We start from the raw sequence: 69,148 nt of genomic DNA, 5'->3' as shown, positions 1-69,148 counted from the left end.
CTACTGGTTTATTGGTAACACATAAAGATAGTTTGGCAAGTGTAAAGTACTTGCTATCTTTTTTTTAACGTATTTAATGATTTACGTGTCAGACTTTGAAAGAAAGGTCCGTGTTTAAAGACGCCATTTTGATCATCCTAAAAGTAATGCGGCTAATTAAACGTGACCAAAAGAAAGAAAAATACAATAAGACGAATTGAAAAATAGTATTAACTGAACGATCTACCTTCATCTTACACAAACAAGTTAGAATAATTTCCATACTGAAACGTCTATGTAACTTACGCAGCTGACCAGTGACAGAAAAAAAATGTTGACAAGCAAGAATAATGATATAAATATATAATAGCAGTGACGGATGTCTTCCCAAAATAAGCTTGTATTGAAAAAACATAAACACAAAAGGGAAAATAGGTATGCCACTTCAAGATTATTACTCAGAAAGATATATCCGGAAGAGAAACAATTTGTTATGAAGAATTTTACAATCGGTAAGTTACGGATATTTTATTCAAGGAAACCATTCAATATTTTTCAATTTACTCAGACAAAAATGCATTTGAGGTTGAAGGCTTAACATTACTCTAAAAACTAGCATGTCCAAGTTTTCACTCACAATTAAACAAGACATCGAGTTGACGTTTTGCAAAAGTTACTATAAGGATACTGGCCAAGGCTCGCAAAATCTGGGCAGTATTCAAATCGTTTCATAAGTTCAATATTAAATCATTACACGTTTGAGATTTTTTTAATCACATAGTTTTTATTTCAGTGGAAATTATTTAGATTGAAAGAAGAACGAATAAGTTTGTTCATTCTGACAGACGTTGCATCTTTCATTTGTTGTGCGTAGAAAAAATTAATCCCACCAAAGTTGAACTAGTATTGACATTTAAAGTGGATTATACTTTTCTTACAAACTACAAATCAAAGAACTAGCGTCATTCCGAAATAAACAGAACATTTTACACAGAGAAGATCGTTGTTCAACACAGAATGTCCAACTTGTGTGACGTCGCATTGTTTGATGCACTACCTGTACAGCTGACGATCCATTTTGACGTAACCTTAAAGTGTCACTTTCACAACTAAACATTATATTTATATTACGATATACATGTGAAAGAAGGTTTTCTGGATGCAGAAATTCCCATATTTACTGTAATGTATTTGTGACCTGATATTTGCAGTGTTTGATTTGGAACAGTAGACTACAGAATATGCAAACAAGTTTCGTCTCGTTTTGACTCGGAATTGCATCACATATTTACCGCGTTGGATATACTTCTGTCAGTTTAGAGACCAGTTTATGTCCCCATTATTCAGTGAACAGAGGTGAGTTTACTTCTGTAAGCTAACGTTTAAAGCACGCTTGTAATAGTGTGGATTCCAAGCTACATATATACTTCCTCCCTCAACCCCCACCCCACACAAGCAATAACCGTAATTTTAATTGTCGTTCTTATTGTTTTTGTCTTGTTGTTTTTGCAATTTTGTTCATGTTATGATATGTTATACATGACGCAACACACCCATGTGGTGGTAAATTAGCCATATTGAAAGGCGAGACCGTTTTTCCCCAATTCATTGCCGCTAGTCGATTCGAAATATGGGGGCAAAAAATGTCATTGAAAACTAAAAATTCCAGAAGGCAGGGTTAAAAATGTTTCCCCACAATCGCAGCCAATCATTAAACAGATTACTGCACAATAATTTCATGGGCTTATTTGGACCAATCAGAATCACATAAAGTTATATTTTAACGTGTGGTAATATCAAAAATATGAAACTGCACATACTATAGGAAAACTATACCTAACTATGTGATAAAACTCGATATGACTCAAGTTAAAGCGAGAAAAGATTAAAATATATCAAAGGTATGAATCAGCCTATTTGGGTATTTGACAACAAATAGACTTAGAGCGCCTTAATTCAAAATTCCTAAATACCAATCAATAATTGCAAGGGAATAACTGTCCGATGTACAGGGGAAATATTTAAAATCAGACGAGTAATTCTAGGTTATCCGGTAGTTTGCAACCTGGAGCACTTGAAGGAATAGAATACTGAGGACTTACATAAAAAACGAGAGCAAACACTAGACGATGAACTAGATGACGTTTATAACTATACATTAAAAGTTGACAGTTACGATTCTTTGAAAAGATTCAGACAAGAATGTGAAAGAAATTTTGGCCTTTTGGCCACCCACGAGAAGCTACTGGCAAGCTTTCTCACATATCCACATTAGTCGAATCCTAGACTCGAACCCACGCAGACAGAGGTGAGATGGCAGTGATCCGTAACGGAGAGCGCTTTAGACCACTCAGGGCCCCTAAAAATGGCGTTAAACCCTACAACAACAACAACAACAAAGACAGCTTATACAGCCGTAAAATGTTTTGTTGATACTATTTCGTCTTGTATAATGAGATATTAAAATGGAATATCTATCCCCCTTAGCCTTATCGCTCTGTGACGTGAACAAAACTTATTCACCTATAATCTTTCATCCAATTTCAATTATATTCTGATTAGCCTTTCTAAAATAGTGTCATGTCGCTTTCTTCAAAATTATAATTAACGTTTCACCATGAGTTTTATAATACAGTCTTTCCTTCTGCATTCCAATGTTGTTTCTTTGTAAACTGTACTGTAATTGATTTAGGTCAAGGCTTTTCTTTATGTTTTCTTTGTACAGGTTAATAATTTGACTCGAAATATTTTTATCTTCGATGGTAGCAAACTCCTCAAACCCTTATACACTTTAAAAAGTATCATTAACTTCTGTTTAAAATTGTGTATTGAAGACACCATCATTTATTGTGTTTAAAAGCAAAGTAAACTCAACATTTGGCATAAACCAGGTTTCTTTATTATGTTATATATATTGAATTCATACTGTCTGCTTGGCCTTTGTACAAGATTGAGAATATTTTTGTGTCTACCTGATTTTTGTCATGTTTATAAGTTATAAATAAGCTGTGTGCGATATTTGAGTTAGGTCTAGCCTTATTTACAAACTTAGAATGTTCTGGAAGAGAACTTGTTATCAACATCTTGGACATTTCATTGTGTCTTAGATAAAATGAAATTATCAGATATAGGATGAGGTAAACAAACTTATTCATGTTTCAAGATGGAGTCTGTGGAATCATTTAAAACTGTTCAGACATAATTTGAGAGTTGTCATTTATTAAAACTATTCTTTCGAAATACTCGCTGACATTTTGGACTTAAAACTACTTTGGGATTATTGTGAATTCATTCAAAGACATTCTGGATTATATCACTGTGATACATCAAAACTATCTGTACATCGGCTCATTCAAGATTATTAGTATATCAACACATTCAAGATTACTTTATTTCATTTGGAACATTCTAAACTTTTGGACCTGCGATAAAACATTTGGAATAAGTGAGTTTTAATTCAAAATAACGTAAGTACCTCTTAAATGTTCACTTTGTAACTTAGAGATACAAATTATTTGTTAAACATTTTGGCGTCGCTTATTTTCTGTTCCATGGTTTAAGACATAAAGTCATAACAATTCTGCAGGTAAATATGAATAAGTCACAACTTGAAAAAGAATGTGATAATCGAAGAAAGAAATCTCAAATGCTCATGAGTACAAAAAGAAATCGAGCATAGCTACTGCAAATATGACAAACCCCACAAAAACAAAAATATTTATTTTAAAAAAATAGCCAGTAAAATCTTAACTGAACACTGTATGAGATGCAAATCAAGAAAACCTATAAATCTTTGTAAATACAAGAGCTGCTGAAATTGTCATATCTGTTAGATTTATAATTTTATACTGTAACATTACTGATAATCAAAATTATGTCGATCTAGATGTTGAACAGGTTTACAAAATGTACGTACAGATGACTACATGACATCAAATGGACTTAGACACATCACTCGATTTTTTTCATGTAACCTTCATTTCTATATGTATTGAATGTATATTTTTATAAAGTACAACACTGACAATGTTTGATAAATAAAATAGTGTATATCTCTAAGGACAAATGTCCTTTGATTACATTGCTGTGCCTTTAGCCACACTTACTACAATAGTTTTATTACAGCAGTCTTTTTCTATTCTGCAGTGAAGTCTAATAGAGAAAATATATTATTCAGTAGTGTTCTGAATTTCCTCCATAATGATGCTGACCTTTTTAAATTTTTCATCTTGTGCATCATGGCCTTCTATCTGTCCTCCAAGGTATTTTCACATCTTTAGGCATGTTTGTGCTGCATGCCAGGTTCCTAGTACTAGACCAGTGTAAATATTTCTTTTGTTGTTCAAGGTCAGAACGATTAAAAGATGCACATGGATTAATGTGATCAACATCATCATCACTAATCCATTCATGTTTGGCACTTTCATAGCACTTTATAGATGAAACAACTAGTTTCTTCAATGCCATGTCTGATTTAGTTTTGTCTTAATGCTTCTAATGCAAGCAATTTAAGATATCCTGTGGCTTTCATTATTGTGTATCTTTGTTTCATATAATTTCTCATGCACTTTTTGTTGTTGTATCTCTCCATTTGTTTCAGCAAACTCTCTTGCTACATTTGCTTAGTTTTGTACATTATGCATATTTTTGTGTGCATTATGACAAGGTTAACAGTAACTACCGGTATATACACATACATACACATATATATATATATATATATATATAACAATATTTGCTTCAGTTTGGTAGTTCTCAAAACTAGGTACTAAAATTAACCCAAACATTAAATTTTGCCAAAACACTCTGCAGCTACTGTTAAAAAAAAAAATCCAACTGTCCTACGTAACTTGACCTTGGGGGTAAAACAAAACCAAGTTGGTCATAACTTGACCTTGGCGGTAAAAAAAAAACAAGCTGGTCATAACTTGACCTTGGGGATATAAAAAAAACAAGTTGGTCATAATGTTGATCACACTACGAAAATGTCTAAAATTTGTATCACAAGGGATGAGTAAAACTTTGACCTAACACTAAACAAGATGAATTGTAAAACAATTTAGATCTGGCACACTCCAAATAATTCTGCCAGACATGATTTTGGAAACTAAACCATGAACATTTAGTTGACTTGATACTAAAGTAAAAAAAATTAAGAATAAAAAACTATTGCTGCCTAATGTTAAAATCCAGTTTGGTTCTTGAAACTTATGACCTTTTTTAACACAGGACTCCTGACTGGGCCCATAATGCTATTCCTATGTTATGCATTTCTCATACATCATAACATTTTAATAATAATCACTCTTGATGGATTTATCAGAGTGCTGCAGAGTAAACTAACTGTTGGATAATATAAACTGTGTGATGAATAACTGGGTGGTGACATAATGTTAATTCCCACTGTACCAAGAATCAAACACAAATAACAGTCCAATGTTAATTCCCATTGATCCTATAATTCCCACTGATCCTATAATCCACAGACCTTTAAAGGATTTTATTAAGTAGATATTTATCTTTACATTTCTTGTCCTTTGTCAAAAATATGGCATTTCATTTAGAGTGCAGACAAACTCATTTCCCGCCTAAACAGATAGAATCCTCCCGTGAGCTTATATTTAAGATTCCGTCTCCAGTGCGGACATTCACATTTCCCACCTAACAGAAAATAAAGACTGTATCAGTGAAAAACCTATGAGTCAATTTTTATTATTACATTTATATTGCAAGTAAATGCAGTGCTTGCCAAAATTAAGCAACATGTTAAAAACATACTCATCTTTCTCTCTTTTTCTGAGTCACATAATGAATAATAATAATAATAATAACAATAATAATAATAATAATAATAATAATAATTTGACTGGTCTGTTATGATGCCCGCTCTTTTTCTAAGACATCGTGAAACCACTTCTCTCTATTTGTATGTCCCTATATTAATCAAGCAAAAACAAAATATGGCTTTTCATGTAGAGGGCAGACATATTTACATTTTCAGCCCAAAGAGAACAGACTCCTCTTGTGAAATGTATGACATAATTTGACATTTTCAGTTAATGAAACTGAAGCATACTGTTACACAGTTACGTTTTAAAATGGTGGCTTACTCTTAAAATCCTCATATTCCACTTAAATTGCTGACCAAGTTTACATACATGCTCCAATTATCCCAAAAGTAGCACCCAAAACTACTTAAGTGTTTTTCAACCATAATTATGTGAAATAAATAATAACCAGGCAATCAGTCTTGAAAACATCTGAATGGATTAAAGATAGGTCTTGTTGAATTTTTGTCTAAAACAATCATACAAAGTCAACATCTTCTTCAGCATGTTGTTCCATATTTTATGTGTAAACTGAGTTTATTTAAGTGCCTTATGCACCAATTAGTGGAGGTTGAATCTTTTCTGCCTACATAATGCCAAGGTAACAAGCCTTTTCAATGAAATGTTTAATTAAAATTATGTTGATGATATCAACTTGAAAAAAAACATTGCATCCATAAAATGAGGTAATAAAAAGCAATTAACCATTTCCTGCCAGTTTAAATTACTTCAGCCCTACAGTACTTATCGTACTTTGATTTTGATTTTACCAAGTGTAAATCCTGTTTAACTATGAGCAACTCCTATCTTAACTACATGTAAATCTTGTGTTAACCATGAGTAAAGCCTGATCTGACCATGTGTAAATCCTGTTTAAACAATTTGCAATTCCTGTTCTAATCAGGTATAAATCCTATTTCAACCACGTGTAAATCCTGTTTTAACCAATGGTCAATCCTGTTTTGACTAGGTGCAAATCCTGTTTTAACAATGTGTAAATCCTGTTTTGACCATGACCAAGCTTGACACCACAATTTCAACTGACCCGTCCTCACCATACAGTTGGGATACAGAATTCGAGCGGCAACCATTAGCAGCATTTGAACCTGTCTCTATGGATTTCGTACGTACAATCCTGATGAAGAGTGTACCAAAGTAATGTCAACTTGATCCAATTCCAACATCACTGCTGCTTGAGTGCTTAGATCCAGTATTGCCTTCACTAACTGATGTTATTAATACCTCTCTCTCATCCGGGCAATTCCCATCATTTTTCAAAACTGCCATTGTAAAGCCTCTGCTGAAGAAACCAACACTAGATCATAATGACTTAAAGAACTACTGCCCAGTTTCTAATCTCCCATTCATATCAAAAACCTTAGAAAAGGTTGTTCTATCCCAGCTTGTATCTCATCTAAATTCAAACAGTCTTTTAGCATTGTCAATCTGCATATCGCCCTTGCCACAGTACTGAAACTACTCTTCTAAAAGTAGTTAATGACATTCTCTCTGCATTGGATAGCAGAAAGATTACAGTCCTCACCCTCCTTGATTTGTCTGCAGCATTTGACACAACAGACCATGATATATTACTTCACCATCTCCAGCAAGTATTTGGCATGGCATTCATGATACAGCCTTACTGTGGTTCAAGTCCTACTTGGTCAACAGGACACAAATTGTATCTGGAAATGGAATACACTCCAGCCCAGTTGATCTATGTTGTGGTGTTCCACACGTGTCTGTTCTTGGACCTGTTCTGTTCATTCTATACACTCAGTTGCTCTCAAGTGTCATAGATCATCATCCAGTGTCTCACCAATTGTATGCTGATGACACCCAAATATACAAATCTAGCCACCCAACTGAAGTTCATGCTACCATCCAAGGTGTAGAGAGGTGCATTTCTGATGTGAAATCATGGATGACATGTAACAAGCTGCAGATGAATGATGATAAAACTGAGGCCATTCTGATCACAACACAAAGACTTTTTCATTCACATCCTTTACCTCAAACAATAAATATCAGCAACGCCAACATTAAATTCACACAATCAGTACAAAACCTAGGTGTTACTCTGGACAGTACTCTCACATTGCACCAACATGTCATGAACATATGCAAGGCTGCATATCTTGAGCTGAGACGCATCAGCTCAATTCACAAATATCTTTCAGTTGATGCCATTTAGACACTTGTGTGTTCATTAGTACTTTCAAGACTGGACTATTGTAACTCAATTCTGTCTGGTTCATCTCAATATCTACTCCAGAAACTTCAAAAAGTTAAAAACACAGCTGCTCAGATCATACTTAGAGTACCACGATCCAAGTACACCTCCCCGCTGCTCTGTACCCTGCAGTGGCTATCCATTCGATCCAGAATCAAACACAAAATTTGTTCTCTGTGCTATGTTTCACTGTTGGACTCCAGTCCAACATACCTATCCGATCTCACCCATGTGTACACACCAGCAAGATACTTAGGCTCCTCTTCTGACAATCGTATACTCATTATTCCCACTATGAAAACAAAGTCATATGGACAGCGTTCTTTTGCATACCAGGGCCCAGCAACATGGAATGAATTGCCCACTGAACTTAGACACAAAGGCACAGTGATCACATTCAAGAGGGCTCTCAAAACTCACTTATTTCTACTGCAAGTACAAATTTAAAGATCTAATAATGTTTCCTACCTGAAATATTCTCAGCAGTTTTTTTTTATTAATGTTTTTTCTAATTTCATGGTGTTTGTTTTTGTAATAATATTATTATATGTTTTTTTACCTTATAGGTGTTGTCTAATGATGTAAAGCGCTTAGAGCTTCTAAAGATTAGGCGCTATACAAAGTCCTTTTTATTATTATTATTATCTACTGCTGCACTATGTGATGGCAGATCAGGGTCTAAGTTGTTTGCTGTTAGGCTCTATGTACTACAGGTTATATATGCTAATGCACTATCCATTGCTTGCTCTTTCCATTTTTTGGGGGCAAAGAGAAGGCAAAAATCATTACTCATAATAGGTTATTTCATAGGTAAATCATGGTTGCCTAGACAACAGTTATTTAAGTTGGTAAATTCTCTATTTTGTTTTTCCTTTATTTTATTCTTGTAAGGGTTCAATGTAGTGCAGGATTATAACTGTAAACATTATTGTTAATTTGATATTATCTCCACTCACCTATAAGTTGAGTCCAACTATTGCAAACAACACAGACCCTGTTCTGCCATCATATAATGCACCTGAAGATCAGGGTCAGTGTTGTTTATTCGACTGAACACTCTTCACAAACTCCAGAGACCAAGGTCTACTAGCACATTATGTGATGGCAGATCTGGGACTAGGCAGTTTGCAGCTGGACTTATGAATGAATACATAAGGTAAATGATGAAAAAGCACAGATAACTTACGAATGAATACATAAGGTAAATGATGAAAAAGCACAGATAACTTAAGAATGAATACATAAGGTAAATGATGAGAAAGCACAGACAACTTATGAATGAATACATAAGGTAAAGGATGAGAAAGCACAGACAACTTATGAATGAATACATAAGGTAAAGGATGAGAAAGCACAGACAACTTATGAATGAATACATAAGGTAAAGGATAAGAAAACACAGAGACCTTATGAATGAATACATAAGGTAAAGGATGAGAAAGCACAGATACCTTATGAATGAATACATAAGGTAAATGATGAGAAAGCACAAATACCTTATGAATGAATACATAAGGTAAAGGATGAGAAAGCACAGATACCTTATGAATGAATACATAAGGTAAAGGATGAGAAAACACAGATACCTTATGAATGAATACATAAGGTAAAGGATGAGAAAACACAGATACCTTATGAATGAATACATAAGGTAAAGGATGAGAAAGCACAGATACCTTATGAATGAATACATAAGGTAAAGGATGAGAAAACACAGATACCTTATGAATGAATACATAAGGTAAAGGATGAGAAAGCACAGATACCTTATGAATGAATACATAAGATAAATGATGAGAAAAGATAGATACCTTGTATCACTATCACTTTTAAGTGACATACTATTGCTGGTCATTTCTATCACAGATAAAAGGCACATTAGATGGTAAGCCAATTTTCTTCTGTCTTGGAACTTTTTTGGGGGCTTTTACTGTTAGGTACAAACAAAATAATTGCAAATCCATGATAGAGGAAATTTGGTGCAATTCATTAGGTGATTGATTTTTTATATTAAAAAAACAAAAAATACAGCTTTCAAACTTTGAATAAACAAAGTTATACTTGTTTATTTATGAATGTTTACCACAAGTACACGAAAATTAAACCATATGTTGATATTATGTTAACTGGATTAGTCTAAACATATTAACAACATTCCCAATAGCTGTAGCCAAAATAGCCAATGGCTATTAATTATCTCATGTGGCTAATCAGTTTTGGAATATTATTTGTTCCCCCTCTCAGAATCCTGTTGAAAATGAGACACATTCTCTATGATAACCAAACAAATTTCAAATACTGATGTAATTTTGGCTACAACTTATTTCATAGTGCAAACCTATTGTATACTGTACAACATTCTGAATACTGATATTTTTAGTGGGAACTTATCATAAACCGTATAACATTCTGTATATTCATTTTATAGTGGGAACTTATTGTATACCATACAACATTCTGTATATTAATTTTAAAGTGGGAACTTATCGTAAACTGTATAATATTTTGAATACCAATTTTTTACTGGGAACTTATGTATACAGTATAAAATTCTGTATAATTTATATTTTATAGTGGGAACTTATTGTATACAGTACAAAATTCTGTATAATTTAATGATTTTATAGTGGGAACTTACTGTATACAGTACACAATTCTGTATACTGATTTTTGTGACAATGGCAGATATTCTATACAACATAATAATTGCCACTGACATGTTCAAGATGGGCAGCTATACATGTATATACAATTCATAAATGAGACTGCATTATATATATATATATATATATATATATATATATATATATATATATATATATATATATATATATTACATAAAGATAACCACCTTGTAAACAGAATTGTGTTATAATGAAGTAATTTCAAGTGAGGGAATGTTGTACTGCTAACTTCCATCTGTTTATTACAATCTCCACATGTAAAACACAATCATAAAACATACATCAATGATCTCACATAAAACACAATCATAACACATACAACTGGGGTCGGCACCTATGGCATGTGTGCCACAAGGTGGCATGTCAAGAGGTTTTGTGTGGCACGTGAAGTGGCACATGAAGGGCAACCAAAAATCTTGATTTCAACAGTGTTACTCTCTTACTGGTGGCATGTGCTCGTTCATTTTGTAATTAATCCAATAAAAAGTGGCACGCTGAGTCAAATAGGTTCCCAACCCCTGACAAACAACATCCAATCTCTCATAGGCAGTCTAGTCCTCATGAAACATGGATCAACACTGCCAATCACTCCAACAGTACAGATGTAACAACAACCCTAGCAAGCCAGCATTACAATACGAGTTCACTAATGAGCACTTAGAACAATATACTGTGAAACAGCAAAACTTTAAATCAATCGAGAATTACCATTCACTGAAATGTATTTCACATCACTTGATCCTCAAAAGTATTCTGGTAATTCCACTTAATGTAACATGTTCCACATTACTGGATCCTCAAAAGTAATCTGGCAATGCCACTTATTGTAACATGTTCCACATTACTGAATCCTCAAAAGTATTCTGGAAATACCATTCCCTGCAGAGTGTTTCACATTTAATTTACTGTATCCTCAAAAGTAATTTGGAAATACTATCGACTGGGGTTTCAAACTATGGGATCCTCAAATGTAATTTGGAAATACTACCAACTGTGATTTCAAATTACTGGATCCTCAATGTAATTTGGAAATACCATTGACTACTTCACATTTACCGGATCCTCAAATGTAATTTGGAAATAGTATCGACTGTACTTTCATAGTAATGGATCCTCAGATTTGGAAATACTATCAACTTGTAGTTTCACATGACTGGATCCACATTAGTAACATGAAAATACCATTCACTGTAAATAAATTTCACATTACTGGATCCTCATAAGTAATCTAGAATTTCATTCACTACAGGTTGTTTCATATTACTGGATCCTCAAAAGAACAGATGTATAAAACAAGAAACAAATTTTCTATCAAATCCTTCTTTTGTTTAGTTCAAAAGCAAAAATGTTTAACACTGATCTCAATGTATGCTCAAAGGCAGAACTTAATGCAGGTTGGGGGCAGACAGATGTACATATGAACATAATGAATGGACAAGCATACACACTTACACCAAAGTGACTGCTATGTCAAATTTCCAATACAGTGGGTTCAACTAAAATGTTTAATTTCGTGTAAAAAAGAATATATTCAAGTTCAATGCAAGTGTGATGCCAAAAAAAAACGAAACCAAATGATGCATGGTTGAAAACTTAGACACGTGTATTTCCTCTCAAAAAATTGACCTTAGGGTTGTACCTCCTCCCTGATTTCAAAAACCAACTTCTTTATACCACAGATTATCTGGCATCAACAGTCTGAGAGTAAAGTATGCAATTTTCCTTTGCATTGTTACCATTTCATTCATACATATCAACTGTGACTGGTAGGTTGCATTGTGAATGATATTTCTTTGGATATTGTACTTTTGGAAATTGTACATGACCAAAGCACACTGCTAACTAAAATGACTGCTCCCTTGTGCTAAAAAAAATCAGCCTGAATTAGTCTACAGTATACTATCTGTAACTGCTATTAAAACAGGGAAAATAAATTTTGCCAGACTAGACAATACCAGATTCTGAAAGTGCAATGACTGAAGTACCAAATATATAAAATGTAGAAAAAGTTATCGGCTCTTTTTCATAATACAATTTACCTCTGAAGTTCAGGAAGTAAAAATGACCAAGTGGAGCTGGCACTTTTTTGAAAGGTGCACGTCTGGAGTAAGGCCAAGCTGTTTACTCTATAACCCATATTACACCCATCAATCATACACCAAAACAAAGGGAATTAAAGGTTCTTTGAACTATACCTAAGATATACAAAGTCTTTTTAAATAGCCAGTATAACCAGTGAGGAAAGCCAGGGAAATTCTTTTTCTTTAAAATTCTAACCCTATGCAAAATACGAAACTGCAGAGCACTACCTTTAGTAAGTTAAATCATAATGCTGCTGATATCACCTTTAACACGCATTTCCAGGATAAAGTCTTTCTGTTTCAAATCAGCTAAGTCTGTATGTAATATCAAGAGAATGAAAAGAAATTGCTTCCATCCTAACTGGGCACCTTTGTGTTAATTCTCAGTCCATGCATTTCCTTGATTTCCTCTTTCAAAGCCTGAAATAGAAAATGGAAGAAAAATTAATTACAGGGAATTCTGCATGGAAGTAAAAATACATGTAATTAAAGAAGTACATTTTTAAAAATCATTTCCTGGTCACTGCGATTTTATGACCATGTTTTCTCCACCAAAACAATAGTGCCAGGTTATCAATTTAAACAGAAGAGTTATCTATATGCACTGCAAAACAATGGAAATGAATTGCATACTAAAACAGACAAAAGTGACAGACATATGCAGACCTATTTACCCTGACAAGATATCAAGTAATAGTTACCCAAAGTCCAATCCATATTTTTAGTCAACTATCCAACGTCTGCCATGCCAACACTTATAGTTGGACTAACATTATAAGTCTGATTAAACTCAAAAACCATGCATCTGGAATATGTATAGCATTGCTCATGCCCTAATCAGTAGAGGTATAATGTATGTATATATATATATTGTAAAACACAGTGGTTAGGGTCTACTTTAAACAGATTCAAATGGTGATTACTTGTTTGTGTCCCCAACTTCTGGTTATAAGAGAAAAGAGAAGAGACAATGAAAACAGAATTTGTCAATCGGTCCAAACCACAACAGAGATTATTTTTCTCACCCAATACTTTCCTTTAAAGTAAAAAGAACTCTTCACTAGTGTAATATAGTTCATGTCCAAAGTTTACATGCGGCTAATAAACAAATATGTTAATGAGGGTTGTGGTGTGATGGTTGCATCCAAAGTACACAATATACATGCATAAGTACCAAAAAAAATAACAACATAAAATGTCTCATTGTAATGAGGTATTACTACATTTAATAATGGATGTTATATGAAATTAACAATAAATAGTTAATATTTACTAAATGTTTCATTTTCATCAGTTCCAATTTTGAAAAGTTATGTTGTAATTAATGAAACAATACTGGGTACACATCTCTACTGTAGTTATACTTGGTACAAGCTGTAATGCAGAGTAACAAGCTGCATTAGATTATTCATAGGTAATTAGAGATCTGTGTCACTACCATATATAACTCTCCATTTCTTTGAAGGAGGTGAAACTGTTTGTGACATACTTGTGTTGTAATTAATACTGATTGTAAAATTACCCCTGTATGCGAAAGACCCTCCAAATACAGACCCTATTGGATAACCATGTGCTGAACTTTCAAGTTCACAGATTCTTTGAAAATTTACTTTTCTGTCTTGGAAATATGGCAAGTACTATAGTAAAATTTGTGTATGGATTAATGTGTGGATGGATAAATGATTCCTTCTGCATGGTAAGTGCGTTATTTGTGATTAAATATTGTAGGTATAGTTTTGTCATTAAAAATTGTAGTTATATTTTTGATTCAACTGGGGCACCATGGAGATGCTTAATAAAATTAGAAGAAAGCATGTTTGGTATTACACATTTCTGGCTGTTACTAAGTCTTCTGTAGTTGTTGAGAGAGTTGGGATTTTTGTGGACAGTAATGTGTATAGCCCGAGTGTCCCTTGATTAATAGATTCTTTGTTGGGATTTTGGACCAAGACAAGGAAATTCCAGTAAAGAGGTTATATTATTTGTCTCTCCACGAGGCTATGAAGTGTATAGGCCCAGTCTATGTGCATAGATCGGTGTTTTCTGTCATATTTCACTCCACAAAGCATTGAGAAATTTATCTTATCTGTAGCACAGTCAATTTTCAGGTCAGCATCATTAAATTTAGCTAACAGTATATAATTTGTTTCACATGAAGTATTTAAAACTAGTTAGGTAGCTTTAACTACATTTAATGACACTGACCTGAAAATGTACTGAGTTACACCTTCATATAGGATAAAATTGACCATGCTGAGTAAAAATAACTAGCAAAATACCAAATAACTAGAATTCATGTGTGTGTGTCTCTCGAGAAATGCTTTGTATTGTGTGTTCTTAAAGATGGATTGACCTAAAGTTACTATGTTTTTTGTTACATATTTGTTGTTGTTATTTTTGTTTGTTATTAAAACAACTACACCAGACCACAGGAGTCTGATGTTTTATCAATAAAGTATGATGAAATCGCTGACAACATGAAATCAAATAGTACTGATAAGGTGATTTCATGTTGTCAAAGATTTAGTCGTACTTTACTGATAAAACATCAGACTCCTCTGGTCAGGCATAGCAGACGACAACAAAGTTTTCTTTTTTTTAAAGTAGTTCCGAGCGTGTGGACACCTTGACTGAGATGACTGGTCTGAGATGACTAGACTGAGATAAGAAAAGCAAGGTTAGCAAAACAGCTAGATTTCTGTCGCATGGGTGAGAAATATATACTCCCAAAGGTGCACACACAATGACTGTAAGCTCTAGTCTATCATATAAAAGCAAGTCTCAAAGGAGCATAAACAGCTGTATTGAGGGTTCAATGTATCAATCACAACATTGTCAGGAGATAACCACACCTCAATATTTAAATTATTATTTCCACATTATCATGTCATCTCAGGATTTTGCATCCTCATTACAAAAGCTTTCTGGGCCATGGTGTACTTTTAGAAGGTGTAAATAAAGATGAAAATGGAAATGTCTAGCTGAACACTATGAAATCAGACTGAATCTGCTGTGGAAGGCTTTAATACCATCCTAGCAACAGTGTGCAGCAACCAATACGAACACTCAATACACACTGACAAAAGTAATCAAATATGGCCATGTCAAAACAGTGTAAGGACTGGACCAACCAGACATCATAAGCAGTCTCCTGGTGAAAACACCATGTCGATATGACTTTCTGTTCAGAAGCAGTAGTGACATCAGATCAACAGCATTTTTATTTAAGACCAATTAGACATCAAAATGAAGTTTTTTAGTTAATACCACCATTCTGAATTACAAATCTGTCAAAATTGCCTCTTGAACTTTGATACAATGACAGTGTGTTCTCATTCAAAAAGTGCTCTAAAAATTCACCTAATTTGACTGGAAGAACAAATTCATGAATTTATTGTTTCCTTATCTATAATTTCAGCATGCTTTTGTTTGTACCTTTTGCTTTTTTAATATCGTGTTAATATATATATCCTAATGTTGTAAATAATATTGTAAAGTGCTTAGCTCATGTGCTGTATTAAGTCCCAATTATTATTATTTTTATGATTTTTATTATTATTGTTATTATTATTGGCTCATCCATTCATAAGTAGCAATAACATGATTTTCTAGCTGGCCATTGTGGCAGCCAAATTGGAAGTCAAAGTAGAACCATTTTCATTTAGGTCCAGCGAGACGCTATATGGTTTTTGGTGAAACCCCATGATGATATGACCATTTTCATTTAGGTCCAACTAGATATTATAAGAAAGTTTGTGGTTGAAACCCCATGATGTTATGACCATGATATGACCATGATGATGATCATGATGATGACCATGATGATAATATATGACCATGATGATATAACCATGATGATATGACCATGATGATATGACCATGATGATGACCATGATGATGACCATGATGATATGACCATGATGATGACCATGATGATATGACATGATGATGACCATGATGATATGACCATGATGATATGACCATGATGACATGACCACGATGATATGACCATGATGGAATGACCATGATGATATGACCATGATGATATGACCATGATGATATGACCATGATGATATAACCATGATGATATAACCATGATGATGACCATGATGATATGACATGATGATGACCATGATGATATGACCATGATGATGACCATGATGATATGACCATGATGACATGACCATGATGATATGACCATGATGGTATGACCATGATGATATGACCATGATGATGACCATGATGATATGACCATGATGATATAACCATGATATGACCATGATGATGACCATGATGATATGACCATGATGATATGACCATGATGATATGACCATGATGATGACCATGATGATGACCATGATGATATGACCATGATGATATGACCACGATGATATGACCATGATGATATAACCATGATATGACCATGATGATATGACATGATGATGACCATGATGATATAACCATGATGATGACCATGATGATATGACATGATGATATAACCATGATATGACCATAATGATATGACCATGATGATGACCATGATGATATGACCATGATGATATAACCATGATGATGACCATGATGATATGAAATGATGATGACCATGATGATATGACCACGATGATATGACCATGATGGTATGACCATGATATGACCATGATGGTATGACCATGATGATATAACCATGATATGACCATGATGATGATCATGATGATATGACCATGATGATGACCATGATGATATGACCATGATGATGACCATGATGATATGACCAACCATCCAATCCAGAGGAGTAGCATTAACAAGATATGAATTTCTGAGCAGCACTATTTTCAGTCACGACAATCTTGACCTTGGAATAAACATGAGTATAAAGTTTGAAGGCAATCCTCCAAGTTGTTTAGCAGTAGTGATAACAAACTTGTACTAATGGTCCGACAGGCAGCAAACCGTCCCAAAATTTCTTTGGTTCCACAACTGATAGATCAAAAATAATTTCTTCCATATTGGCCATTCAACCCTCAAAACCATGGGAACTTGCACTCCCTACATTAACAACATTTAGCGTTCTTAACATATTTAATGATATTTAGCAAAGGATACAAATAGTGCATGTCAATACCTGTCCTGATTCAACAAGGTAATAAATGTTGATGTGAACTACATAACACATTATGTGGAGGCTTAGCCAGGAAATCATACCTCATTTATCATCTTGTGTTGTAAAACTGTTCTTTTGCCTCTGAATTCTTCTGCTTCTACTAGTACTTCATACATTGCACCACAACCACCTGCAACAAACCATCAGATCCTTTTCAAACTGGCAGTTGTTATGTTAGAAAGAAACAAAGTTGGAACATATTTGCCAGTGCATTATATACATCCCAACAGACTGCTCTGGTGGCCTAATGGCTGGAGAGTCCACCTCAAATGTGGGTTCGAGCCCCTGAGTCACGCCAAAGACTTATACCAAAGACATAAAAATGGTACCAACAGTTGCCTCACTTGACACTCAGGATAGTGTTAGGACTGGTTGTCCTGGTGTCAAGATAATGTAACAGGGTGAGACATGATGATACATGTCTGCGGCATGATGCCCCAGTGTTAAACATTACTATAAACTATCCACTGCAGACATCTAAGTAATATAATTGAATTTTTTTTAAAGCTATGTTAAAAATCCAAATCACACACACACACAGACACACACATCCCAACAAGATAACATGAGACCCCACTTTTCAAGCCTGCTTTTATATCTAGCAAGAAAATAAAAATCTTTAACAATAATCTTAATCCAAAAACTTTTAACATTGACCTTTATTTCGGGTGTGGGTAGACATACATATGGACAGACACACATGGATTCCAAAGTGATTCTGTGTTGAACTCCTGCCACAGCATGCTCAATAAAAGGTGTTGAAACCAGATGTCACAATGGAAAATGTGCTTTCATATTAGAGTCAAATGCCATTTACATCTTAAATGATATTTCATAGAGCATCATGGACTGATCAGACAGTGCATTTTGGCACAGCAGATCAGGTTCTATGATGTTCAAAGTTCGATTCCTGCCATAAAAATGTATGCATGTATGTCAATTGTGTAACAAAATTACCATAATATGCCTTTCCTTGTCTAATAGTCCTCTATGCAGATAACTGACATTACTGTACAGAAACAATTCCTCTTTCAGCAACTGTGACACTGACCTTTGACCTTTTGAACCAAAGCTACATAGGCTTCTTCCTTCAGGTGCAAGCCATCCAAAAAGGTTAGTCCAGATAAGTAAAGTAGAACTGAACTAATGTTATTGTGCAAATGTCGTAGAGACTTTGGGAAAAGAAGGTGATGCTGGATAAGGTGTGCAGGTGTTCCCTCCCATTTGCTGGGTTGATCTGGTCACTACCAGTCACTGACTGGTTTCATTATCTTGGTTACTCATCAGAGGCAAATGGTCTTGTCGATTCATTTTTTCAACTGATTATCATGTCTTATCTGTGATAAGTTTATATATCCCCATGCTGCCAGTGCAGCTAAATTTGGTCATGTGACAATTATTGATATCGTCATGACATGTTGTTGTAACCAGTGTAGTTGTTTTCAGACTAAATTGATTCAGCTGGGATTCAAATGACATTGACATGCAACCAGAGTTTGGCTTAAGTAGAAACAAAATTAGTAATATATTTCTATGTAAAACTAGGGGTAAATGTGAAGTTAAATTAAGTTAGAAATGCCAGGACTCGTATTCAAGCGGAGCTGTTAATCCCCACTGGTTTTAGAGTACATGTGAGTAATTGGGGTATCCAATTTCCTCCCATGAGATGTTCAGGCCCCAAATATCTTTTGCTGGAAGTGAAATTAACTCTTGAGGAAACATTTTCCTCCAATTACCTCCCTTGCATCGGAATGAATATGTCATAAACAATGACGTGCTCATTGACTGCTACACATCAAAATGAATAAAAATCATCTTATGTATAGCAAGTGAAATATACATATTATGTCCTATAGGTTTAAGAGTTTTCTTGCCAACAATGTAATAACATCTTCAATATCAAGAAACATGACCATAAACACCACAGTTCAATGGATGCGTCTTCAATTGGAGCCAAAAATGGAGTTATTGGAGATACAGATACAATTTGTGATCCAATCCAATTCTGACCATCTCTGATATTCCATACACAGTAGACTGGAACATAATGCTAGCTGAGACAATTTTACTAGATTCAACCTGCATCTCCCCAAACTGTATCAGGAAACAGATATGCCATTCAAGGATCCATTCAATGACATTATAATTCATCTTTTTATTAATCCTGTCGATAATCTCATAATCCCACCACAATATGATACCCAGTGGACGCAAAAATAACAAAACTATATAATGGCATGGCATTTAATATTTAGCAATACAAGCATGAAAACTGGCATAATATAAAATACACAGAACTTGTTGTTGTGGGGTTTAACGCCATTTTTCAGTACAAGATAGGCTATAGATGGCAGCCAGTATAAATGGTGGAGGAAGAACCCAAGAGAACACTGGAAAAAACCACCGACCCTCAAGAAGCTACTGGCAAGCTTTCTCACATACACTGGCCGAATCCTAGACTCGAACCCATGCAGACAGAGGTGAGATGGCAGTGACCTGTAACGGTGAGCGCTTTAGACCACTCGGACACTCAGAGCTCCCACAGCACTTGTAATTATGTGTGTGCATATATATATATATATATATATATATATATATATATATATATATATATATATATATATCTTAAAAGAGGTTTCTAGCCACTTCATATTTACACCAATTTTTACATAGAAATATATTTCTGTTTTTAGTTTTTACTGTTACTTAAGCTGAACCCCAGCTGCATGATAATTATGTTTTTCGAAACCATGTACATGTAATCCAAAAACAAGTACATCAGCTGCAACAATAAGCCGCAACAATATAAATATCACATGAATGAAAATGTGGCTGCACTGGCAGCTTAGGAGTATATAAACTTCTCACCAACAAGACACAGTGATCAGCTGATAAAATAAATCAACAAGACCATATCCCTGAGATGAGTTACCAAGATAACGAAACCGGTGAGTGACTGGGAGTGACTAGATCACCCCAGCAGATGGGAGGTTATGCTTCCACATCTTATCAGACATCATCTTCTTTCAGTTTAAATTTAATTAGATGTGAAGGTGACCCTCTGCATATACCTATCTGATAGATCCCAAATCCATGGACAGCCTGTTCAGTCTCTATGGAAGTGCATCAGCACTTCTATCCAGCTTCTCTAAGTGATTAGAAAAGATGTGAACATTCACAAAATGAGAAAACTTGACAATACAGTTTCCAAATACTAACATCATGCCAAGCATTTGCTACTACCTAACTACTCAAGCCACTGATATTAAGAAACTAGAATACTGCTGTCAAAATCCATAAAACTACAAACAGTTGCAAACGATTTTCAAGCGTGTAGTCATAAAGATAATATAAACTGTGTTCAGTATCAGATTACAGAAATCATCCAATCTGATTCAGAGCTCTCTAGTAGCAACATTAATCAGAAGGATACAGAACTTTACTGGATACACCAATTACATCTACAAATGGTAGGGATCAGCATCTTTGTCTGAATGGGAATGACCTTGTGACACTGACCTTTGACCTATAGGGTTCTTTCGTACTCCAAGTGCAAGCCAACAACAAAGTCTGGTAACTGCTGATGACAGAGAACTTGAGTTACTGACTCCTAGTTTGGCCAGTGACCTCAACTGTTGAGCTTTTGACACCAAAATTGATAGAGTTCTTCCTTGCCCCCAGTGCAAGTTATCCACAAGTTTGGTAACTATAGATGGTGGACAACTCTAGTTATTCAACTGAAACAAAATTAGTAATAGACAAATGAACAACTTATGATGGGCACATAAAGACACATAAGCACTGCAGTTCAGAAAATATGAATAAAGTAACATGACCCTTGTGAAACGCTTTTTCATTGGCTGTCATGATGTTATGTAATGTGATTTTGCACTAATTCATGAGAATGCACAGTTGTAACATCATAACCTATCTTGTGGTACTGTGCAGTTGAAATGGTATTTCACCATAATAAAAAAGTTAAATTTCAATGTTTGTAATAAATCATATAATAAAACAATTATATACCTTTGTTGCGGTGAATATTAAGTTTTATTAACCAGTTAACCTATCATGTTGACATCTGCTTCAAGTCAAAAACGTGACAATCCACTAATTCATAAAATTTAATATTTACCTCGATAACGGTAAATAATTGTATAATATGGTTACATTACTTTCTGTAACTGACTCTGAAAAATGTCACAAATAAAATGCAGATGATCAGTTACAATTATGGGGTTGATAATAATGATGACAAGAAAGAAAAAAAAAGGAAAACCACCACTCTGAAAGAATCTATTTTAAAGAAAAAATCTTACACTATACAAAAATCATATTTTGTTTAGCATGACAAAACTAACTCGCACCTTTTAGTGCCATTTAATTGTAGAAGACATATTAGTTCATTGGCTGAGCATCAGAAAATCATAATTCATGGGTTGTGGGTTCAACATATGTCCATGCCAACTCAGGTTGGGTGCTTCATTGTGTCCATGGAAAAGGCATATACCTCCCATTTATCTGGCACAATGTAGCCAATAATGTGTTGAAAATACCATTATAATCAACCAATTTAAATGTTTAATTCAAGAAATAAAACTATTAAATACATGTTTGGCACAGATTTATCTTTGTGCAGATATGGTAACGCTTGAAAGGATTAATGTTTTTTATATATCTTTTCACAGCATTCTCATTAATTTTGTACCTTACAGATGATAATAAATTACCTGATATGTCACTGACTTGTACATTTTTAGCACCTGGAAATTTCTGCCTCAGAACGTCTGTAATCTTTCTTTCTCCTTCTGTAAGTGTATCACTGAGAAAACGTACAGGAAACAGGTTCCGAAACTGAAGAATTTAAAGCATGAAAATATATCATTGTAAGAGAAAAAGCCAAAATAACAATCAATTATGGAGCTATTATAGATCAAGAAGCAGAAAAAGCCAAAATAACATTCAATTATGGAGCTTTAGGTAGGCCATTAAACACCAAAAAAGCCAAAATGACAATTATTGAGCTTTCTGTAGGCTTACTATGATTCAAGCCCTACTTAGTCAACACAGAACAAGTTCTGTCCATAAATGAAAAATATTCCAGTCCAGTTGATCTATGTTTTGGTGCTTCACAAGGCTCTGTTCTCAGTCTAGTTGATCTATGTTTTGGTGCTTCACAAGGCTCTGTTCTCAGTCTAGTTGATCTATGTTTTGGTGCTTCACAAGACTCTGCTCTCAGTCTAGTTGATCTATGTTTTGGTGCTTCACAAGGCTCTGTTCTCAGTCTAGTTGATCAATGTTTTGGTGCTTCACAAGGCTCTGTTCTCAGTCTAGCTGATCTATGTTTTGGTGCTTCACAAGGCTCTGTTCTCAGTCTAGTTGATCTATGTTTTGGTGCTTCACAAGGCTCTGTTCTCAGTCTAGTTGATCTATGTTTTGGTGCTTCACAAGGCTCTGTTCTCAGTCTAGTTGATCTATGTTATGGTGCTTCACAAGGCTCTGTTCTCAGTCTAGTTGATCTATGTTTTGGTGCTTCACAAGACTGCTCTCAGTCTAGTTGATCTATGTTTTGGTGTTTCACAAGGCTCTGTTCTCAGTCTAGTTGATCTATGTTTTGGTGCTTCACAAGGCTCTGTTCTCAGTCTAGTTGATCAATGTTTTGGTGCTTCACAAGGCTCTGTTCTCAGTCTAGTTGATCAATGTTTTGGTGCTTCACAAGGCTCTGTTCTCAGTCTAGTTGATCTATGTTTTGGTGCTTCACAAGACTCTGTTCTCAGCCTAGTTCTCTTCACTCTACACACTCAGCTGCTCTCGAGTGTCATAGATCAACATCTGATGTCTCACCAGTTGTATACTGATGACCAACTGGTCTGATGGCCTAGTGGTTAGAGTGTCTGCCTTGGATTCGGAAGGTCACTGGTTCAAACCCCAGCTGAGTCATACCAAAGACCTATTAAAAAAATGTTACTAGCAGCTGCCTCGCTTGGCTCTCAGCATTAAGAGGTTAATGTTAGGACTGGTCGGCCTGGTGTCAGGATAATGTGACTGGGTGGGACATCATGCTACATGTCTGCGGCATAATGCCCCAGTGCTATACATCACTATATACTGTCACACTGCAAACATCATAGTGATATGACTGAAAAACTGTTAAAGCTATGTTAAAAATCCAAAATATATGCTCAGCTGCTCAAAAGTGTTATAAATCAATATCTGGTGTCTCACCAATTGTATACTGATAACACTCAAATATACAAATCTTGCTGCCCAACTGAACTTGAGGCTACCATCCAATGTGAAATCATGGATGACATGTAGATGAATGATGATAAAACTGAAGCCACCCAGATCGCCACACAAAGAAATTCTCATTCACATCCTTTACTTCAAGCAATAAGTATCAGCAATAAAAGCATTAAATTTACAGAGTCAGTACAAAACCTAGGTGTCATTCTTGACAGCATGCTCTCAATACACCAACATGTCATGAACATGTGCAAGGCTGCATAACTGGGGCTGAGATGCATAAACTCCATTCACAATTTTCTGTTGGTTGACGTCACTAAAACACTTGTTTGTTCCTTAGTATTTTCAAGTCTAGACTATTGTAATTCACTTCTATCTGGTTCATCTCAGTATCTACTACAGAAACTTCAAAACACTGTTCCACGGATTGTCCTTAAGAGTACAAAGAACTGAGCTCCCCTGCTCTGTAAAGATAACTGGCTACCAATTTGATTGAGAATCATAGACAAAATCTGTTTACTATGCTACATTATGTTGACTGGCTCCAGTCCAACATACCTATGTGACCACAACCATATGTATACCCCATCTAGAAACTTAGGCTCCTCTTTGAACACATGCTTTTTCATTCTTCTCAATGTTAAAATGAAGTCATATGGAATAGTTTCTTTTGTGTACCAAGGCCCAGCAATATGGAATGAATTGCCCACAGATCGTACACAAAAGAGCACTGTTATCTCATTCAAGAGTGCCCTTAAAACTCATCTATTTCAACTACAAGAACAGACTTGTATGTTACCTAATATTGTACAGTGCTTAGAGCTTCTAAAGATTAGGTGCTATACTAAATTCACATTATCATTTATCATTTATCATTATTATCAGGCCAAGAAGCAGAAAAGGTTAAAATAACAATCAATTATAGAGCTTTCTATAGGTCCTGATGTAGAAAAAACCAAAATGACAATTATAGAGCTTCTGAAGGTCATAAGGCAATAAAAGCCAAAATGAAAATGAATGAGATTTCTGAAGATCATGAAGCAGAAAAAGTCGAAATAACAACCAATTATAGCACTTTTGGTAGGTCATGAAGCAGAAAGAAGAAGAAAAAAAATCAATTACAGTAAAACCTGTATTGAAAAACCACTGTTATGTGAGACCACCTTTCTTGAGAGACCTTATCCTCAAAACAGAGATTTATGGATAATTTTGTCTTACAACATGTTATGGGAGACCACCTGTCTTGAGATATCATAATGTTTTGGCAGAAGGAGTGGTCTTTCAAGACAGGTTCTGCTGTATAGAGCTTTCAATAGGTCTGCGATACTTAAAGCCTCCACAAGCACAATGTCAATATGTCCACGAGATAGTTCATATACAGAATTTATAAAAATTAACATAATATCAGTAATGCTCATAATCATGTTTATCCTCGATTCCCTCAAGCGCATTCCCATCATTATCATGGATATATTAAGCTCTGACCTCCATTACAAATTTTCATGATAAAAGTAATTTTCAAGCCTAAATACAAGTTTATTTTTAGAAACTTCCAATGCCTAACTTATGCATTTTACTGTCAGTCAGAAATCAGACTCTTTGGACATGTCTAGTAAATATTAATGTTTTGGAAAATGCTGTTTCAAAAGTTAGTGTGAGTATTAGCAACAAATTAAATAACTGCATTTGAATGGATGTAGCTAAATTGTTTTTATAAATTATTCTTCTTTGAGCAAATTTATGATGGGATCTCTACTATCAATAGTTCCAGATCAAGGGGTGAAGGATAAGTACATGTACACCCACCAACTATTTACATTTCAGTTGCATATTTCTGTATATATTGATATGTAAGTTTCAATAAATGGTTTCTTTGCCAATTGCTGTGCTACTGTAGGGTTGTAGGGTTTTCTTTCATGTGTTATACACACACACACACACACACACACACATATATATATATATATATATAGAGAGAGAGAGAGAGAGAGAGAGAGAAGTTTTGGTGCACATTGCTAAATAAAGCTCATAAGTGAGGAGAAAGAAATCCCTTCTCTTAATAAATCAATTCCTCTGCCAACCAGGCAATTCCATGTCAATTTGAAATTAATATATATATTGTTTCCTTAAACGTCACATCTTTATATACTAACGTACCACATAATGAACGGATACAGGCATGTAGAGAAGCATGGGAAACAAGAACTATAGACAATACACCCACTCACTTCCTAGTCAAACTCCTGGAGTTTTTCCTAAAACTCAATAACTTTGAATTTAATGAGGTAAACTACCTGCAAATCAATGGAACCACAATGGGTACAAAAATGGCCCCTTTGTATGCAAATATTTTATGGGAAAACTGGAGGGTCAACTCTTAGCATCGGTGGAACTTGCACCATACCAGTGGGTGCACTTCATCGATGATACAGAAATGAAGTGGCAACATGGATGAGAAAATCTGGATGATTTCATATCAAAAGCAAACAACTTCCATCCTTCAAAAATTCACGGCAGAAGTCTCTAACTCAAACCACGTTGTCCTGGACACAACTACCAGGCTGGTAGAAAAGAAACTCCATATAGACATATACTCTAAACCAACCGACAAACACCAGTATCTCCTCCCAACCAGCTGCCATCCAAAACATTGCATTAGGAACATCCCATATAGCCAGGCACTGAGGATGTCGCAGAATTTGCTCCAATGATGAAACATTCCAAAAAAGGTCTGAAGAGTTATCTAAACATTTGACTTACCGAGGCTATGATAAAGACCTGATTGCCGAGGCAACCCAAAGGGCGAAACAAACAATCTGCAATGACCTATAAAATATATAGAGAAGGAAAAGACTGATAAGATACCATTTATCCTGACCTACCATACAGACAACCCCAAAGTATGTAAAATCATCAGGAAACACTGGCCCATCGTGGAATCATGTGATGCACTAAAGTTAATACTCCCGAACAAACCTGTAGTAGCCTACCAGAAACCAAAAAAACCTCAAGGACATCCTTGTCAGGGTGAAGCTAACGCCAATCACCAACCAAGACCACACTAGTCAATCTGGCCCCTGTGGCTATAAAAGGTGCAAAACCTGCCAACATATGTTTGAAACCAGGACATTTTCTAGCACAGTGACTAGAGACAAACTGAACATACATGGATCAAACAAAACGTGCAAAACAGAGAATGTCATTTATCTCATTACATGTAAGATCTGTAGCGTCCAGTATGTCAGAGAAACTGAAAAACTACACAAAAGGATCAACCTTCATAGATCTGATTGGATGACAAAGAAGCTGTACAGAAGCTCAGTAGCAAAACACTTCTCCTCCCATGGCCACACTTGCAGTTATATAACACTTATAGCAATTGCTCACAACCCCAAATGGAGTTCTGAAACCAGGAAAGAAAAGGAATCTCACTGGATACACCACCTTTGAACATTGAAACCAAGCGGTTTAAACCAAGACCAGAAAAAGACAGCCATTGACAAATAAAATTACCTCTTTGCAGCTGGCATGTTGTCTTTTCAATAATTCTCTAAATTTGCTTATTAGTCACCCAATAAGCTATAATTACAACTATAACAATGAAACATCCGGGATATAATTTGCATGTACATAAATTTACATAAAATAACAGATGACACTATGGCTCATCGATTTCTAGGTCAATATAAAATATCTTTCAGCATCCGCAACAAGTCAGAGTCATGTAACGTTTTACAAAAACAATGGTTTCTCTGTTTTATTTGTTTGTCTTGTCCATGTTTTGCATTTGCCTTTGAAAAAGACTCATTAAGAGCACTTAGGCTAGCTAGATACTAGTTTTGCACTGTTCGTAGTCAGTTTATATATATATATATATATATATATATATATATATATATATATATATATATATAAAACATTTATAAATATGCCATTGCTTCTTGATTTTACCCTATACCCTTTTGCCAAAACACAAAATAATAAAATATATATAAAGATGAACACATATATAAAATATATTCATAGTACATACATATGGCACATTTCCAACTTCTGTTTCTTACTCTTCAAAACTGAGCAAATCAAAAGCATAAACAAGCAACCATTACAATATATTAGCTACGTTAAAAACCACACACACACACACACACACACACACACACACACACACACACTATATTGTTGTTGTTGTAAGGTTTAACGCCATTTTTCAGCACATGATAGGCTATACATAGCGGCCAGTATTAATGGTGGAGGAAGAACCCAGAAAAACCCCGGAAAGAACCACCTACCCAGGAGAAGCTACTGGCAAGCTTTCTCACATACCCACATTGGCCGCACTATATATATATATATATATATATATATATATATATATATATATATATATATATATCTCACTTGCTTATAATTTCTTTTGAGACTGGATTTTTTTTCTTTTATATGAATGTAATTTTTCTTTCAAACAAATATAATGGTTATAAAAGTTGGCGGAGGTGGGGGCCTGTAAATCTTAGGAAGAATCTGTTTTTAACCAAGTTTAAAAAAATCAAAGACCATCATCCCCAAATTTTAAATGGTTGGTCAAAAACAGACACATTCATGGTAATCTTAGAAACAGGATTCAGGTTTCATTTTTTTTTCTTCAAACGTTTATCCATTTAGCTGCCAATGCACATCAGTTATTAAATATAGTACCCCGTAGCTCATATTTTATATTTGATATTTTATATCTGTTTATGTGTTCACAGATGCCTGTGCACTATGTTCCAGGCTTGATACTTTGATTTTTAAAATCACTTAATTATCTAGTGTCAAGCCAGATTCTTCACATCATGTTGTATATACTGTATAATTTGTATATAACAGATAGAAGGCCTCAAAGATTAGTTCTGTAATAGTCCTACAACATAAGACACATCACCCGATAATTTTGTTCTTGGGGGTGATGGGTCTTACTGCCTAACTAATGGCGCTGTGTAGCATGTTTTGATGTCGACTAACAGTGTAACTCAAGTCAAATTTTCAGGAATATCACACACAACTGGCAACCAATAACAACACTTTTCTACAAAGTAAAGTTATGTTTTTGCCAGACTTTACTTACCCTGATGTCTTTTCTCTAATATATTCAAATTCTCACCAAAGAAATGGACCTGTTTTCAAGTTTTGTTTGCCTACATTTCAGTTGGCTGGAAAGCGATGAAAGCTGATGATGCCTAAATCGGGTTAAGTTGAAATATTAATCTTTAACGAAATGAATAAAAATATATTATGCCTATTGGAACTGTAAGCAATGTTTCGTTTCAGTCAAGAAACATATCCACCACATGAACCTACTTAAACATACTTCAGCATGCCTCGACTACTGTCACATTGCAACAAATTCAAATATGTCAATGAAACATGAAAATGTGTCCATTTGCTAGTGTCATATTTTCATTCTGCCAGGATAAAGACAGTACAGTAACCATATTAATTATACATAAATTGGTGGAAGAGTGTCGATATAGGCAGCCAAGTGTGTGAGATATTTCTTAAACTTTGATCATTCTGATGTCAACCGACTTAGGAACTGGCTATACAAGGCCGGTATTTGGATAGTAAGACATAGCACTAAAACAAAAACATGTGCTGTCTTACATTGTAGGACTAGTTCTGTAACTGAGTTATCTTCTCTTGTCTTTATTATTATTATATTATTATTATTATTATTATTATTATTTGACATGATGCTAGTCCTACAATGTAACACCTCGACCCTGATATTTATGTTTTTGGCGTCAAGGCCAAAACAAATATCTGGGTTGAGGTCTTACACTGTATACAGGACTCAGCATGGTGTTAGTCCTACATGTAAGACCTCGACGCTGATATTTGTTACAACATGTGCTATGTCTACATTGTAGGACTAATCATGGTGTATGATGTGGTTAGCTGGTGCTGATGCAAGGAGAGTACTTCGTACTATTTATGTACTCTTTTTAAGTTAGTGGCAAGTCTTTTACAATTGGAGGAGACGGTTGCAGTCTTCATTTTACGAAGACGGGAACTTAGCTATTTATCAATTCTGTAACAAGTGATGTCATTGTCACTGTCAGTCAGAAACTCGTGCTCTCGAGTGTTGCGCACATAACATGCAAGTTAGATGCTATGTGTATGCTTTCACACTGTCAGCAAATACCTCTGAGCATCAGGATCTTGAGCAACATTTCCTAATAAATTTAGTTATCCATATACCTGTATACTTCTTCGTAAGCGCCTTAGCATTTTGTATCTTAGAGCAGTTACAGTAGTGTTTTTGTCCTTGATAGGGATCTTTTATCATAGGAAGTTTACTTTTTCTTTCTTCTTGTATTGCTCACTAACATTGAAAAGCTAGACAAAATTGATTACCCAATATTAATAAATAATTTAACATGTGGAAAGAACTACTTAAAGTCAATTATTTTTTTCATTTAGGTTCGAAGTGTTATATTTGTCTAATGCATGCTCCCCGTAAGTGCGGACAGTTTTAAGATGGCTGCGCCCTGGTTGATTCCGGCATTAACTAAAAACACTTTAAATGTTGGTGCTAATACACTTGTTTGGAATGAGAATAATTAAAATTCTTTTGTTGTTGACAAGTTTTTCTTGTAAAATATGTATCGTGTTTCAGTTTTCAAAGCTAAGGATTAAAACTGAAAATTAAAGTTCTGGGCGTTCACACGGTTGCTAAATAAAAAACGTTTTTAACGTTATTGGACTTTAGGCAGACGTGAGCCATATTTCTCTGTAGAATTTTAGCCTCTTCCACATTGTTAAACTGCTTTTGCAACAACAGCATTTGTAGTTTTTCCAAAAATTAAAATGTACAGCATGGTCCCTGTTTTCACAACTTCTCTTTCTTCATCGTGTTAGAAATTGCATTTGTTTTCTAAATAAAATGAAGTCAGAACTATTCATTTTTGCATAAAGATGAATGAGCTGCTTTGAAAATATTTTACTATTTAAAATTGACAATGCATGGTAAACAGTCTTGAATCATTTGATTTCATTGGTATATTGAATGATTATCTCATTGATACTCAGCATTTTGCTTCCTGAAATGTGGTTTTGAGCTGCTCACTATATCTGGGAAATAATGAATATCATATTTTAAACAAATATAAATTTCACATTTACATCTAAGACAAAATTAATAATATTTAACTTGGTTCACATCAACCTCTGATATGGTCATTATCAGCTTATGATATGGTCTAATAAGCCTATAATAGTAAAAGTCACACAGGTCATGCATTTATTCAACACCGATTACTTCAGTAATGAGTGTCATTTTATAGAATTGGATTCTGCATACCTTTAAGTGGCAAGTATTCACTTAATTTGGATTCTTACACATTCACATTCCTTTGGAAGATCATTATTTACACGCCCCCAAAAGTGCATAAGGCAAAATTAATGTTAAATTACATAGACATTTTGGACGAAATGAACCTAAAGGTTGATCCAGTACAATCTGGATTGAATGTCGAGGGCTGTGATGTCACAATGAACACTATGCATATTGATAAACAAATTTGTCCTACCCTCTATTGTGATAATTCCACTCGAAGTACTCTTTTCTTGACCCAAGTTTAGCACATGGCCACCATTGTAAAAGACTGTAGAGATCGATAATTTTTGTCAGGAGGTTTCATGATGACAGTTAAGGTGCAGATCATTCAAAAATCACGATTAAAGAGACTTTTGTAAAGAAAAGTAGTGTTACATTTTAAAAGAACAATTGATATTTAATTTAAAATGAGTAATTGTGCATACATGACCCATGTGACTTGTACTGTTGTCTGAATCAGTCATGGTCCCAATCAGCCTGCACCTGTATGTGAAGTCAGTTCACAGTTGCTATTCGCAACTTTTTCTAAAACAACACATAAGACCAATTGTGCATGATTTTAGAGGGAAAATTCTGGCTTTGAAGCCTTTCAGATTTGTTCAGGAAATACCACTCTGTCATCCAAAATGGCTGCCGTTACCTAAAAAAACCCAAAAAAACTTAGAATAACTTGTGCTCAAAAACTGCTTAACAGAATTTTTCAAATGTGGCAAAATATTTTGGTATTATGACCTTTAAAATTTATATAAATGGTGCCAGTTTGCCATCAAATATAGTTGCCATTACCAAAAGTAGAAAATCCTTTAAAAGAGTTCTCAAAAACCATTAGCAATATTTTTCAGAAAGTATCAAAGTATGGTGCGCTTTTCAGTTCTATAAATGAGATCATTACACTATCAAGTATGGCTGCTATTACTAAAAATAGTCCAGATTTAAATAACTTTTTCTAAAACAAAGAGCTGCTGAACTGAATTTGACCAGTGGAAAGCATCCTAGCTAGAAAATGATGCATGTCAACTATCGAATATGGTCACCATTGTTAAAAATGGCAATACATTTGCACAGCATTATTTGACCAACTTTGACAACAACTATCTTGGCTTAGATTCATTTAAATACTGGAGAAATGATGTTGATATGCCATCAAATAAGGATGAAGGTATAAAAAGTAGAGCTCAGTAGTTAGCATGCTGGTCTCATGACCAAAAGGGTGAGGGTTCCAATCCTTCCAACAGACCAGTCATTTTCAGCTACCTTGGTGTGTCCTGGGCAAGTCACTTTACTTATTCCCTTAGCACCTACTTGTGTTGCTGTGTTGTAAAGCATCAAACCAAACCAGATCAAAATCACCTTAGTCTAATGAGAAATGAATATTCCCCTGTGTCATGACCAACCTAAACCTTGTTACAGTAAAGTCTTACTTGTAATGTAGACTTTCTAAAATTTAGTTGACAGGCAAATTTTAATGAGATATATAGCATATACCTTGGTCATATTTGGGACTTTCCTTAATTGGCAGATCAGTTTTATTTAGTCATAGTTTTATTTGAAGGTTGAATTGTTTCCTGGCACTGTAGCTAAATTTACTTTTATGTGCTTTTCAGTCAACAGGACTTCTACAGAGAATAAGTCATAGATATGCCAGTGGAGATCAAGCAAAATTCTTTCCAGCCAAGATGACCCCCATGTTGCCAGAAGGAACCTTTAAGTCAAAGGTGGCCTTTATCACAGGTGGAGGGACAGGACTTGGAAAGGGGATGGCTTACACCTTGTCACAGCTGGGAGCACAAGTTGTTATTACCAGCAGGTATAATAAAATAATCCATGATTAGGAAAGGACACTTGCACTATTAAACCTTTTACATCAACTGCTTGTGGATGGTCATATTGACTAATTATTTTATGATTACTTTCCAGAGTCCGAGTGGTCTAAAGTACTTGCCTTTACTGATCACTGCCATCTAACCTCTGTCCCTGTGGGTTCAAGCCTTTTGATTGGCCAATGTGGGTATGTGAGAAAGTTGCCAGTAGCTTCCCAAGGGTTGGTGGTTCTTACCAGGGCTTTTCCACTTTCTTCCTCCACTATTTATACTGATCACCATGTATAGCCTACCGTCTGCAGAAAAATTTGATTAAACCCCAAACAACAACAACAAAAATGTGCATGTTAATCAATATGTTTCTGTGTGATGTGATGGGTTGTTATGCCGCCACTGTGGTAGGTGTGTTATGGTTGGGGTGGGGTGCTCCTAATATTCTATTTAAATTATTATAGAAGTCCCACCCAGGCTCGATTTTGGTTGGAGGTTAAATTAGTGAAAGATAGATGTAAAGCTCTGAGCCCCCAGTCAGCAATGCTGACAGTTAAATGATTGAATATACAAAAAAGTTAAATTCAACAAATAGCAATTTAATGACAATTCAATAGTCAAATGATTAAAATTTCCCAAGTACTCTCCTTCTGCTCGACCCTGCAATAGCCTTTTGCATCATTTGATTAGTAGTGTGAGATAGCTTTCCACCTGTCCTTGTATTCTACTCATCTGTGTGTTGTTCTTCTCCTATTCCTCCAATTCCTTCTCCTCTTCCTCCCAACTTTCTCCAGATTCCTTCTCCTCGACTTCTCTATACTCCTCTTCCTCTCCACTTTCTCCTCCTTGACTCCTTTTCATCCCCCTCAACTCTCTCCCCGACTAGACTTGTCAACAATGACTGCTCTGCTAATCTCACTTCCGTCTCCCGTCTTAGAGACTTGGGACTTAACTGAACTGGAAATTCTGTCCCCCAGCGAACTGGGGCTGAGCAAACGTGACATTCTGCAGTTTTTTTTAGAGGCATTACCATTTTTGTCTTACATATGAATACAGTAAGTACATTATCTTGTGAGCCCAACTATGGTCTCAAAGTCATGAATGGATTGCTGCCATGTTTGGTACATATTATCATGATCATCAAATGATGTTCACAGAGTTACTGGCCTTTATAGTGTAAGTTTTGTAGCAATGTATCACACAGTTAGGCATTCATTATTGCTTGGTAAATGTCATGAGCATCATGTGCAGCTGCTCTATGATGATTGTTATTTCATAAGTTTGTTGTAAGAGTTACTTCCATTTTGGAACTGAGTTAATTCTCCCTGTTGTTTTCCTGGAGATAGTACAATACACTTGTCTCTATCATGGATGTAAAAGTGGGATGCGTGAGGAGTGATGAAATATTTATAAGAGCACATTACAAACCACTCTGTATGTTCTTTTTGTTAGCTCTTCAGCTTAAATAGTAGTACATTTTAGAACAAGAAGTAGAACATGTGATATTTTGTCTTTCACTTTTATTGGTTATATATCTTAACATGTAAGTATTTTCTGCAGAGTATTGAACCCTGTAGGATGGGTTTTGATCATGACTAAACCATAATGTCCAAAGACACTCAGTTTTAAATAATGTTTTTGTTTTAAATGTATTTAGGTCATATTATACTTCCTCTTACAAGGTACAAGTTTTTACCACAATCATCTGAAAGACTTATGAAAACCCTCAAAGACCTGGATGAAATGCTATGGCTTTTCCATGTCTAGAAAAATCATGAAATCAGAAGAATCCGAAGTTTCCACAAGGTTCATAAATTGGATTGTATACGTATTGCTGTCAAACATATTATATGTCAATCTTTCATTTAAATTCCATGCAACTTAAAAATAAATAATTATTTGGTAGTGGAAGTTCAGGTATCCAAGACCTTCACTTGCTAGTACAGAACTTCCAGTACCTAAAATTGTGTGTGGCATTTTCTATATTCTGGATGATGACTTGGAGAAAGGACATACATTCTCAAAATCGTACAAAGATTTTAGGAACGTGTTTGCTTTATATATTTCATGTTCTGCTTGATTCATGCAATGTTGGTCGAGTATGTGGACTAAAAAGGGTCACCAGAGCCTAAGTGGTTCAAGTATCCACCTCGGATGCAGGAGGCTGCAGGTTTGAACCCCAGCCGAGTCATACAAAGACTTACAAAAATAATTGTACTAGCAGCTGTGTCACTAGGTGCTGAGCATTAAGAGGTTAGTGTTAGGACTGTTCAGCCTGGTGTCCCTTAAAATATAGAGAAAATGAAGGACAGTTAATTTCTTCTTTATTTGAGAGCCCTTTAATATTGCCTAGTTTGCAATATGTGCTGATTACCTTCTCTTAAATTATAGAAAGATGGATGTGTTAAAAAATACTGCAGAGGAAATAGAAAAGCAGACAGGAAATAAGGTAAATACAGTTAAATGTACATATTAATTGGTTGTTTGTTTATCAACTGTTTTGAGTCTTTGCTGTTTCCAAATTTGAACCTCTTTCTGTTATTAAAAATCCTTTTATTTGTTATTGTTATTGTTATTGTTGGGTTTAATGCCATTTTTCAATACACGATAGGCTATGCATGGTGGCCAGTATTAATGATAGAGGAAGAACCTGGGAAGAACCACCGACCCACAAGAAGCTACTGGCAGGCTTTCTCACATACCCACATTGGCTGAATCCTAGACTCGAACCCACGCAGACAAAGGTGAGATGGCAGCGATCCGTAACGGAGAGCGCTTTAAACGACTCTGCCACTCGGGGCCCCCCTTTTATTTGTAATAAGTTATTGTCAGTTTTTAACTTGCATAACATTTAACTTGTATAACTTTCTAACTTGCATAAAAAATGTATACTGAAAATTGGATCTAGGAGCTTCTTCTAGAAATAAATGTACTGAGTGTTGGAAGACACTTTTTAAAGAACCTCACAACCCAGCAAATTTGCTAGTTGAGCCGAGGCTTAAATTCATGGGGACACGTAAGATGTGTGAGTTATCTGTAAAGGTAAGCACCTCAGACCACCCAGCCACCAGGGGATCCAGATATTTTAATAAAATTTTAACCAGTTATATATCATTGTGTCACGTACAATAGCCATGCCCCTTGCATCAAGATCAAGGTTATGGCAAGGACAAATATAAATCTGTGATCTCTCTCCATGTATGAGTTTTAAACCAATAAAGATATATTTGAACGAAACTTTAACCTTTTACATATATTGAAATGACAGTGGCTTGCATATTCACTAATAATCCCTGCCTTAGGGTCAAGGTCATAAGGGAGAATGTTAGTCAGTGCCCTGTTTTCTTAACCCGGCTGCCAAGGTCATTAGTCAGATAAAGATCACAAGATAGGCATATCATGTGCCATTTTGTTGTGAATTGTTACTCTTGTCTGACAATCCACTTGTCACACCATTGTCAAAGGTTTTAATTTAGGTCAGATTTTCAAGCACTGTGTTGGGGCAACCATGTTAGATGATCACATTCTTGGTTATAAATAATTTTGGATTTCAGAAGCCAAGTCTTCACCTTTTATGTGCTAATTAATATAATATTTTTTTATCTTCTTTATATGTTAAACAATATATTTAATTAGCTAAACCATAGGCAATGAGCTTAAAGCTATATGTGCTGAAAGGAAAGATTGTCAGGGTAGATAATCTCTTGATAGGACCAGATTCATTAGTGCAGGTAATAAGAATTGGTTCGATGACGTAAAGAAACAACCATAAATATGGGTTTTGATATGTTCTGTTATCAAATAAATATCATATGTACAATTTTAGCATGTAAATTGTAGTATGGTGCATACTGTACCATAGTGGTAAATCTTTTCCTTTGGGAGTGACTTAACATTTTAGCTGTCATTATAGAAGGAAAATTATTGAGTGTTTTCTTACATCTTTACAGCTAAAATCACTATCGTTTGATTTCATTTATACCTTCAAAGCCAGATCAGTATGTTTAACTCAAGATTGACATAAATGTTTAGAATTTGGCATTAGAAGACACACAAAATAATACCTCAGATCCAATCATAGTAGATGTATCATTGAATTTATCAACAGTTTATTCTAAAGATTTTTCAGAAAAAGAGTTTTTTTTTCTGCAGGTGCTACCATTATCTGCTGATGTACGGAATCCAGAAGAAGTCAAAGCAGCTGTGGATGAATGTGTAGCAACATTTGGTCTTCCCCATGCCATCATCAACAATGCTGCAGGCAACTTCATCTCACCTTCAGAAAGACTCTCTCCAAATGGTTGGAAGACTGTCACAGACATTGTCCTGAATGGAACAGCTTACGTTACACTGGACATTGGCAAAAGGCTAATTGCAGCAGGTCAAGGTCAGTTTGTAAATAGAGGATCTTACACAAGTATTCATTGGATACGAAGTTTATGAAACAAGTTGAATAGTAGTATATATGCCATGATCTGATTGGGCATAATATATTATTCAATCAGCTTTGTAAATTTCATTTCAGATTGACAAAAGTTTGATGATTCTATTAGGCTCATAACTTTAAGGACTTTAAGTTACTCCCTGATGTTGCCACGGTGGCGCTCTACAGTTTCGTATTTTGCATAGGGTTAGAATTTTAAAGAAAAATAATTTCCTCGGCTTTCCTCGCTGGTTATACTGGCTATTTTAAAAAGACTTTGTATATCTTAGATATAGTCTGAAGAACCTTTAATTCCTTTTATTATGGTATATGATTGATGGGTGTAATATGGGTTATAGAGTATACAGCTTGACCTTACTCCAGATGTGTACCTTTCACAGCTCCACTTGGTCTTTTTCACTTCCTGAACTTCAGAGGTAAATTGTATGAAAAAGAGCTGATAACTTTTTTACATTTATATATTTGGTAATTCATTCATTGCACTTTCAGAAGCTGGTATAGTCTAGTCTGGCAAAATTCATTTTCCCTATTTTAATAGCTGCTATGTATAGTGTAGTTTAGACTAATTTAGGCTGATTTTTTAGCACATTGGAGCAGTCATTTTAGTTAGCAGTGTGCTTAGATCATGTACAATTTCCAAAAGTACAATCTCCAAAGAAATATCATCCACATTACATTAATGTAGCATAGAGGTATGTCAACATTCTCTCCGTCGTGCATGTTTTACGTGCAAACAACTTCACCTTACATACCTCACTGTCAAAAGTACATAACAACTGGTGAGCGCCCCCTAAGTGCAGGGCTCAAAATTGACACTAATCTTCTGATAGTTAGTGATTTTGCCAGTTTACTGGTAAAACCCAGCAGTCACTAATCTATTGAAGCAGCAAAAATTACTGCTGACCACCTAATGTAACATTTAAGTGGTGGTGAGTCTACATTCCTTTTAATGGTTAATTGACCTGTTTATTGTGTTAATTGAGTACATAACCATGTCTTGCAGTAGACATAGTTCAGTAATTGATTGCAGAGCAGATCAACAGGATTTATTCCACTTATCTACTCATCAGGTAAAAGAGTGTGATTATTGTCAAAACATTTTTCATGCTTGTAGAACTAGCTGGTGTACTGCCCTCAAACACTGTTCTTATTATTAATGATAACAAATGTATAAGGTCTCTGGCTGGTATTGACCAATCAGAGAACGTCACATTTCCCAGCTGAGTGAATAATCCAGAATTATATAACTGTGTGTTTTAATAAACATTCTCCAGTACATTGTGCAGTGACAATGGTAAATATCTGTAAGTATTTGCAAGGTGTGCAGCTTCCACTTAAGCAGCAGAAATTAGAGTGATGATCAAGAGAAGAGACAAGAAAAGTATCAGAAATGCTGGGCAAGTGAATACAAATGGTTAAAGTACAATCCAGGAAAGTTTGTGCAATCTCAGCACTGAGTGTTTGGAGAAATATGAAAGTGTTCTGTTGGTGGGCATAAAAGCTTTCATAAATTGTCCCTGGAATTACACAGTTCAAGTTTCTTTCACATAATGGCAGAGGGATATGTGAAATCAAAACATAAAGTTGGTTCCTTAGAAACAAATTGTGGCATCTTTGTAGGAGAATATCTTAAAGAGGCTTGTACTTGCACATGAAATTCAGTTATTGTGTTAAGTTGATGTTATTAAATTATGTTGAATTAGAAACAAAACTAAATTGGTTTTTATTGGATTTTAGCACGATCAGTGATAATTACGCTGGATCAATCAAACATTTATTATGATGATCCTATAGGTTAATAAAATAAATCAATGCAGTGAAGGATTTTTTTCATATAACATATTATAAATAAATTAAGATTTGTGTATTACCTTATTTTATCATGTATAACACATGTCTGTCTGTCTACAGTATAACTTAGATTTGTTGAGGCTGAAATAATGGCATATAGGGATCCATGCTGTTCATGGATGGATCTGAGTTATATAGGGGTAAATGTGCCAGTTTGTCGATATGCAGGATTTTGTTTTGAAGTAGACAGTCTAAGTCCTACTTTGTCCATTGTTTTCTGCATATGGTAGTTGTTGGGGTTATGAGCCAAGAGATTGCGTATGATTCTAAGATTGTAAACATTGATAATAATAGACACTTTGCTGATTTAGTACTTTCATCTCTTTCTATTAATTTATAAATTTCCATATTCTTGCTTCTTTATTAAAATATGCATGTTGCTTGTGCAAATCCGTAGGTAAAACCAGTGCATAGAAATGGAAGTGTTTTCTCTACAACATATTTATACATATTTAGGTGTACAATGGTCCACTTCTTATACTGCCAGCCTAGCTGCATTGTCAAGGTTACTTTATAAAAGGGGTGGCCATTCTGGATGGGGACTGTATTTGTGTGAAGTACATGTATGTGTATGTAGCAAGAGAGATACATGTAACTTAAAAGCATTTAATTTCTTCATTTAAAAATAGCATTAGTTATTAGGAGGTTCTTTTTATTAAGATTTGACTAATTTCAAGTGAACAGACATTAATAACTTAAAAGCATTTAATTTCTTCATTTAAAAATAGCATTAGTTATTAGGAGGTTCTTTTTATTAAGATTTGACTAATTTCAAGTGAACAGACATTAATAATTATTGATTTCTTAAGCATGAAATGTCAGTGGGATATTTTTGGCACATGCATTGCAAATCCATTCAAAAACATCATTTAAATCTTGGTGCAAACATCACTTGGCAATCAGAATCATTTTCATTTCATTTACTTCATTTTCCCACTGCTGCAGAATATTCTATCTGTTATGATGTAGTATATTTGAGTCTTTCCAACATCAAATTTTTCAGGAAGAACTCTTGAACTCTCACCATCGTTGTTGAGTAAATTTTTCTTCTGAAGTAAACATTTTCCATTTAAATGAGGAAGTACTTAAGTTTTGTGATTCTTTATTCCTATGTTACTAATTGTACTGTAATTTAATCATGCACACAAAACTTTTGTAGAGTAGACGAAATGTCTTGTTTCTAAAGGAAGTGATACACGTACTGTTATGTGATACTTTGATTCTGTCCTAAGTATCCTGTTTTATTCATGGTTTATTTCTCTGTGTGTCTGAATCCACAAAACTCTAATTAGCTTATGTTGACTGTGTTATAATCTTGACAATTTTTTCCAGTCATAATCATCAGAGAGAGGAACTCAGCAGCCTTGTTAAGCCTATTTCCTGTAAACATCAACATTTGAAGATAATAATGTAATATTAAACACAGTGGTTATAATGTACTTTAGCTGACACTTCTCTTCTGTCAGTAAAGAAAACCTGACATTAGGGAAACAGACATCGATAGAGAAAATCAGATTACTTACATAACCATATGAATTAAACAGATTTTCAACACATATTAGATAAAACGGGCCTCTTGTGAAGGGTAAATTTTCAGTTTGGCCTAAAATGCTGGCCATATGCTGCATCAGAAGATTGGACAAACACAAGGGGTACCTTTGTACACAAACTCCTCAGTGCCAAGGAAACTGGCCAGGTAGAGGAGGAGGATGCTAATGAGGGCAGGGGCATATAAGACAGGAGCTACTGTATAACAACAATACCAAGTAAAAGGTCTGAAAGGATAAAAACTAGCCAGTCACCTTTTCAGATAAGCCAAAATGCAGTTTCTGACTGTTAAATGCCTATGATAATATAAATGTAAAGTTATGATTTTGCTAAAATATCATCTTTTTTGTATAAATTTTTATGCCTTTTCCTGATATGTTTGACCAGAATTTTGCCTGTCATTTGTATCTCTTTGACATAGCTGCCAACCCTCAAGTTTTTGGTGTGAATTTCATGACTTTTTCAGTGATTCACAGATTCATGCCACATGCTAAAAAATCATGAATTCCCCAATTGTCAATTATTTTGAATCTTTAATCAAATAACCAATTTCCTGTTAAGCGCTTGGTATGATATCAGCAGTTGCCAAAACGGTCCCGTACTGCTGGTCACAATATTAGTGGAAGTATAGCTGATTGAAACGGTCCCGTACTGCTGGTCACAATATTAGTGGAAGAATAGCTGATTGATAGAGTTTGCCCAGGAGCAAGCATTTTAGCATATTTTAATATATATGTGTAAGAGTAGTTTTACAAATGCTTTTGAGAGAAACTGTGGCCTAACCGGAATTTTGTTCTGCGCATGCGCCACAAACACTGATTTGAATTACCATTCAACACTGCATATTGAAAACGTCTCCACCAACAAGGAAAATGAAATGTATTGCACAAAAAGCGAAGTTTAATTTGGAATATACCAAAAATTGGCTGTGCATTCAGCCATCAAACACCAATATACATCATGCTTTTTGCATGCAGTGTGACACAAATTTTAGCATTGGGCATGGTGGCAGAGACGATGTGAGGAAGCACATTGGTAACAAAAAGCACATAGAGTTGGAAAAATTAAAAACTCGCAGAAGATTTCAGCTCTCGATGGAAGACCTGCAAGCTACCAATGCTGAAGCATTGTTTGTGGTTTTCTTATTGAACACAATCTACCTTTATCAGCTGGAGACCATGCTAAACATTTGTTCTGACAAATATTCCCAGACTCAAAGATCGCTTCACGAATTTATGCCAGAATTCACAAATTGTTATCCCTATTTTCACTAATTGTGAGCCTGGAGGGTTGGCAGCTGTGCATTGCAGTTGCATCCAACACATTTATGGTTTCTAAATATTTTTGTTTATACTTAATTACCAGGTGCAGCTTTCCTTGCCATCACCACAATCTATGCAGAAAGTGGTTCAGCCTTTGTGGTGCCTAGTGCAGCTGCCAAAGCTGGTGTGGAGGCCATGGCTAAGTTAGCAGGATTTTTATTCTGAATTTAAATAGAAATTGTCAGATAGTATGTTGTGGCAGTCACTAACATGTGATCAGTTTTGCTATAACTCTTTGTTGCAAACTAGTTTGGATTTTTATGCCCTTTCTTCTTCAAATATGTTACCCAATCATAGAACTACCACTACCTCACAAATCCAGCCCTCACAAATACTACTTTTAATTAAAGGGAGCTAAAAGTTGTCCTCCACCCTATTTGGCGGTCTGGCAAAGTGATCTCTCCTTACACATTAGACTTGGCGGCACAGTGTAAGAATATCCCAGTTATTACTTCTGCTCATGCCAAGAAGCACATTCTTGTCACAAGAGACCACGCAAAAGCCAGAAGCTACGTGGAAAATATATCACTACAAGTTAGAGAAGCTTTTCACTTCTAAGGAAAGTATACTCCATCTATATTTCCAACTTTTTTTCTCTTTCTATTACGACAAAGTTCTGCCTTTACAGTTTGCCACACTTTGTCATCGTCACACATTTAGGTACTTGTATATGGAGCCTAGACAACTTCACAACCATTTTCTGCTATACTTATTTATATGTGCAGGTCTCTAGTGCTCATATAACTCCTTTATATATGTAATTCCTTTCAAACTGCTACATGTTGGCGAGTTTCTATCCAAGGCTTTTGTAGCCTCGGGGCACCAACTTGAACATATTTGTCTTGCATGGGCAGTCTCTGGGCTTTTTCCCTACAAGTATTGCCTCATAATGGATTTTGTCACACCTACTGTGTACATCCCAATAACAGTGCCTCAGTTCCCTTTACATGAAGGTTCTTTGTGTGTAATGTAGACACTCTGGTACAGGTCAGCACTCTATACCTGGTTTATTTGGTCACCTCCTGCGCATGCATGTTTCTTTAGGTGACCTTTGAGTCATGTTTATCTGCATAAACTTTAAATCATACTTAACGAGGACTTAGTCACTCACGCATGTGGCCTATGGGATTTCATAAGTTAGGTTCACTCTACATTATTTGCATGTGTGCATGTCTTTATGCTCTGAAGAACACCTTATATATGTATGTAAAAGTGAGTTCTTTTACCATGGTATTTTTAGCCTTGGAACACCATGCTTCAGTGATTCTACCTGTGCAGGCCATCCTTAACCTTCACTACAGGTAAGCATGGTCTTTGAAATCGTCTATCACTTTTTCCTGTGTGTATCTTTATGGGAACAAGGGAGATAATTCAACTTACCCTTTAGCCATGAAGCGCTGAACGTTAACACGCTCGGAAACAACTCCCACACCCAAGTCACCACCACAGGACTCATAGTTTTTGGAACTCCCCCTACTTTGCCTTCTCGGGGTCCGACTTGATTCCTCCATCAAAATGGGACAGCTAACAAACAGCCAAGTTCCCTCTCATTCAGCAGACATACGGACAGGTTACATGGATCAAATACCACAACCCATCCCCACTGATGATCCTAATGATATCCACCTCACACTGATGGCCTAATTTAGTTGCGACCGGCCTAGGCCATATACTAGGGATAACAAAGGGCCAAACATCAATAATACAGGCTCAATCAATAACAGCCGGGGCTTCCAGTACATCGAACCAGACTTTTGCTTACGTGCGGGGACCAGTGTAACTCATACCACCTCATGATACTCATTCAGTATGATACCACGAGTAGATCCTCACACCTCAACAGATATCACTTCTCAGTTTTCTCTACATTCAGTCACGAGAAAAGCCTCTTTACTCAGTGACTGTCTTGAAATCATGGTTCCTAAGTCAGGGTGTTTTCATGAGTTTAGTGGGTGACGGACCGTGTCACTCTACACCAGGTAAGTCATGTGTCACGGGGTATACTAGTCTCACTCCACAAACCAAGATGCTGTTGCCTGTTCTACCAGTACCATCATCGATTCTACCCTACACGAGGGCACATAAAGATTCTGCCTTCCAAGCCAACATTGAGGATGTTTTTCTGCCCCCAGAGCTCTTTCTTCTGACAACAAATCCATCAACAACATGCACCATCACCCCAGCATATGTTGATCTTATGATGAACGGAAGGTTCTGACTTTAGTTACATTCGCAGTCTAAAGGGAGAGCTACAAACTTTCTGGCCTGCCATCACCATCATTTCGTCAGCAGTTCTAATATTTATACCTCCACCAGCTTTTCATTTGGAATCCCAGCATTGACAGTGATCTCGCCGCATTAGGGATGAAATAGCCACACTTTATACATATGGTTTGGATGTCCTTTCTTGACACTTCATTGTTGGACTTTTGTTCTCTTGGGCTGTCTTCCAACTGACAGAAAATAGCTTATCTTCTACTCAGAATACCTCAGGGTATGCAAGGGAGTCAGCCTTAAGCTAAGAGCACTGCCTTTATCCTCTACCTTACTCCTTCGGGTGGAGTTGTGGACTAACTACCTCATCAATCTTGCATTGGAAACTCCATGGAATTCAGGTTTTCCTCCATCTACTCACACAATCATGACAGCAGTTGTTTCATCCTTGTCTTGAGCCCTGAACATGCATGTCTGGATCATATCAAACAGGCCCTCAGAATTAAACATTGCAACCAGTTATGGAAAGAATTGCTCAGGTGCGACAGCCCTTCATGCCGAAAGCATATGAAGTCAAATGTCAGTTTCACCCAGTAGTGCGCAAACAAACAAATCTTGTCTCTTCAGGCATTATCAACTACATGCAGAATTCTTGAAATACATGCCCTATCAGCAGGCCCGATTTACAAGTTCAGACAAGAGGGGTCAGTCTTATTCATGATAGCATCCTCTTTCATCACCAAATACTGTCTCTCTTCCTTGGGTAACTAAAATTTTGTCATGAATCTTGTGTCTCATCTGGACACATCAACTAAAGGCCACCTGCAAGACCCAGTGTGGGCTTTCAGGTTCTTCGTTTATAGGAACAGAGACATTGCATCAAGGGAGATCACGCCTCTTTCTACATCTCATAAAAGGACAGGAGTATTGTTTGGAACAGAATATGATATCCTGGAGTAAGGGAGTTAGTCGCTCAACATATAGGAAAATAACCCCAGTTCAATTAACTTTTACACACCTTGGCTCAAGAGGTTCGAGCATAAGACCGGAACTGTTCGCTAACCGACATCAGTCAGGCTGTGGGATGGAGATTAAGAGTCCACATTCTGTAGCTTTTATCTCCAAGACCTGTCATCCCAGAGAGGCCAGTTTGGTCTGGTAGGACCTATGTCCACAGCTCAACAAGTCTCCCTTCCAGATTGATTGACTTATGATGAGGCTTCAAGGCTTCTGCTGGATTTGTGTGGTTAATTTCCTTTTGAAGCTGCGCCCCAGCAGATGGAGTCTCCTCCATTCAGGTTACCTAGAACCTGTCTCAATACCTTAGGGGACCAGATATGGTATCTCCAGGGTAAGTGAATGTACCTCCCTTCACCTCTTATCTATTCTCCTAAGGTATTATGATTGGGTAATGTATTTGAAGAAACCAATTTTTCCTAGTAAAAGATGTTTCGTTGGACTTACCCAGTCTTAATACACATACACCCTCCCAGCCTTCCTGCAGTTACATCCCCAGGGAGCATGCCCTCCGCTCCAGTAATAATGGGAATATTCTTATACTGTGCCAACAAGTCTAATATGTAAGGGGAGATCACTCTGCCCAACCGCCAAATAGGTTGGCAGACAACCTTTATCTCCCTTTAGCTAAGAGTAGTATCTGGGAGGGCTGGATTTGCAAAGAAGTGGTAGTTCTATTTAGGTTTTATGATTGGGCAAGTATTTTTGAAGAAACATGTTTTATTAGAAAAAATTGGTTTCTATATTTCTATCCAATCAATGATATATATATATATATGATAATTGAGTCTTATCCATATTTACAAGTGGATTAAGACATGCTAATTTTTCTTTGCTTATCTTGACCCCAGTTAAATCAATAACCCCGTTATGTTGGGTTTTGTTGGAAGTGCAGCCTTTTATGTCCATCTCAGAGAAATATTACAAGAAATGATTAGGAAAAAATGGTTGATTTTCACACACAATTTGGTCAGTTACATTTTGCTACTAGTCGGTCACAAGTCAACACTAACAAAAGAAAATACTTTAAACTTTAAATTTTCTCATTTGGCACCTAGGAAGAACTGGACAATATTAACATCAGTCCTATATACAAAAGTTGGTCAGTTCTCATAAATGTTAATCTAGTGCTGAACATCATTGGTTTTAGCTTCTTCAACATCCTCCTCCACGAATCACATAAAATCACAATCCTATTGACAAAATAAGCTTTCCTTTTCCTGGATGTCTGCATTGTGAGATTAAATATCTTAATTCACTTGTAAATATGGATAAGACTCAACTCACTTTTAAATCTTATTTCACTGGAAAGTGGCAATTGTTTGAATAGACCTTATTTTACTATAGCTACGTTATGCAAATGAACATCTATCTGCACCACAATAGATTACAAAAACAGCGTCAAGTTCAAAAATCATGCTGCTGCTAACCCATTCTGTGATCTGTTTCCATGTATCAATAAACAATGGTCGACAGTAAGCTGGTCTTCTGCTTAATCATTGAGCTATATTTACAAGCATAAAGTCACTGATCTGCTGGGGTGACTTTAGTGCTAAAGGTAGATTAGACAGTCCCTGTACTTTAGCCAAATTCATTAGTTGATGCGTACCAGTGACATTTGTGGCTTATTAGAGACATGGATAATTTTGGGTGCTCAATAGCCTGTTTGGAACACAATAACTTACCATGCCTGAACACAGCAGTGACTAATTAGAGCTAAACCATGTCCGTAAAAACATTCTGATAATGTCCAAATCAAGTCGTTTTAATTAAAAGATCTTAATAATCAATATAAATTGTTTACAGCACACATGTCCTTCTCAATAGCCATTTGAAGAAGAAGAAAAAAGTACAACAAGAACAACAACAAAAATACCGATCATTTCTTTTAGCCATTTCAATGTATTAGGTAAGGTCAGATGTTTATTAATGTTTTATTAATCTGATTCTGTCTTCAGTCTGTAAAATTTGATTATAGCAACACATTACAGTGTATCAATTTCCATTAAATAATGTCTGTAGTTAGATTCATGGCAGATATAGGTACAATGTTTATCTTATTTCTTTCACATTGGTATAGACACACACAAATCCCTTTCACTTACATAGGGGTGGTCAGGTTTAGATAAATTCATATATTATTATTATTTTTTCAGGAGGTAAGGCTATTTTTATTGAGGAATATTAAAATTATGATATGTTCACTGCAAAATATACATTGACAGTGTAATTAAAAGAGAAAATAGGGTACATATTGTACATTTATTTCAGAGAGTACACATACATAAACCTGTGATTAATTTGTTAACAACACTGTTCTTTTCATTGCAACAGGTGTTACTAATGTAAAACTATAAAAATAAAGCAGTAATTATTCTGAAAACAATGACTTGTTTGTTGGCAGCATTGCAGTAGACCTAAGAGTAAGAGACAGGAATAAAGGCCAAGGACATCTTTAAAATTACATTACCACTTTTTATAAGCCCTGATATAATCAAGATAACTGGTTTTTTATATATATATATATATATATATATATATATATATTATATCAACCACATATTGGTCTTATTTGCTTTTTGGCTAGCTTAAATGAAGAGAGAGAGAGCACTGTGACAAATTTATACATATTAGTCAATTTGTTTTGTTGCTTTTAATATCATTTTTAACACGCTATTTGCTATTTGATGCCAAGAGCTAAGTGATTAAAAAATGCAAGGCACAGTAGCGCAGACAACATGGGTTGGCCAGGGTGTGTATCAAGCCCACGACCCTTGAATTACATGTCCAATGCGAATCCATCTGCGCTACATTGGCTGCCTATATTAGAGAAGTTAACTTGCATATATTGGTTGGTTTTTGTTGTTGTTGTTGTTTTAGGTTTAACACTATTTTTTAGCACATGATAAGCTGGTGGCCAGTGTATCTGGTGGAGGAAAAATCCAGGTAAGAACGAAAAAGCCAGGGAAGGACCACCAATCCACAAGAAGTTACTGGCATGCTTACTAACATACCCACATTGGCCGATCCTGAGAATCGAACCCACACAGACAGAGGTGATATGTTGTTGTTGTAGGGTTTAATGACATTTTTCAGCGCACGATAGGCTATACGTGGCGGCCAGTATTAATGGTGGAGGAAGAACCCGGGAAATTCCCGGAAAGAACCACCGACCCTCAAGAAGTTACTGGCAAGCTTTCTCACATACCCACATTGGCTGAATCTGAGACTCGAACCTATGCAGACAGAGGTGAGATGGCAGTGATCCATAATGGAGAGCACTTTAGACCACTTGACCACTCAGCAGAGGTGATATGTTAGTGATCTGTAAATTTGATTGGTTACAACAAAGTGCAAAATGGTAGCAGCCTTCCAAGTCATCAAGTAGAAAGTAGACACTGTATATGGTCATTCATTAGCTTTAAGTATAAACTGGGTTACTTCATTGTACTTAGAAACACTCATCAGTAGACCTAGATCTTTTAATTGTAGCACTGAACACAAATTGACTTGCTTAAAATGGATTTATTGATAAATGGTGTCCAGGTACATATATGTGGCATTGCTATGGGCCTAATATGTTACAGTTTATTTTTTAACAGTTACATATGGCTCTGGCAGCCTTTTTCCCTGAGTGGTTTCATTTGTGGAGCATTATGGTTGCATAATTTGATTAGATAGATACTATTCTAAGAAAACCTTTAGGGGATTTACAGATTCACACTTGTGGAGAACAGGAAGAGGACATCACAATGTATTACATAACTGTACATTTTGAGATATTTTGTAAATTGCCAACTGTAACAAAGAAGATCTCAAAATGGTATCCACCAAGTGTAAGATAGTATTTGAGCTTATTATAAAATTGGCATGTGCACATAAAAAGAACAACTGTTGTTTGTTGATAATAATGAAGATAAAGATGTTATTTGTTGATAATAGTGAAGATAAAGAGAAAGCACATATGTTATTTGTTGATAATAATGAAGAACAAGAGAAAGAACAAATATTTGTTGATAATAATGAAGATAAAGAGAAAGCACAGATGTTATTTGTTGATAATAGTGAAGATAATAGAATGAACAATGTTATTTGTTGATAATAATGAAGATAAAGAGAAAAAACAGAATGTTATTTTGTTGATAATGATGAAGATAAAGAGAAAGAAGAAATGTTATTTGTTGATAATAATGAAGATAAAGAGAAAGAACAAATGTTATTTATTGATAATAATGAAGATAAGAGAAAGAACATGTTATTTGTTGATAATAATGAAGATAAAGAGAAAGAATAGAAGTTATTTTGTTGATAAAAATGAAGAACAAGAGAAAGAACAAATATTTGTTGATGATAATGAAGATAAAGAGAAAGCACAGATGTTATTTGTTGATAATAGTGAAGATAATAGAAAGAACAATGTTATTTGTTGATAATAATGAAGATAAAGAGAAAGAACAGAATGTTATTTTGTTGATAATAATGAAGATAAAGAGAAAGAACAAATGTTATTTGTTGATAATAATGAAGATAAGAAACATAATATGTTATTTGTTGATAATGATGAAGATAAAGAGAAAGAATAAATGTTCCTTCTTGATAAGAATGAAGATGAAGAGAAAGATGTTATTTGTTAATATTAATGAAGATAAAGAGAAGTCATGTTATTTGATGATAATAATGAAGATAAAGAGAAAGAAAAGTTACAGGTATTAAGAACTGCTTGACTTAGAAGAATGATCAAAAGATTACAAGACAACTTGGCTATGTAACATCATGCAACAGTCCAAGTTGCAACTCATATGGTTGCTTCTGTGACTACAAATTCAGAATATATACATGAAAATTGTCAACTGGTTGCCATCCATTGTCCTTAAAATCATAATATGGCAACTAGAAAATGATACCAGCATCAGCAAATGCTGTTATTACTTTTAGATTGAAAGGCTGTTGCTTCCTACATTAAGTCACCATCTTTACATACAGCTAGTCTGGCTTACAGCCTGTTTAAATGAGTGTATACATGTGTGATTTGGATTTTTAACATAGCTTTAACAATTTTTCAGCCATATCACTACGATGTCTGCAGAGTGACAGTTTATAATGATCTCTACCATTGGGGCATCATCCAGCAGACATGTCACATTATCGTGACACCAGGCCAACCAGTCCTAGCACTAACCTCTTAATGTTGAGCTCTAAGCAAGGCAGCTGCTAGTAACATTTTTATAAGTTTTCGGTATGACTTGGCATGGGTTTGAACCCACGACCTCCCGCATCTGAGGTGGACACTGTATACACTAGGCCACCAGAGAAGTACAGTCTGTTTAAAGTGACCAGTCTAACTCATGACCTGTGCAATAAATATTAGTTACAGTATAGATCCAGAAAAATGGAGACATAGTCTTTGTTTTCTTTGACCTTTTGGGGCCAAATGGTCTAAGGTACTCGCCTTTATGGATCACTCACACATTTCACCTCTGTTTGTTTGAGTTTCTGTCTTGGTTCAACCAATATGGGTATATGTGAGAAAGCTTACCAATAGCTTCCTGTGGGTTGATGCTTCTTCCTTCATCATAAATGTACTGGCACCCATGTATATAGCCTGTCTTGTGCTGAAAAATGACGTTAAAAGCCAACAAAATAGAATTCTCTGAACTTTCCTATACCATAATTAGATGTTTGGACACTTATAAAAATTACTTTATATTTATTTTTATATTTACTGATTATAAAATTACTTCACCTAAAACCTTCAGCATTTGTCATCTCATGCCATTAATTGTCATTTCAATGGATTTCAAATTTAAGTGTCAATTGCAAGCAAGTTATTAGGTCTCTGTGACCTAAATTTTGAAAGAGACACTTAAGAAACAGTTACTAAAGTATGAGAGGCATGTGGAATGCTGTGATGTTGCATGATGCATAATGTTAAAGTTGTGGTAGGTCCTTACCAGACAGGGAAGATTATGTACGATTCATAAACTGGATGCAATAAGTTTAGAAAGTTTCAGAAATAGTCTTCTAGAGTTGCAGCTGTGTAGCTTGGTTTGTCTTGTGTATATCCACAGTTTCCTTGAATGTTTGGATCAGTTCCTGTATACATTCAGGTCAACTATCTGTATATATCCCACATGTGGGTGTATTTTCATGGCATTTACATTCTAAAGTTAAGGAAAACAATTTGTTTTCTCAGTTAAACAGTAATTCATAGAAACAGCAAAACAAATTGATAAAAATTGAAAATAAAGCCATCAATGGTACAGGTCAACAGGGATATCATGGCCACATTTATAAACATGGATGAGTTCATGTTCATAATGATGGTGGATACAGGTTGGTTCCTATGAATGTTTAACAGTTCAGTAAACTAAACTTTGCCTCATATCAGCACACCAAATGGTAAGGACTTAGTGTAATTTGTTCATTATATTAATTTACTGTACTATGCAGAGAGGTTATTACAGGCATGAAGTATGATTTTTATGAACCACTAATACATGTAGTACATAGACTGATACAGAAATTTCCCAGAAGTACCAAAATTATCATTGTTTGGTTATACATTCTACAAGCAAAATGTGGTATAATCTCACATGTACATCTGCCTTGTTATTATATGGCAGTAAAATAGGTAACATTAATTAAACATAAATGAGGGTTTTCTTGTCTGATTGTTAAGACAGAGGTATCACATTTCTGGCAGTGTTGAGAATGGCACCTGTACAATTACCATAATATTGCTATGTGTCTCTGAGATTTTGTTTTCAATCATAAACAGAAAGCTGGTAGGATCATTTTCAGCAGGTTTTAGGGGTTTTGTTACATATTATTAAACTTCTAGATCATCTGAATCAGTCCTATATTCAGCAGAGACTTGGAAGTAATGTTACTATATGCCTAACATTTATATCATGATAAGCTAGGAGTTCCTGTCAAATCTTCATAAGCAAAATACTGTTTAGCTACTGTATTCCACTGAATCCATACATGGGGCCCCTGGGTAACTGAGTGGTCTAAGGCACTTGTCTTTACTGATCACTCTCACGTGTCACCTCCATCCACGAGAGTTCAAGTCTTGCCTCAACCAACATGGGTATGTGAGGAACTTTGCCAGTTGCCTCCTATGGGTCAGTGGTTCTTCCTAGGTTCTTGCTCCACCAAATATACTGACTGCCATGTATAGCCTGTCATGTGATGAAGACTTAAGCCCTGTTTTTTCCTCTCTGTCCTTCTTCAAACTCCCAAATTTGTTATGAGTGAATATAAAGGTTTAAAGTTTTCTCATATTTATTTTTCCACTTAATTTTCAGCTTTAGTTGACATTCATAAAATAATATCTTTTTTAATTTATTTTGTATTATTTTTTGTTAGTGATAACATCTTTACTGGTAATTGGTTTTAATATAAATCTTTTTCATCTTTCCCTCAAGGTCCCTAGCATCTGAATGGGGAAGATATGGTATAAGGTATAACTGCATTGCCCCAGGACCAATAGAAACCAAGGTAAATGTTTGAAGGACCAATAGAAACTGAGGTAAATTTGAAAGGACCAATAGAAACCAAGGTATATTTTCAAATAGAAAAAGTCTCTGGATTTCTTGGAAAACACAGTACTTTTGAAATTCATTGGTAGAAAACCAAACAAATCAATTAAGGAAATGAAAAATGTATGGATGACTGAAATTCGATTTTCTGTAAGTTAAATACATGAGAGAAAAAAAAGGTTTCATTATTAGTATTGAATGTAGTACTTAAAAAAACAAGGTTTGTATTTTTCATATTTATTTAACATTATAGGGAAAAAAGATCACTGCAGGTTTTCTACTTTAAAAAACACAAAAATGCTTCTTCCTTCAGACTATTTCACTGCTTAAAGTTAGGTAAGAGATTAGATTTGAGTTTAAAATACTTATAAGAAATGTAAAGAATTCTTTTAGCATTATTGGCAAAAGTTGAAAAGAGAAACAAATGTACATGCATGCTTAAAATTTACTGACATTTGTATTGATGTTTATAGAAAGCTGGATTTCATTTTGTAGGGTGCCTTTAGCAGACTTGACCCAACTGGCAAGTTTAAGCAGCGTATGATTGATGTATTACCTGTTGGTAGGTTAGGGGAAGTACAAGAAATTGCAAATCTTGCAGCCTACATTATCAGTGACTATGCCAACTGGATGTCAGGAGAGGTAAGAAAAAAAACATTAATTTTTTCAGGTAGAAATTACTTTTTGTGTGAGATGATTTGCAGTATTGGTGAGGAGAAAAAGGAAAAAGAGTACACTATTAGCTTGACAGTTTTGTATGGAGTCAGCTTGGGCTTGATTAAATATCCAATATGGTTAATCCAGCACCCAAGATATTACAGACCCAGACTGGTATGATTTAGGCGTTTTCACAAACATCAACATGTCAGTATTCTTTGATGCAGCAGGGTCCAACTTTTATCAGCCCCATTGTCATTTAAATTACATTAATGCTGTGTAGCTAAAACTATTTGGAAAGAGTGATATGTAGTAAATACAAAACCACATTGAATTTCATGTTTTGTGTGAGCTTGGGGAAAGGACTCATTCTATATGAAATATAGCCACAAATCAGCCTGATGGCTCTATCAAGTGAACTTGGAACAAAACATGTAATTTTTTATAAGATTGGTTTAGGTCAGGTCTTGATAGTCTGATTAAAATCGTTAGATCCAACCAACAGTTTGATAGATGGATAAGATTTTAAAATGCCTTGTATTAAAGTGCAGAGTTTGTTACAGGCTGTGCCATTGACCCTTTTTTATCTTTAGCACAAGAGGTTACTTCTGTTGTGCCCATAATGTGCATATAACTAATTTAAATGTTTCAGCCCCATGAATGTGAAGAAAATGTTTTTCCATTTGTTAAAATCCATAAAAGACATGACATGCCTTTACCGTTAGTCACTAAAACTAGAGCAATTCTGATTTTGGTTAAATACAGTAGGACAGAATGGTCCACTCTTTTTACAATTTACACTCCTGTTAAAAAAAATTGTAAATGCACTGTATTGAGGTTTGATACAGAGAAAAACTAGGATACCAGTCAAAAGAAGGAAAGTAAAAAGAAATTATATGCAAGTTCATTTTGCATGACTGCTAAATCATGAACAAGCAGTATCCAGACAGTATAAACCCAACAGTGTAATATTTACTTCATAAAATATACTTCAGTTGACCATTATGTCCAACACATTCTCTATTTATTTTACAGCTTTTCAATGACAGTTTACCTTAGAATTTAAAATATATATATGTGTTACATTGATACATTTCTTATTATGGCTTAGGTAGGATATATGAATCTCTGAACTTTTCTTCTCCCCAGAAATATAGCCTGCAAAACATTGTAAGCATCACTATTTGCAGGACTCTTCCATTGGTAGCATTCATTATTCATAACATTATGTTTATTTATGATTTCTCTTTTTTTTAAAATATCCTTCAAACTTTGAACCCAATGTGTTTAATGTTATGAGTGGTAGCTCTGCTTCCTAGCTGACCATTAATATTTCAGTGTCCTGTCATAATGAATTAATTTAAATTACAACACAAGGTAGAAATACCTACTTCTTAAATACATTCCTATCTATAGCTGTCAATTATAGCTGACAAATCATATCAGAGCCTTAAGATAAGAATTTTGATGGAGCCCAGTTTATGAAATTATCCCCTGCTTCCTGAGGGAATAGTCTAGTTGGGAAAGAGAGATAACTGCAGCTTTGCTTCCATGACACTGGTGCAAAAACAAGTGGTTTGACAGTGTTCCACATATTTTGGTAACACTTTTGAGCATACAAATGTTTAGTGAAACTAGACGAGTCAGGCACAGATATCTGACAATTGGGCCTTTTGCATCAAATAATAGTATGTGTAAAATTGTACTGACAGTCCCAATGTGTCAAGCAATTTCAGGTTTCTGCTCATATTCTACCATCCTAACTTCATTTTCTTTTCTTTGAGTCAGTTTCAAAAAAGCGTTTTATATTGGGTCTGGTTCAAAAAAGTAAATCTATATTTCATCACCTGTGATGATCTCATCCAGTCAGTATTTGTATATTATTTGGCATCTAACGGTTTGGCAATTCATCCAGAGTCTGTTGTGATCATCCATCAACATATGCAGGCATCATCTTGTACAGACCTTTCTGATCTTTAAATGATTCTTCAGTATGTTAAAAATGGCAGATGAATTCATGACTGTGATATTATAAAATATTTTCCACAGTTGTCACTTCCCACTTTTCAGTTTCAGACAATGATATTCCAGAACATGGGACATCTTCCATGGATTCATGGCCATCTTTAAAACAATGAAACCACCTCAATATTTTGACTATTAAAGAGATTTACATTGATAAACTGCATCCAAGACAGCCTTGATATCATTCGGAGAGTACCCTAAAAGCACCTGTCCCTTGCAGTTCACTCAATATAGCAGAATTGTTATTCAACATTTTTATGTCACTGCCATTTACCAGTGCTACATCACATGTGTCCAGCATGCTGTGCATGTTCAGCATGCTATATGTGTCCAGCATGATATATGTGTCTGGCATGCTATATGTGTCCAGCATGATATATGTGTCTGGCATGCTATATGTGTCCAGCATGATATATGTGTCCAGCATGATGTATGTGTCTGGCATGCTATGTGTCCAGCATGCTATATCATTTTATGGAATGTTATTTTGCTTTGCTCAGCCTTAAATTTATTTTCATGTTTCAAGATACATATAATTGCTCTCAAAATATTCTTATCTTTTCATGTACCCTTCGTACTTACCTTTATTTCAGCTGAACTTATTGCCTTTGGTACTTTAGACAAAAACAGATTTGTTTTTCCATTTTTATAGGTTGTGAGATTTGATGGTGGAGAGTATGTGAGCCGAGCAGGTGAATTTAATGAGCTACGTGTCATCACAAAGGATCAGTGGGACATGATGGAGAAAATGATTCGATCCACAAAAGGGTCTTAAATACCTTTAGGAAAAGAAAGAGACTGAAGGCTTGGGTAGAATCATGAATTAATATGTAGAAACAGCTTAACCAAAATGGAATCCTGGTGGAGCTGTTTATTGTTGGTATTTGCTTGGAAGGCTTTCTTCTTGAATACGTTGTCGGAGAAATACAGATGAAGCTTCAGGTCCTAAGTTGGACTCTTATATTAGGACAATATTGGTTATAAGGTGCAGTGAAACCTTTGAAGACCAAAACCCTCACAAAATGGAGATACTCTGGAAATCACCATATTTTTCTGGTCCCCGGAATTTGTCTTCTTTACTGTCAATAAAATAATATGCAGTAAACTAAAACCCCATAGTCTAAACAACAAATGCACATTTTGGTCCCAGATTCATTTTCACCCTAAAATGTACCCCATACAAACTAACTTACTCAAAATGGGGCCAGGTTTATGTCAGATGCCACTTATTAGGTCAGCTTTTGTCAGGCATCAGCTCAACAGTTGTGTTTACAGCTTTCTAAATTGACCAGTTTCACTGTTGTTTGTAATGTGTTGCCTGTGCAGATCAAAAGGAGATTATGTTTATTTGCTGTCCACTTACTGTATGTACTAGCTTATAAATCAAATCTTACAGCAAACTGCACAGATCCAGATCTGCCATTGCATAATGCAATGGCAGATCTGAGTCTATGCAGTTTTTTTAGTATTAATCAGAAGAACAAAAAACATAGATCCTGATCTGCAGGTGCATTATGCTATGGTGGATCAAGAACTAAGTTGTTTGCAGTAGGACTTGACTTATTAGCGAGTATATATGGTATGTTTGATGCTATTTACCAAACTAATCCTGAGTCAGCGGATTTTTTTAACATAAAACAAGGCCTGTGCTTCACCATTGACATCAGTGCCAACAAAAGACCAGGAAAAGTACAATTTTCCAACAATGTTCTCTCATATTTATGGGTTTGTAACAATTTATCAAATCATGTAAATTCATGTAGAAGTACAAATGCATGTGTTGAAACAAAATTAGTGTAAACAATTACACTGTAAATATTAGTCAAAACAAAAGTGGTATATGAATAAAGCATAAAGTGGGCAGTAATCAAAATGTGAATATGTACATCATGTCATGACAAAGGGGACATAACTGATTGTATCTTTTAGTAAACCAAACATCCCTCTAAACTAAAATGTACTTGATCCCATTGGGTTTTCAATTTTCAGAGGTTTCATTGTATTTGGAAATACTTTTCTCATGGCTGCTTCCATTATTTAGTATATAATTTTTAATTTGACTTGATTTATTTTAGAACTATTTATACTAGTAGGGTTGAATTTGGCCAGCCATAATTCAGTTAGTACTTTTGGGTCCTTTTTGCTCTAAGTTTGATTGTATGTTGTTGTTTCTGTACTTTTTGATATACATAAAAGTTTGCAGAATTAATAATTATTCATTTTCACTTGTGTGATGGAATATAATTATAATTTATATATGTTTATGATGAATAGCAATCAAAGTCAATGAAAGGTAGATAATGAGTTAATGCTTACTTATCTGGCAAGGTAATAACTGTAGCATATTTGTACATGAACATTTATGCCTGGGGGGGAAGGGGGAACTAATTAAATAACATATTCTTGGGAAAATAACCATTGTTACTTTAAAGGATGTTTATTCCATCTTACTTTCAGTTACTAATAGAAATATGTTAGATTATATTATGTTGTCAAAATTCACTACAAATGTCTTATGTTGGAAGGTATTCTATAATAGATTTATTGTTTTTTGATATTTCTTGAATGGCTCATCTGTATGAAGTTCTTTGTGTCTAAAATAAATGGTCCGTTTTAAGCACATTTTCATTCCATTGTTAGCTATGGACCAAAAGAGCTAACGGAATAGTCTGTTGTCCACCATCTTTCATCCGTCTGTCGATTAACACAAATTTGTTATCGCTACTCCCACCAAACTCTAGGGACTGTTGCCATGAAACTTTAGTCTCACACAACTACGTACAAGAGTATGGTAAAATGATGCATTGATCGCTGTTTACAATAGAAGGTTTGCTCTCTCAAAATTTATTAAAACATACTTTCTGCAGTCATTCAAACCAAATTTCCATTGTAAGCTCAAATGAGCACCATTATACAATCACTGTAAGTAGATGCCAGTGCAGGGGTGGGGGTCTCAGTAGGGCAATGAAACTGTACGTGTTGACGTGCAATATGACATCATCTAGTCATCACATTGATGTATTTCATTATACCTGTCATACATGTTCAGTCATCTTGACCATTAACAGAAGAAAATCTTGGATAGGGTTTGATGTTGCTGTTGTTGTAGTGTTTAATGCCATTTTTCAGCACAAGATAGGCTATACATGGCGACTAGTATAAATGGTGGAGGGAGAACCCAGGAAAACCCCGAAAAGAACCACTGACCCATGAGAAGCTGCTGGCAAGCTTTCTCACATACCCACATTTACTGAACCCGAGACTCAAACCCATGCAGTGGGAGGTGAGATGGCAGTGATCCATAATGGTGAGCACTTTTTAGCACTTGGCCACTCGGGGCCCCGGATAGTGTTTGAACCTATGAATGTCATAATGTTTGTCTTTTTCTCTAGTTGTGAGTAATCTGCAGGTTTCTATTGCTTGAATTCATGGCATGTGTTGGAAACCATTCTCATAATCTGTCATCATTTTGTGCCATGTCTGTGAATAGCAAGACATAGCTATCATTCTTAATCTGTTATGTTAAGGTCTATGACATAGGTATCATTTTTAAGGTGTTGTTTTAGAGATTTTGAAAATTGCATACCTTTTACATCACTTGCATAATTTAGTTTAAACATTTGGTAAAACATTACTATCGGTCAAATATGGTAGGAGTTCCTGGCTTATTTATGTTGTATTAACTCTATTGACAAGTGAGACACATTATTCTGCAAAACACTTCATCTTTGATTTGTTGTAGTTCTAGATAGATGATGGTTGGATGGGTTAAATTGATGGATGAATTGACTATGGTTTGTTTTCTATATTAAATGCGTGAAATGAAAGGGATATTGAATATGATGCAGTTATATGCCAGAATTATTTTCATTTATGTTGAGCATTTCAAATTAAATTATCAGTTACACATGTATATCATAATTGATTAATTATTATAATTATCATAATGAAATATAAAAACTGACTAAGATGACTTTCTTGTTGATTTCTTCAATAATCCTTTCTTTTTTGCCTATATTTCCATTCCTTTAGCTATGAAAGCAAAGTCGGCTATAATACAAACCGTTCAGTTTACATCATGCTGAAAACCATTTTTGTCCCACTTGCTTGAGTATGATGAGGGATAAGTATTGTTGTTCACGTGGCCGTGGTGGCATCAACATATAGTTTGTGTTCAGCGTTTTGCAGGTCAGATACTAGGCGGCTGAAAAATCAGCCCCTCACTCGCGATATTGACCGGATGTTTAGGGAATGAAATCGCCATTTCATTAAAACCTGCAAAACTCGGCAACCAATTTTGTCTGCATACATCGGTGTACATTTTATACACTTACGTGTATTTCTCGCGGCTCTAGAGCTACCGTCGGCTGCGAGGTTCTTTCGGTGACATATACATTATATTTCCAGAGCAAATCCTACGTTTGGCGACTTGTAAATCCACGCGGAATAACATAACCCTCTATCATGTTGCCATTTCGAATTTCGCGCTATATAAATCTGTTACCAAATACCAGTAGGTGTCTAAAGTGTACGCAGGTGTGTTCCGGAAAGATTTGCAAGCAGCAATAATTACTTATTTTAATGAACAGGTGACATCATACCCACATATCGTCCATCAGTATCAACACAGATTTGGGGGGTTGATTTATCGGTCTAGTCGGATACGAGAGTTTGGGAACGGGTGGATATAGCAACAAGTGAACACTGGGTTCTGCGGAGCACTTTTTCTTTTAGAGACATCTGAATCTAAAAAGCGTGTACCTTGCAGGGAGGAACTCGCCAGATGTAAAAATTTGTACTGTGCAAAATGTAGGATTGGAAATTCATTCTACTCTGGATTACGCTAAATGTTTGAACCTAATTTTATGACTGAAGAAGCTCCGTCTACTACTCCTACCTACGTGCTAAAAGGCAATGTATGTGTGTGTGTGACTGTTTTGGATTTTTAACGTAGCTTTCACAATTTTTCAGTCATATCGCTACGATGTTTGCATTGTGGCAGTTTATAGTGATGTCTGGCACTGGGGCATCATGACACAGGCATGTAGCATGATGTTCCCGCCCAGTCACATTATCATGACACCAGGCCGACCATTCCTATCACTAACCTCGTAATGCTGAGCGCCTAGCGAGGCAGTTGTTGGTACCATTTTTATTAGTCTTTGTTATGACTCGGCCGGGTTTCGAACCCGCGACCTCCCGCATCCAAAGTGCTAAGAGGCAAAGAACTACCAGAGTGCGTTTCTTACAATGAACCATTCACTGTTAAGCACTTTATGATAGATTGGTTCAATCTCCAACCTACACACGATCGTCACTACAACGTTTATCACATGAAGGAACTTTTTGATACAATAAACGTATCTTGAATTTTAAAATTCCTGAAAGAAGTAAACATTTATTTTAAGATTTAACTTTCATGTTATCACTTCGAGTATTTATATGTAACGTATATACCGTCGTTCATACTAAGTACCTTTTCATCTAAATATTCATTGGCACACAATTGATCGGGAAGCTTTTAATAGTACTCTCACCATCTAATCATTTTGCTTTTAACTACTTGATTTTATTATCACTGGTCGATGATAAGCCTTTTATCAACTGTAAATAATCTTACGCATAACCTTTTCTATCACGCGAAAGAGCCTGACAGTGCTGATGTGCCGTAAAAGTACAATCAATCAGTCAACACACAGTAATTTGGCATATGGGATCCAGTATGAAAGAAAATATTGTTTTTCAGTATCGAAAATACCAGTTTTATATCAGCCAGAAAATGTTTTTAAATGGCAACATGAATACAGTTCAAAACAAGTTTAAAGATTTCAAAATATTGGTTGTAGCATTTTGCAATAGATTAATTATTAATTCAGTCACCATACAAAATGCTAATTCACTTTTCCGAAATTCCAATGGTAAGAAGAAAAAAATGCCAAAGGTGGGGGAGGGGGCAAACAAACCCAAGTGAAACTCGCACTTCATACTGATGATCAATATTTTCCATGAATTTAATTTAATGGTTATGTTACAATAAAATAAATTAATAAAAAAAATAAATGACTCGCATGCTACATTACAACTCGTTGCTTTTTCTTGGCTGCAACTATTTCTGATTACCACATTTTTCTTGCCAACCTTTTTCCTAGTCACATCGATTTTAGTCTACTATGTATTCATGTCCACTGCATTTTCAGTTCAATACGTTATCTTATTTTTATTTATCTACATTTTCTTACCACTACATTTTTCTTGTCCACAACATTGCACTACATATTAAACTTTCTACATTGTCTTGTCTGCTTCATTTTACAGTTACACATTTGTCGTGTCCACAACATATTCTTAAGGCTACGTTTTCCTGTTCACTACATTTTCCTATCCACTTTTTTTTTCTTGTCGGACACATTAGTAGTGAAGGGGGCCACCCTAGGGACAATGGGAATTAGCATTACAGACCCCCCCTGGGCCACTCTGGGGACTATGTAAATTTAACATGGGGAAAATTGCTGGGCCACTCTAGGGACAATGGGAATTGAACATGGGGAATAGAGTTTGGGCTTGTCTAGGGACAAGGGGAATTTAACATGGAGAATAGTTTGGGCTTGTTTAGGGACAAGGGGAATTGAACATGGGAAATAGAGTTTGGGCTTGTTTAGGGACAAGGGGAATTTAACATTAGATTCTATTTTTTTTTTTATTTAAATTTTTTTAAAAAATGGGGCAGGCAATAGAAAGTCATTCTCTTTTCGAGACCTATGAGTGGCCCTGAAAAGGGCCTTTGGGTTTCTTCTTCTAATTTCTTCTGTTTCTCCATCAACTTCTTATTTTCTGTCCTACACTCTTTCTCTTCTTTTCTTTTTTTTTCTCTTCTTTCTTCTTCTCCTCCTCTTCTTTCTTCCTCTTCTCATTTTCTTCTTCTTTTTCAATTTTTTCATTCCATGCTCTTATCCTTATCCTTTCCTCTTCATCCTCCTTCTCCTTCTTTATTTCTTTTATCACAGCACTTATCATTTCCTTTACTTTTCTTAAGTTGTTAATCTCCATCTTCACTCGATGGGGGCTATAAGAATAGTGATCCTCGTTTAACCTCACTAACATTTGCTCCATCATACCCAAATTGTCCAGGACGTCTTGCAATGTTTTCATTTTATCAAGCTGGTTCGAAGCCATCTTCTTTTTTATTCTTTGTAGAATGGTTTGAATGACGAATACTGTGGGTTCTTATAGTGAAAGCACGGACGTGATGGAAAACATCCCCCTAAGACATAAAATTGATATTACCTAGATCATGACCAAACAACGCGCGGACGTGAAGGAAAACATCCCCTACTTTTCTCATTTCATATGATCTACTATCCACATACGTGAAGCAGCAATAAACTAACCAAAATCTACCATTCACACAAACCAAGCTTCAAAATCAAATCCTATTCAAACCCCTAATCTACTATCCACACACGCAAAGCATTAAAATGAAACCCTAATCTACTATTCACACTAACCTATGCTAGCTCTTATTAACACACAATCATATATATTAACTTATACACTCATACTAGGAAAAAGAGTCAGTGTTTATATTCACACTACTCTACATACACACATTGGCAAATCGATTGTTATTTCTTTTCTAGAGTATTGGATAGCCCTGAAAAGGGCTGTTTGTTTTTGAACTCCAGTGACACCTGGTTAATGATAGCACCTTCCAGGCCTGGCACCACACGCACATCTTCTTCCCCAGTCTCCTTTTACTTTTTTTCTTGAAAGCGCAGAGGGAGGATGATTGGCTGTAGCACCCCAATCCTCTGTCTCTGGTATCTTGTAAGCCATCCTCTCTCCTATTTTCTTTTCCTCCTCTTCCCTCTGTCTTCTCCCCTCCTCTTCCTTCTTTATTCTTTCCTCTTCTACTATGGCCTCCGCGGCCAGTTCATTTAACAGGCGCCTGACATATTCCAGATGTATCTGGAGTTCAAGAAGTTTGCTCATTCTGGTATTCATTGTCTTGTTAACGAATGAACAGGGTAGCTAGACTGCCCAGCGAGTTTCAATTTATACTGAAAGCGCGGACGTGATGGAAAACATCCCTTAAACCAAAATTGATCTTACCTAGATCATGACTAAACAACAACCTAAAAGAAACACTCACTCACTTTTTTATACTGCCCATCACTATTCTAAAAAAAATTATTAAACAAATAATATACTATTCACATACGCAAAACAATCCAATCAAACCTCAAATCTACTCTCCCCACACCACAAACAGCCAAAAACATTATCTTCATCTACTATCCACACAAACGTACTTGAGCACTTACAAGCACACAATCCTATACACAAACACATACACTCGCATCACAAAAGAGTCAGTGTTTATAGTCACACTACTCTGCCTACACACATTGGCAAATCAATTGTTATTTCTTTTCTAGAATATTGGGTAGCCCTGAAAAGGGCTGGGCTTTTTTTTTGTTTGCTATGACAATCTTTTAGTTTCTAAGAATGCGACGTCCTCTGAGGATAGACTTTCTGACGATAGGTCTGCTTCTTCGGAAAGAGAAGAAGAACTCTTTGGTGTCGATACGGCAATCGACAAAGCCTCTGTCAGGTTCAGGTTGCTGCTGCTGCTGCTGTTGTTGTTGTTGCTGTTGCTGCTGTCTCTGAAGTCTGTACTTCTCTGTCCATTCTTCTTTCTCCCTGTTCACTTCTTCTCTGAAGAGCTCTTCTATCAGGTCTTCAGTGACTTTTAACATTCTCACATTCTCTATCTCTTCTGGCTTCGGTATCAGACTGTGTCTGACCCTATGCAAATTCACGTAGGCTTCGTTTAGCATAGCTAGTTTGGAGCACATCTTCGTAGGAGGATGAGTCGACAATGGAAGGTTAGACTGGAAACTACCCCGGTTCTTAAAGTAAAAGCGCGGACGTGAAGGAAAACATCCCTCTACGGTTTTCGAGCCGCAACGTTCAATGAGTGTCATGAGAGGGATAGTAAGAAGTAAAAGAGCATGTATCAACATTCTTATTGCCAAACAAAAGACAAAGGCATTTTTTTTTCAAAACACAACATTTTTTATTCAAAATCACTTAACGCTAACAAACAACTCTAACATTTTTAACAATAATCCAACAATATAACATCAAACATTTTTTAAAATGACAAACATTTTTTTCAATTAACACTCTACTTTAAACAGGGCTGACAACGTTGTGAATGAAATTGTGATTTCCATTGTTGGAAGTCATTAGGCCATTGATGGACACTACGTTTCCTAGCTTGAGACAAAAGATAAGCATAATGGTCACAAAACCATTGATCTACTTTCACATCGTTTCTAGAAGAAGAACGAGGATCAAAATGAGTCACTAAATGTTCTAAGGAATAACCCAGGCTGCGATGATGCAGAAAATACACACAATATTGTCCACACACCAAGGAATCTGTGCCTTGTAATTTCACATTATTGAATCGGGTGGTCTGAACATTTCTTCTCATAAAGTCAATGATATCGTCTTCCAAAGGGGGCAATCCGTACGAATCGAAATATTCCACACATCCTTCTTGAGGAAAGTAAACGGCTACCCAGTGGGTTCCTGGGAGATGACTGTCGTCCGTGTTGATCACATAAGCTAGATGGTCTTGAGGTTTGCGATGAGGGAGTTCATCTTTAGCACAGACGACAGGATTCCAAGAAGCCGTATACGAACTGTGGTTCAAAAGGTAATAAAGTTTCCAGGTATCCATGTTTTGTGTGGTTTTTTTCTTCTTCACAGGTAATAATAAGTCATCAATTCGATCCTGACTTTTTGCTTGAAAATGTCTGACAAATAACCGTTTCTTCGTTTCGTCTCCTCACTTTGATTCAGGAGAGCTTTGATACGATCGATCTCTTGAGTGGTTAATGGTGGACAAGAATGTTCACGCAAGTCTTTATACCACTGGTGCAACACGACTTCGTCCGAGATGAGACTCCAAGCTTCGTCCAGATACTCGTCCAATTTTTCTTCTTGACTCAGCATCAGGCATTTATCGTGTTGAATTTGACTGGGATGATCGTTTTGACATCCATAGCAATCTTTCTTGATCAATTCCGTCAATTTTTCGACCAAGCGTTTGGCAAAACAGGAGACTAAATGGGCTTCTTGTTCTGGCCATCTTGACTTCATCGTGATAACTTCTTCGTCTTTGTCTTGAGATTCTCCTTCCCCGGTCTCCTCACATTCCATGTCTAAAGTTTCTCCACTAGGTAAAGAGGGATAACAGTCTTCCATAGCTTCCAATAGTCTAGAATGACTTCTCTCAAACTGTTGATTTCTATCGTATTATCGAATTCTGCATACAGGATGACGTTCACTGTCTTGTCCAGTGGCTTTGCAAACTGAAGTTCCACACGAATCTGGCCTGATTTTATAGGGTGGAAATGTCCCTCGTCGCTGCCTTGGTCTGGAGTGAAATCAAAAGCCCACAAAGCATAGCCTCCTGCGTAATCTTCGTACGTAATAACGTGACTGGTGTTGGTCCCTAACTGCCCGGTGGCTTCGTACAAGGACAAGTACGATCTCAAGTAATTCAACTTCGTGGGATCAAACTCCGGTTCGAAAGGTCGGGTACACAAGGTTTTGCCATCGCGACTGACTTCGATTTTCTTCACGTCGAAGTGTTGAAAGTGGAAAGGATTTTCAGTGAAGGCTCCGTTGAAGGCTGAATTCAGGACCATACCAAGGATTAAACGTTTGGGTAACTGTCCTTGAAACAGATGATCTTCGATCATGGAATGATGGTTAGCGAAAATGGTGAAGGTTTTCACTTCCACGCGTCGGATGGGATATTTGGCGGTCGTTCTGCTCAATGTCTGACTAATGTCGTTTCCCACTTTGGGTAACACTTCCACGCGTCGTACGTAGAGTTTGGCCTCCTCGATTTTGCTTTTAGGATTGCCAGCAGCAGTATCAGCCAACAAATGGAAAGCGGCACTGTTGCGATTCAGTCTCAAGTGAACATTTACCCCGTTCAGCAAATATTTCTCTTGCAACCACATGTCCAAATGCAAACGATCCATCAGTTCTAAACTCTTCTTATTTAAGATTTTTTTTTTGTCTTTCCTCAAAGCCGTCATTGTCAAATTTTTCAAACTTGCCCGCTTCGTCAGGTTCCCATAGCACACAAGCATTGAGATGAGTATTCTTGGCATCTATTCCGTACGTCAAGAGATTTTCCAGGTAGGCACGGTAAGGGTAAGTATCCATGCTGCTGCTGACCAGTTTGTTATTCAAGTACAAGTCCACTGAGCTGAACAAGGAATGCATGAAATTGTTGACGGAGCTATATTCTCAGTGTCTTCTATTCCACCATTATCCTTATCTAGAACTTTGACTTTCAGGTACAAGTAACTGCTATTCAGATCGATGTAATCTTCGGGCTGTCCCTTGATTTCAAACTCGATGGGAGCGGAAACTGCCAATGAGGAGACGGGATGAAATTCCACCCACTGGGATTCTTGCATCGTCATCATGATGGGGGGCATGGCAAACAGATCCAGTTCCGACTTGGAACAAGCGCATGACTCTCGGTGCTTCATTTTTTTTCTGTGTCTCAATAATCGAAAACGTCTAAGTCTCGAACGGTTCTTCTTTTCTTTGTCTTTCATTCTTTAGACGTGTGAAGTCTGGTGAAAGGGTGTTTTCTTCGTCGTCTCTTTCTGCCTTGTCCTTGCTGAATGCCTGACTCGGTAGCGTGCAGGGCATTTATAGGTGTGTCTCGTCGGCCCAAAAGGTCTTTGCACGTTTCTAGCAAGACATTTTTGCCTGCCCTCATGAAGGCTTCTTTAGGGTTTTGTTTGTCGATGATGACATTTTGGAGAAATTCTTTGCCTTGCGTCAGTGCCGCATCTTTCAAGGCGTGCAATCCGCGTGTCACCATCGGTTTCAACACCGGAGCCACCGAACGAAAGGCCGATTTTAACATATCTCCTAAACCGTGTCCTCGCTTTCGAGCAAACCCTCGGTACACTGGATACATGACTTACGAATCGTGAGAGAACCGTTTTCGAAAATGGAGTTTCACCGCGACTTTTCCTTTGGTGAATGGAATATTTTGTCCCAAATCTCCTTTTATAGCAATGTTGACCGTGTCCAAATACGACTTGCTCACAGGCAAATAATGAGGACGTACAAATTCGCGGTGGACGTGGTAAGTGTTTCCACCTTCCTCGTCAGTGTTCGTGGCAGAATTTACTTTGAAAGGAATGACACGCAGTAACGGCACGGAGGTGTGTCCCACCACGTTGTACTCCACCACATCGGAGTACACGAACATCAAATTCAGTCCCTGGTTCAGTTCTACCTGGAAACGAAAATACCTCGCAATATGCCCGTTGTTGTCAATCTCTGCTTTCTCTATCTTTTTGGTCTTTTTATCCGTGACCAAATTGAGGTCTCCACCCAAAATGTCATACAATTCAGGGCAAAATTTAATACGTATACTTTTGTCCTCACTTTCAAATTTGATGAGTAGACGGTGAGACAGTTTGTGGTACTCAATGGTGACACGTTTTTTTTTAGTCCGGTCAGAACTTTGTCAAATGTTGCATAGAATTTGTCAGCGATGGCCTCCACCAGATGTTGACCACTAAAATAATGGCCTGAGTTAATTTTAAAGTGATAAACGTAAAAAGGAGGAGAAGTGTCCCTGTAGCTGCGGGGTATTGGGTCCTTCGCAAGAAATTATCTATGTTGAGGAGTGTTCGTCATGGTTTGCTGCACCGTTGGGTCCAGAATTTTGACGTCAAAAGTGTTTTGAGTTTCAGTGATGTTTTTGATTTGTGTTGGATAAATCATTTCTACCAAAGCCACTTCCCAATGGGCTTCGTGCTCTAATGGGATGGCCTGAGGTAATTTGGCCGTGTAACAGCACAACGTGTTGTGGGGAAACACCTCCATGGAACTGTCACTGGGTAAGGTTAAGTAAAATTGGTTTTGGTGACTCATAATTCCAGAGTTCTGTGGCTGTCCGAGGGGTTACTGGACGTCAGAGGCGTGTCTCCGCCTACAATGGGGTTGTTATTGTTGTGGTTGGAGTGGTGACTGGCACTGGCACTGGACACTAGGTTCCCGTGGTTCCCG

General features: G+C 35.9%; 2 protein-coding genes across 2 annotated transcripts; one reads left to right on the top strand and one right to left on the bottom strand.

Annotated features, from left to right (window-relative positions):
- Positions 1-10,072: 10,072 nt before the first annotated feature.
- LOC149780519 (bolA-like protein 3) lies at positions 10,073-30,533 on the bottom strand. The gene is made up of 4 exons (XM_089937516.1): positions 30,453-30,533; positions 22,697-22,820; positions 18,008-18,096; positions 10,073-13,225 (listed from the first exon to the last, which is right to left on the bottom strand). The coding sequence occupies exons 1-4, from the start codon at positions 30,480-30,482 to the stop codon at positions 13,163-13,165; spliced, it is 306 nt and encodes a 101-aa protein (XP_089793642.1). The 5' UTR covers positions 30,483-30,533; the 3' UTR covers positions 10,073-13,162.
- A 180-nt stretch (positions 30,534-30,713) lies between these two features.
- Positions 30,714-59,993, top strand: LOC149780518 (2,4-dienoyl-CoA reductase [(3E)-enoyl-CoA-producing], mitochondrial-like). The gene is made up of 8 exons (XM_089937515.1): positions 30,714-30,779; positions 33,195-33,397; positions 35,793-35,850; positions 37,554-37,788; positions 42,610-42,709; positions 53,228-53,300; positions 53,837-53,983; positions 56,676-59,993. Exons 1-8 carry the CDS (start codon positions 30,732-30,734, stop codon positions 56,796-56,798), a joined length of 987 nt encoding a protein of 328 aa, XP_089793641.1. The 5' UTR covers positions 30,714-30,731; the 3' UTR covers positions 56,799-59,993.
- Positions 59,994-69,148: the final 9,155 nt, after the last annotated feature.

This window comes from Sinohyriopsis cumingii, chromosome 16 (assembly GCF_028554795.1).
Source record: "Sinohyriopsis cumingii isolate HCF-2022 chromosome 16, ASM2855479v2, whole genome shotgun sequence".
NCBI classification, from domain to species: Eukaryota; Metazoa; Mollusca; class Bivalvia; order Unionida; family Unionidae; genus Sinohyriopsis; species Sinohyriopsis cumingii.
This window is presented reverse-complemented; position numbering and strand designations above follow the sequence as displayed.

Coding starts and splice junctions, on each gene's coding strand:
- LOC149780518 (XM_089937515.1), top strand. CDS start 30,732: ATGGCTGCGCCCTGGTTGATTCCGGCATTAACTAAAAACACTTTAAAT. Junction 30,780..33,194: donor TAACTAAAAACACTTTAAAT/GTTGGTGCTAAT, acceptor TGTGCTTTTCAG/TCAACAGGACTTCTACAGAG. Junction 37,789..42,609: donor GCTAATTGCAGCAGGTCAAG/GTCAGTTTGTAA, acceptor CTTAATTACCAG/GTGCAGCTTTCCTTGCCATC.
- LOC149780519 (XM_089937516.1), bottom strand. CDS start 30,482: ATGCTAAGGCGCTTACGAAGAAGTATACAG. Junction 22,821..30,452: donor GCTTACGAAGAAGTATACAG/GTATATGGATAA, acceptor TAAATTCTTCAG/TTTCGGAACCTGTTTCCTGT. Junction 13,226..18,007: donor AACACAAGATGATAAATGAG/GTATGATTTCCT, acceptor TTTCTATTTCAG/GCTTTGAAAGAGGAAATCAA.